At 48.9% G+C, this 72,089-nt stretch overlaps 1 protein-coding gene across 1 annotated transcript; it reads left to right on the forward strand.

Annotated features, from left to right (window-relative positions):
• Positions 1-8,298: 8,298 nt before the first annotated feature.
• Positions 8,299-46,885, forward strand: LOC144093669 (uncharacterized). The gene is made up of 6 exons (XM_077627259.1): positions 8,299-8,580; positions 9,516-9,609; positions 10,148-10,223; positions 16,754-16,978; positions 24,315-24,444; positions 46,170-46,885. Exons 1-6 carry the CDS (start codon positions 8,550-8,552, stop codon positions 46,253-46,255), a joined length of 642 nt encoding a protein of 213 aa, XP_077483385.1. The 5' UTR covers positions 8,299-8,549; the 3' UTR covers positions 46,256-46,885.
• The last annotated feature ends 25,204 nt before the right edge of the window (positions 46,886-72,089 follow it).

Genomic DNA, 72,089 nt, shown 5'->3' on the forward strand with positions numbered 1-72,089 from the left:
GCATGAATTTCATTCATCACAAATTAAGGAACAAATGGCAGAAAGAGTCGCATAATGCACTGAACAACAAACTGCACTTCATTAAGCCCACCTTGGGGGAATGGAAGTCATGCAGACGCCAGGAACGTTTCACTGAAGTAATCTTATGTCGCCTTCGCATAGGACACACACAATTGACACACAACTACTTACTTATAAAAGAAGCCAAACCCGTTTGTGAAAGATGCGGAGACGAGTTCACACTAAACCATATCTTATTTACATGTCCAAACCTAGAAAAGCTAAGAGAGAAGTATTTTAGTGAATTTTAAAATCAATGCATTCCATTTCACCCAGCACTACTCCCGAGTAATAATGCAGTTGTTGACATTTCTCATGTTTTTAACTTTTTAGAGAGGTTGGTTGTCTTAATGAACTTTGAATGCCTCACTTTTACGTGATACACCTCAGCCGCTTTCTCATTTCTGAGAAGAATGCTGAGGTGTGTATTTCATTGGTTGGGGGCCTCGACATCCTTCCTCTGCAAAGGATAGCCTCTGAGGTTACCTGACCATTTTTTAAAGCTTTTACCATTGGCCATTTCGAAAAATTCTGCCTTTTACCTTCACTAGATAGTGTGGAATAACATTTTAGGTCCTTTACACCACCGCTTCATTTGTGTCATGTAAAATCCGGCACAAGACAATTTTCTATATCTTGCGTTTGGCGCATGATAACCTTAGCCGCCTATGTGCCATAAAACCCAACACAACACAACACACATACACCTGGCACAGAAACAAGCGCAAAGGAACAAGCAGACATCTTGGGTGAACACTTCGCCGCAGTGTCCAGTTCATCGCAATATACGGAGTCATTTATAAAATACAAAAATATAACCGAAAAATAAAGATTTCCAATAAGTGGTGGTGGAAAAGAACAATACAACAATTTAATTACTCTCCAAGAAATAAACAATGTACTGTCTGCCGGAAAAAAATCTGCCCCGGACCCGACCAAATACATAATGAAATGCTTGTCCATCTTTCTGAGCCTGACGTAGAAGCACTTTTAAGATTCTTTACCCAGTTTGGATATCAGGGAATATACCTGAAGCCTGGAAAAAGCAATTATTGTACCGTTTCTTAAACCGAATAAACCCCCAACCTCTCCTAGCAGTTATAGACCCATAGCCCTTACCAGTTGCCTCGCCAAATATATTGAAAGTGGCCATTTTTTTAAAGCTTTTACCATTGGCCATTTCGAAAAATTCTGCCTTTTACCTTCACTAGATAGTGTGGAATAACATTTTAGGTCCTTTACACCAGCGCTTCATTTGTGTCATGTAAAATCCGGCACAAGACAATTAACTTTTGTCCTGCAATCCTGCGAACTTTTTGATATCCATCAATGTGGTTTTATAAAGGGATGCTCCTCAACAGATCACCTAGTCCGCCTCGAAAATACTGTCAGAGAAGCTTTTATCCACAAACAACACTGTCTTGGCGTCTTTTTCGATTTAGAAAAAGCATACGATACAACCTGGAGGCTCGGTATCCTTCAGGACTTTGCCGAACTCGGCATCCGTGGCAGAATGCTGAACTCCCTTAAAGCCTTTTTATCTAACCGTTCATTTAATGTCCGCCTGGGCTCAACCCTTTCGAGGAATTTTATTGAAGAAAATGGAGTACCTCAAGGGTGTATTTTAAGCACTACCCTCTTCGTTGTAAAAGTAAACTCTCTTAGTAAAATAATCCCAAGGTCCGTTATGTACTCAGTCTATGTAGACGGCCCTCAAATAGCTTGTACATCCTCCAATGTATCAACATGTGAAAGACAAATAGAACTGACAATAAATAAACTGGCAGCATGGGCGGATAAAAATGGTTTCCGGTTTTCCCCACAGAAATCAGCGGCAATTCTGTTCTCATTAAAACGAGGCATACATACAGATCCCACCCTTCACCTTAACAAAATAGAGTTACCGGTAAAGAATGAACATAAATTTCTAGGTATAACATTTGATAGAAAGCTTACTTTCCTGCCTCACATTAATGCGTTAAAAAAGAAAGCCTCTTAATCCCTGTGCATACTCAAAGTACTTTCCCGAAAACAATGGTGTTCCGATAGGACATGCCTTCTACAAATTTATCGCTCTGTAATACGCTCTACCTTAAATTATGGATGTATAGTTTATGGCTCAGCGAGACCATCGTATCTTAAATGGCTGGATCCGATCCATAATTTAGGCTTGCGTCGTCGCTTACAGACAGAAGGACGATGCTCACGTGTTCCTACATGCTTAAAATCCGTTCACTACCTAAACACATCTGTCACCAAATAGTGACTAAGTGCCCATCCAGAATGTTGTTTAACAAAAGCCGCAAAGTACCAGGCCACTGCTCTTGCGTTTTGAAGAGATGTGCCAAAATCTCGGCGTACTAGACACATTGCCTGGCATTGCTGGAAGACGAGGTCCACTGCCACCATGGTACAAATTCCCGGAAATCCGTGATCTCACTCTTACACATTTCATTTCAGCAAAAAACAAACTCCACAACAGCATATATTACAAGAATTTTTTGCACTCGAGGAAAAACACAGTACTTGCTCAACTTTTTATACAGATCGCTCAAAAACAGATGTTTACGTCGGATGTGCAGTGGTACAAGGAAAACGCAGTGAAATAGTGAGGCTTCCACAGTGTGCATCAATTTTCACTGCGGAATGTTACGCCGTCTATGTAGACATTGAACAAATAGTAAAGGTGAACCTCAAAAACAGTGTCATTTACACCGACTCACTTAGTATACTTACAGCTCTCCGCTCCATAAATGCAGTCACTCCTATACTTGGTGATATCATACACAACATAGTAATAGCCATAGCTAAAGGACAAAACCTAAAACTCTGTTGGGTACCAAGCCATATCGGAATTAAAGGCAATGAGAGAGCAGACTTATGGGCTGCTCAAGCACCTGACAAGCAAATAAAGAAAGTAAACATTCCATTAAAAGATTGCATTAACTTAATACATCGTAACATAAGACAGAAATGGCAGTCCGCGTGGAACAACGAAGTAAAAAACAAACTACACAATGTGAAACCAGTTGTAAGTGAATGGAAGTCCTGCACCCATCAGGAACGTTTTAAGGAAGTGATTTTCTACCGTCTTCGTGTAGGACACACGCACCTCACGCACAATTTCCTACTCACAAAACAAGATCAACTTGTTTGCGAAGAATGCGGAGACAAAGCTACGATTAACCATATTTTATTGTCTTCTGCGAAACTAGAAAAACTAAGGAAAAAGTACTTTACTAAATTTTATACCAAATGCATTCCTTTTCATCTTGCACTGCTTTTAGGAGATGATGCAATTATTGATATATCATGTGTTTTTAGCTTTCTGAAATAAACTAAAATTTTTTACCTACTAGTCTGTATTTTAGTACATATCAACCACTTTCTAATTCCGGAGGAAAAGGGCTGAGGTTGTTTTATTTGGTTGGTTAGGGGCCTCCAGTCCTTGCTCAGCCAAGGACGGGTGATGAGGTTACCCAACCTCCTTTACAACTTTTAATGTTAGCCATTTATAAATCTTGTTTTTGCCCTGAATACTGAAGGAATTACCTTTTCAAGCTTTCTACTTAGCCATAAGATTTTATCTGTAAAAATCTGCATAAACCAATTCCTGATACCTTAATGAGCTTGGCGCATGATAGCCTAGGTTGCGTATGCGCCATTAAACCCAATACAACACAACAACACGCTTTCGCTGAAAATTGCTTGACAGTGACACGAAAATCTCGCTATAGAAAAGAGCGTATGCAGCCGAAGGGGAACTGCGGCCGCCGGCGTGTTTGAACCGATTTGAACGTGGACGCCCAGAAACGGCCCGTGCATGGGGCACTGCCTCGCGCCTTCGCTCCAATTTCCCGGCGGAGCAAGAACCCGGACATTCGTCAGGAGACGTGGCAATATATCCCGAGACGCTATGGATTGGGTGAGGAGTTCGGTGAAATGATGTCGCGAGGGACTTCTCCAAAAGGGTGTACTTAATTGTTCGAAGCTCCGCCCCCCCCCCCCCCCCGACCAATGGGTTTATTTAACTTGAGCGAACTATGGGACTGGCTACTGTGAACGCACCTTTAATGCCCATTAGACTTGCAGGTCGCAAAGGGCATGCGACCAGCTCAGTCGCTTGCGATCAGGCAGCAGCTCAACAAAGCCATTGCTCACACCTGCAGGGGCGACCTGCGGGCCTCCTTGTCGCTTGATTCTTGCGTTAAATGAGAATTAAGTCTTGGGACTGAGGTGAATCGCGCGCTTTCGAAGGTTTCGTCTGTTTTGCCCCAATCTAGCTCCTGCGCGCTCGCGCCTCTAAAGTGCTCTGCATGGCCCCAGTGTGACAGTGTGCTACGACAACCAGAGTGAGTAGGATGATGTCTGGTGGTTTTGATGTGCACCACGGCTATACAATTAAGTGTCATGATAACGTAAGCGCCCTTCTCGGGGCCGGCCGGCATGCCAGCATGGATGTCGGCCTCCAGCGTCATAAAAATGCGATAGTAATGTTTGTTCAAGTCCATATATTACTAAGCCGTCGGTTGAGTATCGTTGGTCAATATCAAGTTGTTGGTAGAAACGGTAACAGGTAATAAATGTCTTCCCATAGAGCCTTTAATTGCTGCTGCTCAATTGCGGCTCTCCTGGCCTCAGCTGGCTCCGCTCCTGAAGGTGTCGCGGAAACCGAGCGTATCTTTATTGTACTATGAGACGATGCTCACAGTAAAACGATGACGAGAGTAGCACCCCAGCGCTAGCCAGCTCCGAAGTGCACTCAGCTGCAGCATCGATGCGAAACCGGCTAGGCTTATAGACGACTAGGGCAACCAGGGAGCAGCGCGCAGTTCATTGCCCGGCGCGGCCGCGGGTGCGCCGTTGCCGAAAGCTCGGCTCGCTCACTGCGGCTCCCTCACTAATTGGCTCAGGAGCTTGCGACTTGCTCTCGCAAGGCTGGAAAATCGAGCAGGGAGCGACTGCCCTCCGACTGAGCGATATTTCACGCCCATGTTTGCAGTACTGGTGAACAAATTTTAACGTCCATATGCTTGGGGTATCGGCTGCTTTGCGGCGTCTTAATTGAGCTGGCCCGCGACGCCATCGTCACCGCTCGTAACGCACAGGCTTAGAACTTCAATTCCAGTACGTGCCAAAACAGCTCGTATTTCTCGGAACGATATGAACTCGAAAACACGGTTGCTTCGATGCGCTAGTGGGCTCTTTCTTGTGAAATTAGACGCGAACATGATGCGGCGAGTGCTAGCCGCTGTTGCATATTAGCTAAAGCGTGACGCAAGTATCTACGTAGTTTCGTAACTCAGTGGATATCAAAGCAATCTGCTTGTACTAGTCACAGATTACGCATGATCTCCGGTGAGCGTTCCAGTGTCGCGCAAATGATTGCATAGTAGGTGTTCTCCGTCTTGCACTCGCGTTCAGCGTATCCACGATATTCGCCAGCTTGAGATACGGTGCATTTATTTGATTTTTCTGTCGCAACTTAGGGGTTTTATCTGTCATCAAACGAAATTGCATTCCGTCAACAGCGTCGTCTGCTAGAACATCCGGGTTACTTCATGGGATCACAGGATCGCAGCTTCGACAAACGACATTCCAGAAAAGTAAGTGAAAGTGCTTTGATATTCACAAATATAGCAGAAATAAATTTCAAAAAATATACCCTATTTGGTGTGAAAGGCAGTGCTGCGACGTCTTGTCATCTGTAAAGGCAACGAACACTCCTGGGCGGTTTTGCCAAGCCTGGATGAATCGCATGACCGGTGAGTCCCGAACTGCGTTTCTTTGCTACTGATCTGTATTCACACGCGCTATTTCTGTGCGGCTATATAGGGATGTGAGTGGAGGCAGTCTGCATGCGGTTGCAGCTATTCCCCTGGATACATTGAGCGTTTTGTCGGCGATTTTCGCCCAACGGCGCACATTTGACGCCCAGCCTCGAAAAAAAAAAAAAAAACGCCCGCCGCCGCCCATCTGCCCCACCCACCCACCTAGATGTTAAGTTCGTTCGATTCGTCTGCACTACGTGAACTGGTTCTCGCGGTGCTGCACTTCGCAATTCATTTCAGCGGTGCAAGATGGCGCCGTCTGCACGACGACATTCGTTTCAAAAAGTGCAGGAGAACTGTGCACCTCCTCAATGGTCGCAGCCGAAATGGTGCAGCTGCAGTCGCCATGGAAGCAGACGACGGCTTGAGCTTTGCGATAAACGGCAGATACACTCAAATTATTCCGCTCGTCGATGATAACAGTGCCTCACACGGGCCCGCCGACTCTCATGGAACGTGAGTGGCCACCCGAGAAGGCGGCGACGGAGGTGGGGACGGCGGCCCTCGCCGGCACCTTGCATCTCTCGACCATCGTGCTCTCTAGGGACCCGTAACCGGCGTCTTTCCTTTCTACTAATAAAGTTATATTATAACTCGTTTTGGAAGTAGGCAGCACTTGAACTGCTGGAACTGGCGCTAGATTGGAAAGGTGTGAAAAGCGGCCAGGGAAACATGGCCCCGCAGCGCGCCGATGCCGTGTGGCGGCGCTGACGGCAGAGGCGTGGTAACCAAGCGAAGGTTATCTGATTGGTGGCTAAAAGCAAGACAGGAGTAAAATTTCACAAGACATGGCTAGGTGGCTTGAGCCACCGCCCGATGTAAAGGGTTCAGCCGTATCCATCCATCCATCCATCCATGGTAAGGCGCGCAGCCAAAATGACCGCATCGCGTAGGCTAAACTTAACCAATGAAGCGAAAATGAGCCCGTTTTGCTTATCGCGTGTTTTCTGCTAGTGTCAAAGAATGGATCTTTATTATAAAATAGTGTTTTGTCAAGTCGCTTCATTATTCCTGTGAAATATGCTGCTTCACAAGCCGAGTTTGCATTGCATAGCTGGGCTGAAGCGCGTTTCGTGCGTGAACATTTCGAGACGCTGCCCAGGATGTGAGGGACGCCATTAATGCCGCAGCGGAAGGTTTCGGAATAATTTAAACGACCTGGGTTTCAACGTGCACTGACTGCGGTGCGCCGCCACCGAAACGCGGCCACTACACGTACGTACGGCGAGAAGAGCAGGTTCTAATGCGTGCCGTATGACCTCAAAACTGCAGTCGCATTGGCTGAAGGCGAAAATGAAAACTCGTTTTTAGGGAAAGGAGATATTGCAGTATCTGTCTCACATATATCGGTGGACACCTGAACCGCGCCGTAAGGGAAGGAATTATAAAGGATGGACTAAGAGAAGAAAGGAAGAAAGAGGTGCCGTAGTGGAGGGCTCTGGAATAATTTCGACCACCTGGGGATCTTTAACGTGCACTGACATCGCACAGCACATGGGCGCCTTATCGTTTCGCCTCCATCGATTCGCGGCCGCCGCGGTCGGGTTCGAACCCACGGGTACTCCGGATCAGTAGCCGAGCGCTCTAACCACTAGTAGCCACCGCGGCAGGTAGATGAAGCGCCCCAATGCACTAACCAGTTTTTGTTGCCGCTTGCGAACCTGTAGCATGTATGCCATCTTGACGCTCATGTAAGCAACGAAACAGCACATCTGGCCATGAAATCTTTCATTTACAAGTGAGGGGGAAATTTTTTCAGAATTTGATCTACAGCACACAAAGCTTCAGTGTTTTCCGTTGCTTCTCACTATCCTCCTGATTTATACCCTTAAGGAAAAAAATAATCCTTGTGAGGCAATAAAAACGTACAACTGATGCTGTCAGCGCAACAGAACGCTCAAAAGGACTAATTTTGGCACATATCACTAATTGACTGTAGAATACCTTTTCCGCAGCTTCGACATGAAAGCGCGTTCGGCTGAACGCATGTGCAAGTTTGTTTTCAAGGATGGGGACAAGACTGTAAAATGATACTGACGGACTTGTCGGCACTTGGGATCGCACGAGACCACTTGGCAAACATTCTCTGGCAGGCAGGGCAACGTACGGAACAGAGGTTTTTTTTTTTTTGTATTCCGTACCACACCCAGGCGCAAAGCACAAATGCTCCGTCTTCTTTTTTGTTGTTGAAGGCATCTCGCCCTCGAATGAGAAAACGCTGCTACAGACACTCCAATACAGATGACGAAAAGAACTGAACTAACTGCTACGGGGTGCGCAAGGCCGACGCGGCTGAGCTTACCGCGCCGCTACTAGCAGCGCCACATTCCTCCTGTCGGCATCGGTGTGCAGAGGGGTCACGCTCAGCCGACGCAAAGCGCCGCGCTCTTCACACCTTCCCAATCTAGCCACCGGCGAGACCGGAAGCGGCAGCCGCAGGAAGCCCGCTCTTCCGGTTTGGCTGCCTCCGCCGCCGCCAACATGGCCGCCATGGCCGATGAGCGCTGCTGTGTTTGTTGCACGGAAATGTTATTATAGTGGAAATAAACGCCTCACTAGACCTGAAATGTCACTTTTTTTGGAGTAAACGACCGAATCTTGGATCGAAATGCCTGCCTTTCCTCCCTGAAGCGAAGGTGCCGAAGAAAACCGCAGCCGATGGTAGCCACGGCTGAACGGGCATCGAAAGGTACGCGACCGCATGCATTCGAGCACGCAAAACCTTGTAGATATCTATGCACGCGTGCTGCAATCAGTACAGTGGTGTCGATATTAACAATTTCGTTATTCTAAGCGCGGAGTCAGCGTCGCTGCTCTCAAAGAGCTCCTCGCTCAATGGTATTTGGCACTTGATCACATTGCTTTCGCGCTGAGAGAGACGCGGCGGCGGGCTGCCGCTTATTCGCTCTATGTATCTCCGGGGGCCGGGCGTCGCGCCATCACGACGTTTTCTGCCGGGCGAACATCGCCGAAAAAAACGTCGCATGTATCCCGGGCTTAATGCAGCACCCAAAAAGCAGGGCCTATATCCTGCATTACAGTTGTTCTCATTGTCTTTATGTGCGTTAAGTACTCGTGTGCCGTGGCGAATAAAAATGCCACCAGATATCACAATATAGTTACGCTGTCGGTTGCTAGCGCTGCGACGCTCAGTGCGAAAGCATGAATTTGCACTGCGTTGAAGACGATGAGCGAGGTGCCGCGCGCCGGAGCGCTCGCGCTAGGCCAGCTGGGAACAGACAGCGCATTATTTTGCTCAGGGTTGGTACTTATCGAATTAGTGCTTGCGGCTTAATATTCGTCATACTAAATTATTCTGAGACAGTGATCTCATGTAAAAGCCTTGTGCATATTCCTCGCCTTGTCATTTGTAAACTTGTCTGTGCTTCCCTAATGGAACAGGATTTGAGGCAGTGTTATGTCAAAGTTAGCAGTCTTGCGTCTCTCCTGAGCTGTAAGCGCCTATGCTTCCTCTTCTCCTGAGGACTGCGAGCTGTCAGGGATGCAACTGCACACTTATTTAGGTTTTCTACCTTTTTGCTATATTCAAGTCGTTCGCCATTGGCGATGGTTTTTTGTTACTTATTTCCACTTTGTTATTCATTCTTGGTTGCGTGCCACCAGCTGTGCTGTCGGTGATTCTCGCAGCTCGGAACTCTTCCCAGGCACGGAATCCTACCCACAGACCTCTCTTCACCGCACTCACCTGTGTTCTTTGGTATATTTTGTTTCTCTTGCCCTTACTTGCATTCCCAGTCAACAAATTTGTGCAGTTTATAATTGTATGCAGATTTGTTGAATGTGCTACTAATTTCTGTATGATGCTAAGCTGTGGCATGAGATATCGGGCTTCTTGCTAGTGAAGGCATGCTTATATTTCCATTCTCTCTTCTCATTTATGCTAGGCAGACTGGTTGCAACGTTAAATTTAAGAATACCTTAGATGCTGTGCAAGGTACCATGATGGGAATTAATGAAAACCTGCGTATCCTATATTCAAATTGTTATGCGGTATTTCAGCCAGCTCATCTTTCAGTGTGGTTATGACAGTCATTGCGACTCTTCTCAAAGAATGTATATGGGTGCATTACATAAAATCTGTTCATTTCTTTTGTCATGGGCTAGCTCACCAGTCTTTTATTTACTTATATTACGTCTAATTTTAGTTTCTCAAGCAGTAGACAATTACCTTTGTTGACGTTCATGACAATGTTATAGCCATTGACAGCTGTTGCTCTGGATGTATTTATTTGCAGTTGCCAGCTGCCAGCATCTATTGGGCCATGCGTGGTTCCTGCCTTCGGCTGTGTCATCCCTCCTGAGTCGTTCATGGTAGTTATTCTTTTTCAGTGATGCATTTCTTAGCTGCCTAATTAGAAAAATATATTCAACATAGGCTTGTAGCTAGGTGTAGAAAGGCATTTAAACTCTACATGCACTTCACAGCAGTACCTCAGCTTATAATTACAGGAACTGTAGACTTGTACAAAATATAGTCGCTCATGTAGCTTTTGATGCAGCTGCTGTTAACATAAAGGTGCTTTGACATTGCACACCAGTTGCCTGTTATGCATATGTGCCCTCGAAAAGGCCCAATATGTTTATTTATCCCTTTAAAAACATTGTGCTCTACAACGATAGTTTACCAGTATTTCTGGTACACAGACCAAAATGTCTGTCAGTAATGTAACATTGCACGATGACGCCAATCATTGTAAGGCATAGCATCCTTGCAGTGCACTGGGCAAGCTGCCCTCAGCACAGATTTATTGTTGGTTTACTGCCATGGCGTATGGTTATACTGCACAGCTTGTACCTCTACCTTCTTAAAACTGCATCCTTGAAATATTTTTAATTAATTGAAGAAAATGGCACAGTAACTGCCTCACATTTTGGTGGACACTTGAACCATGATGTAAGCGAAGGGATATAAGAGGGAGTTCAAGAAGAGGTGCCGTAGCAGATGCCCCCTCTTTAGTTAAACATACCTTGCAATTAGCACATTTGGTGCAAAACAAACATGGTACTTGCACCCTCACGAGGACCCTCATGTCAGTAAAACAAAAAGTGCCAATGTTCCCGTACTTGAGAGCTTTGCTTTTAAAAGAAGCTGACTGCCGCTCAAAGTTGAGCGAAGTGGAGAGCAAAAATATCTCCTTTTCCTCATGTGCTGTCCGCGGTGCCGGTGCCGTTTGCAATGGCGATTGACATTGAGTCGCATGATGCGCAGCCCATGCCTAGAGTTTGTGATTTTGTCTGTCGTGTGCATCTGTCATTAACATCAGTGCAGAGAAACAGTTCTCCAGTTGACCTGTAGGTAACTGTGTCCTGTGCCAGCTGCTACAGCCCTTTTTCCTGAAATTTCCTATTTGGTCACCTGACTGCCACCCATTCATGCATTCACCTACTCTTGGAATCCTCCCAGTCTTTTATTTACTGTGGTATCGTTTATTGCTTCTCTGCATTACACATGCGTTGCACTTCCTCTTATTTCGATTTGGTCAAGATATGACTATTCTTGCATCAGCAGCTGTGCTCTTGTTGTTTAGAGGGGAGAGGTACAATAGTAATTTTTTTTTGCTGGTCGTAAGCAGGTACATTCTAGCAAGTTTCAATCACAGGTACTGAGTGGAACATAATATTTGCCTACCTAGGGGTCACTTCAACCTTTCACCCACATTAAGTGAAAACAAAAGGCGCAGCCTCAAATTTTGGAACGTCGTTGATATTGCCTCAACAGTCGCTGCTTGGTAGTGATGCTGATGGGGTCCTGTGGGCTAGCTAGCAGAACCTGTTGGCATAGCACCGGTCGGTCACGCACATAAAACCTCTGTGGTCACTCTAGAATTACTACAGCAGCACTAACGATGGCCAGGTATTCAGTGGTGTGAAAGGCTTTCTAACGAGCGATGCCGACAAGACTCTGACAGTCGCCCATCCAGGCCTTGGCAGAAAGCTGGTGATCGAAAACTTGTCACCGACGAGACAAATAACTGAGTAGCCTCTCTCGGCTTTTGTCACTATGTCGAGCGGAAAGAGTAACGAATTGCACTGCATGTGTTCATGCGTCAACACTGACGAGGGATAAACAGCACCTCCTTAAAGTGTAGTAAGTGCTAGCCTCCTCCTGTGACGAGAAGGCCTAGTCAGTACTTTGTGTGATGACGATTGCAGAAGCTATGAAGTATGAAGCTAGTCATGAGTGTAGTTTTGACAGCAGTGACATGGAATCAAGGGTTGCTTAGTTTGTAGAACGCACATAGAGCGAATGGTATGTGACAATGCTAGATGAAATGACCCTCTCTGTCTAGCAATGGATTGGTTTAGGAAATGTGAAGACTTGTGGAGAACGGCTTAGTTACATCTGATTTCGGGATGTTATTGCCGTAGTATCAGTGATGAGGAATTGCAGTTCATGATTAAGGACATAAATACTCATTGCGCAAAAGAGGGTTAAAATACTCAACAATCCGAAAAAAGAACATTTTACGGTATGCAGTGAGGTACTAGAAGAGGTAACAGACTACATCTAGGCCAGGTCGTGCGCAAATGCAGAGCATTTGGGAGAAATAGCTGCAAGAACAATGGGGTTTAAGGCCTTTGGCATGCACGCAGGAGTTACGAACAGCGCCTTGCAGTATGCTCAAAAACAAAAATTTTAAACTGCCTTGCTGGTACAAATCTTTCAGGCAAAAAAAATGGTACCCTATAAGGTTTAAAATTGGGAAAAGTGCAGTGAGCCACTTAAAGAAAAATCATAGGGTTCATGCTAAGAAATGGAGGAGAGAGCTGCGTGAGTTGGCAATAACTGCGAATAAAAATCTGAGCTGAAATCATGAATAGGCATAGGCAGGACATGCATTTTTAAAAGCTGGCTGTCGTTTTGGGTAGTGGAGAGGTTGCTGGCAGCAGGGAACTTGGCTCTTGTCTTCATTTTATGTACATATTGCTTTGTGCTTTAGTTCTCAGACCCTGCCATAGGGAGCATATACTTGTAATGAATTATTTGTGAAATTATATGGCATTTGTACACTAGACAAACTCTAAAAACTCAACAATGCTCACACTCTCTGTAGTAAACATTGTAAATCCCGTTAGTCACCACTTTGTTGCATGTCACCCCTTCACTACAATGTCCCTCGTACCCCGAGTCGCTTTGGGATGTTAAACCCAAATAAATTAAACTAAGCATGTCACCCTAATGGGTGCCATGGTATGGTGCTCAGCTGCTGACCCGAAAGATGCAAGTTCAGTTCCAGCTGCAGTGGTCTCATTTTGATGGAGGCAGGATGCTAGAGGTGCAGGAACTCTGTCATGTTAGCACACTTAAGATTTACCAATTCCTCTAATATCTCACATTGCCTGCACGGCTTTGTGCCATTAAACCCCATAAAACCAAGCAAAATTAGTGGCAACATCATTTCTGGAGATTTCTCTAAATTTATAATTATTTTCTAAACATTAACAATTTTCTGCACCTCTTTTCCTTCATCTCTGCCTCTGCTATTCCCTTCCTCGCTCAGTAGCAGGTCAGTGATTTTGATGCCAGCTAAATATTGTTTTTCATTCCATTAGAAAACTGTCTCTCGCTCTGTTGCTTTGTTAGTTGTATCTGCAGTATAGTATTATGCAGAAATATGTTAAGCTTAGATCCAACAGCTATGGCCTGGATAGTAAGTTCTATATGTTCTATATGTTGTAAATGTTCCCTGTACATAGAAATGTGGAGTAGTTTTTGTGAAATAACGTCCAATGATATTAGAGGCATAACTTCATGCAAATGTCAGATGTAGATACTTTGTGGCTGTATTTCTTTTGTGTTAGTGAGTGCGCTCTTCCACTGTTGTTGTGATCAGCTGCTGGGCTATATACACCCCGGCAGAGGCCGCAGTGTGGCTCTCAAGCTGCAACAACGCAGCTTTTTGCCTTGCGTCCTCTCTCCTTTGTTGCTAAAGTAACCTCGAGAGAGTTAATAATAATAATAATAATATATATATATATATATATATATATATATATATATATATATATATATATATATATATATATATATATATATATATATATATATATATATATATACACACACACAGAGTAGAATCTCGTTACAACGAACTTCACGGGACCGCCGAATTTAATTCGTTATTTTGAAATATCGTAGTACTGAAAAACCTTTATTTTCATGTCAGTAATGCATCACAAGAACTAAAATTACATACCTTTGCAGCAGATTTATGTATTGGTAAGTAAATAATAAACGATAATGCTGGGCACAGTTTAACTACAATTTATTGCTTGAAGTCGTCTGTTATCTTCTTCTTTCCTGATATACCCATTGAATTCTCTCGTCTCTGCTTGCCATATCGGCGCACATCTATTCCATAGCAGCCCTCAGGTGCTCCAAAGCGGCCGTAACTTGCTGTTGAAAAATCTAATCATCCTGTTCCTTTTTATTGAGTCTTTCTAATCCTTGTATGTGTGTTTCAAGATCCTCCTCTGAACCTCTCTTCTTTTTTGTTACTGGAGGACGTTCCCTAGGGAGCTCTGCCTGTTCCTTACGCAGCAGCTCCACCGGCTACGTTTCATCATTCATTGGCTGTGAAGTCCTGCCTATCGCCATAACCTGTTCCTGCAGCGCCTTAACTTGCGCTTGTAATACAGTCAACGACCGATTTTGCGGACCCTCTAGGGAACGTAAAAACGTCCGAAAATTCAGGCAGTCCGAAAAAATGAATGCATGCAAAAAAAAACGCACCTTTTTTCTTTTTTTCTCGGATCTAGAGGGTAAAGGGTGAAGTACCGGGTTTCCGAAACCCTGCCAAAGCATCAGTGAAGTGGCTATAAAAAGAGACGTTCAAAAATGCTGCCGACTGCCGGTTTTTTATGTACATGTGTACCGTCAGGGCAGCCGGTGTTATTGCTGCAGTGGCTTGAAGAACTTGTTTATTGTCGTTTGGGTGGCGTTCCGCTTGCATGCGATCATATTTTCCTCAATCTGAGCAAGGGTCGTGTCAGCACTGTACACTGATGACAGCGTCAACAGTGCTCGCGTCAACTCGGCGCTCGTAGGCGGTGCAGGCATTGGCTCCTCCTCATTTTCAACATCGGAGTCATCCGAGTTCCCCACAACCTGACGGACTATTTCCTCGTCAGTCAGTTCTGCGCAGAAGCCGAGCCCGTTGTCAGCGTCAACAAACTGCTCAAAAGTTATTTCTGTGGGTATGGAAACCCCAGCAGAGCGGAGGTCGTTGATCACACTTCAAACTTCCTGTCCAACCTGCGGACGTAACTTTCGAACAACTGCTGAGTCACCCATGCCTTTCTGTTGGCTTCGTACAACACTGGCAGCTTTGCCCCTTTAAAACACCTCGGGTTCTTTGACTTCCCGATTACTAACAAGGGAAGCTTCTCGCTGCCAGACATGTTGCTGCCGACGAGAACGGTCAGCCGTTCTTTACTATGCTTGCCACCGTGGCATGGGTCACCAGCAAAAGCCAGTGTTCTTTCTGGCAACAACTTAAAAAACAAACCAGTTTCGTCGCAGTTGAAAACGTTGTCAGCAGAGAACTGCTGCAACAAAGACTGAAGTTTTCCGTTGTGGTACTGCTCAATAACTGCACTGTCGACGGCGCCGCTCTCACCGCACATCTTCTTGAACTTGAGGTCATTCCGATGTTTAAAGTTCCTCAACCATCCATCACTAAATTTAAAATCCTCAATGTCCATTTGAACCGCGAGAGTTTCCGCTTTTTCTTTCAAGATGCAGCCCGAGACCGGCAACCTCTTTGATATCATCGAATTAAGCCACACGACGAGAGCTTCCTCGAGCTTTGGATGGACACCCTCGCTTGAATTCTTTTTTTGGGCACCAGACGGTTTTTCAGCCGCTTCCAAGATCTTGCCCTTGTTCTTGAGGAAATCCGATGCTGTTTGTTTTGAAATACCGAACTCCTTGCCAACATCAGCCTGCGATCGGCCACTCACGACTTGTTTAATAATGGCGGCCTTCTTCTCCATCGTTAATCGACGGTACTGTTTTCCGCGCTTCGATGCCATCGGCGAGGACGACGAAGACGGAGTGGGGGCCATCGCAGGCGAGCGAAATCCTCAAGTTGCAAACAGTGCAGTTCGCTGACGAGCGTCGAAGCAGCTAGGCCTAGCGTCGCAGAGCGCACTTGACACAACCAAGGAGGGACACAACAGCACAACCACGCACCACACACCACGCTAGCCAAAATGTGGACTGCGCAAACGAACGAAATGGCGCCGCGGCGCCTCCGGAAACTCCGCCGGATGCGGAAGTGCGGCATTGAACATGGCCAGCGTGGCCAGACCAAATCGCTTTGTGACGGCTAGATTTGGCTAGTTGTGGTTCAGAGCGGTGATATGTTTCGGCTGCAAGTCGATTTCCTTCGCAAGGGTGCTGCGCAAGAAGCCAAATGACCTTCCGTCGTTTCAAAAAGTCCGGAAAATTGGACGGTGGAGGGTTCGAGCGTCCAAAACTTCAGATGTCCTTATACATTGATTCTATGGGGCTCGTGGCGGTGCCGCGAAGGCGTCCGAAATATCAGGCATGTCTGAAAATTTGGGCGTCCGAAAATTCAGTCGTTGACTGTATAGGCATTTTGGCGGGGATTTTAAAAAAATTCATAAATCTGAAAATTTCGTTAATCTGATGTTCGTAATAACGAGGTTTTACTGTATATATATATATATATAGCGGCCAGTGCCGCCGAAGGAGAGAAAGCTGAAGACAAAGCTGACGCTCTCAAACTCTTGGCTTCGAGCTACACTGTGTCGACAAAGATTTTGCCTGTCCACATTTCTTGTGCATCTGATTTGCGTCTTTACATTTGGTGGAGGTGCTGCCTGTTCCCACCCTTGAGCTACAGACCTTACGGATCTACGGACCTGAAGATCTACACCCCTTACCAGCCTCTACCACGATGACTGACACCCAGCCCCAGCCTGTCTCCACTGTTCCCGCCGCCGTTGTCTGTTCCGGTCCCGTGCGTCAGCGCGACCCTGCGATCTTCAGCGGCACGGACGACACCGGCGTCGAAGACTGGCTCGCCTCCTATGAATGCGTAAGTGCCTATAATAAGTGGGACGACAGCGTCAGGCTGACAAACGTCATCTTTTATCTGACCGACGTCGCCAACTTGTAGTTTCGCAACCACGAAGGCGATTTTTCTACCTGGGCGGCCCTCAAAACAAGCCTTACCGATGTCTTCGGCTGCCCCGCTGTCCAAAAACTTTGTGCCGAACAACAGTTGCGCAGCCGGGCCCAGCAGAGCGGCGAGAATTTCACAAGCTATATCGAGGATGTTGTTGATTTATGCAAGCGCCTGAATCCATCCATGAGCGACGCGGACAGAGTCAAACACATTCTTAAAGGGAGTGTCCAAAAATTCTCAAACCATCTCCGACGTCATTTCTTTGTGTCAGAGCTATGATGAGCTCCGGAAACAGCGTCTTGTCACCCGCCGTACCACTTGCCCGGACGACACCCTTTCGAGCTTGGCTGTCGGCGGTCCTGCTCACGATCAGTCGACCCTTCTTCAGCAGATCCAGCAGTTTGTGCGGGAGGTGGTTGCCCGCCAGCTATCGCTGGTTACCTGCCCACCCCCTCCAACGCCAACGCTGTCGCCTTCCATTCAGCGTGTCATCCAGGAGCAGGTTGCAGAGGTCCTGCCGCCCGCAAATCCACCTCCTGTAGTCACTGCACCGCTGACCTATGCTGAAGCTGTCGTCCGGCCACGACCTCAGCCGGTTGATCCTGCCTATGCGCCACCTTGCACAGTCTTTCCTGACCCGCCGCTCGCTCCTACAATGCCTCACCCTCACCGGCCTTTGCCTCGCACCGCTCCACGCCCTCTGAATCCGTGGCGCACGCAAGATAACCGCCCGATTTGCTATACTTGTGGCCTCGCTGATCATGTGGCCCGTTGGCGCCGCTCCCGCGGATCCCGTCCTCGCGACTATGGGCAAGCGCCGACGTACGACGTTCCCGTGCCCTACGCACCTGACTCTTCTCATCTGCCCCAGCATCCCTCTACCTATCGCTCTTACTCCTACCACCGAACCCCCCAGTCACCGTCTCCTCGCTGCCGTTCGGTCTCTCCTATGCGCCGCCGGTCGCCACCCCTCCAAGCGGAAAACTAGGCGCCGCAGTTCCGGAGGCAAGAACTGCGCCATCACTTACATCTCAAGCCCTATTGCCGCTCCTGTGAACATTCTTGAAGTGCTGGTGGAAGGTGTTCCTGTTCATACGCTCATTGACACTCGTGCTGCCGTGTCCATCATTAGCCGCAACTTGTGCCACAAACTAAAAAAAGTGACGACGCCGCTTTCTGAAATTTTCCTTTCAACCGCCAGCGCTGACCCCATTCGACCTCTCGCAGTGTGCACCGCTCGCCTCATCATCCAAGGCCTCTCCTACACCATTGAGTTCTTTGTTCTTGCCCACTCCTCTCACGACATCATCCTTGGTTGAGACTTTCTGTCCGCGCATCACGCAATCATCGACTGTGCATGTGCTCAAATTGATTTGTCGCCGCTGTGTGATACTCTTGTGGACGCCTCCCCTGCTACTGCCGCGCATATTCTCGCCACTGACGACCCCTACGTGCCGGCTTTCTCTTCTGTTCTTGTGCCCCTTACTTGTGCTGCACTCTCTGACCCTACTGTCCTTTTTTCGCCCTCACCCCTTTGTGCGCACCGCAAATCTGTCATGCTCCCGCATGCTGTGCTCACAATATCTGGTGGTTGTAGCGCCCTCAACGTTGCGAACCCGTTGCGTATCCCGACCACTTTATTTCGGGGAGAATCGCTTGGCACGGTTGATGTCATCGATCTCGACGACGCTTCACCTGTTCCGGATGACCCTCCCGCGCATGACATCAATGCCCTCACTCCTCCCATCGTCGCAACCGATCAGACCTCACCCGACCGGCTTGCCGATTCCGTCGATGCCGCTCTGCCACCTCCCCAATGCGCCCAGCTTGTTGCCTTGCTTCAGCGCTTCAGCACGTCCTTCGATTCTCATCAAGACACCTTGAGTTGTGCAACAGCGGTTCGCCACCATATGGACACTGGAACACATCGATCTATGCGCCAGCATCCTTACCGCGTCTCCTCCACTGAGCGCCGCATAATTGATGATCAGGTGAGCGACATGCTGCACCGTGGAGTGATCCAGCCCTCTCACAGCCCGTGGGCTTCTCCCGTTGTACTCGTCAAGAAAAAGGACGGTTCCATTAGATTCTGCGTAGACTACCGCCGGCTAAACAAAGTTACTCGGAGAAATGTCTACCCCCTGCCTCGTATAGATGACGCGCTTGACTGCCTGCAGGGGGCAGAGTACTTTTCTTCGTTAGATCTGCGCTCTGGATACTGGCAGGTGCCGATGGCCGAAGCTGATCGCCCGAAAACAGCTTTCATCACGCCTGATGGGCTTTATGAATTTAATGTGATGCCTTTCGGTCTCTGCAACGCGCCTGCAACTTTCGAGCGCATGATGGACAACATCCTACGTGGGCTGAAACGGCAAACATGCCTCTGCTACTTGGACGATGTTGTCGTATTCTCCCGGGATTTTTCGTCTCATCTTCTTCGTCTTGAGAGTGTCCTTCAGTGTCTCAGTGACGCTGGCCTGCAGCTTAATTTGAAGAAGTGTCACTTTGGCGCCCGACAGCTGACTATCTTAGGCCACGTCGTGTCCAAGGATGGTGTCCTCCCGGACCCTGCCAAGCTACGAGCAGTTGCTGATTTCCCGAAGCCCACCTCCCTGAAAGAACTTAGAAGCTTTATTGGACTTGCTCGTACTTTCGTCGGTTCGTCAAGAATTCTGCTGCAATTATCGCCCCACTGACACAACTTCTCGCCGGCGGCAACGACTTACCGGCCTGGTCCACTGCATGCGACGAAGCTTTTGCCATGCTGCGCCATCTTCTCACCTCCCCTCCGATCTTGCGCCATTTCGACCCTTCCGCCCCTACAGAACTCCACACGAACGCCAGCGGCATTGGTCTGGGTGCCGTTCTTGCTCGGCGGAAACCTGGCTTCAATGAGTACGTCGTTTGCTTATGCAAGCCGTGCACTCACAAAAGCGGAGACTAATTTTTCCGTCACGGAAAAAGAAGGTTTGGTAATTATTTGGGCGATCACAAAATTTCGCCCTTACTTACATGGGCGCCCGTTCGCTGTCATCACAGATCACCATGCCCTTTGCTGGCTGTCTTCACTCAAGGATTCTTCCGGCCGCCTCGCTCGTTGGGCTCTCCGATTACAAGACTACGACATTCAGGCCATTTACCGCTCCGGACGCAAACACTCCGATGCTGATGCCCTCTCACGCTCCCCTGTGTCCTCTGAACTCGACCAACCCTTTATTTCCAGCCTCACGCCTTCTTTCAATACCATTGATATGGCTTCTGAGCAGCGCAAGGATCCTTGGATAGCTTCTATTCTCGATATCTTAGCCAACCGCTCTGCCAGCCCCCCCCTTCTAGAGCACTCCGTCGTCAAGCCCGTCACTTTGTCATGCGTGACCATCTGCTGTACCGTCGCAACTACCTACCAGATGGTCGCAAATGGCTGCTCGTGATTCCCCGGCATCTCCGCTCCGCTATTTGTGCCAGTTATCATGACGACCCGCAATGTGCTCATGCCGGTCTGCTGAAAACTTTTACCCGCCTACGTCTTCGGTATTATTGGCGAGGCATGTACCGTTCTGTCCGTCAGTACGTCCGCTCTTGCTTCGAATGTCAGCGGCGCAAGGATCGACCACAGCACTCACCGGCTCCTCTGCAACCTTTACCTTGTCCGGCCCGCCCTTTCGACCGTGTTGAAATCGACCTTTATGGCCCTCTTCCTAGCACTTCTGCTGGGCACCGTTGGATCATTGTGGCCATAGATCATCTCACGCGCTATGCGGAAACTTCCCCGTTACCAGCTACAACGCCCTCCAACGTCGCTAGTTTCATACTTCAAAACATCATTCTTCGCCACGGTGCGCCTCAGGAATTGCTCAGCTACCGAGGTAGCGTCTTCTTGTCCGGCGTCCTGGAGGCCCTTCTTCGGGTGTGTCACATCGTCCACCCTACAACTTCATCTTACCATCCCCAGATGAACAGCATGACCGAGCGCCTTAACCGGACCCTCGGCGACATGATGGCCAAGTACATTTCATCCAATCACTCCAACTGGGACCGCATTCTACCATTCGTTACCTATGCTTACAATTCTGCAATGCAAACAACTACTGGTTTTTCCCCGTATTTTCTTCTCTACGGCCGGGAGCCATCTTCAATTATGGACACAATACTCCCTTACCGCCCAGATTCCTCCGAATTTACAACCGTCTCTCAAGCCGCTGCGCATGCCGAAGAATGCTGTCAACTCGCCCGTTCCTTTACTGCCCACGATCAGTACCGTCAGAAAAGTGCCCGCGCCACTTCTACCTGTCTGCCGCCGGCTTACCTTCCTGACTTCTTAGTTTGGCTTTTGGTGCCGTCCTCCAGCCCGGGCCTGTCGACAAAACTGTTAAGCAAATACCACGGTCCCTATTGCACAGTTCAGCAGACATCTCCAGTTAACTACCTCGTCGAGCCCCTCACACCTTCGCCTGATCATCGACGCCGCGGCCGCGAAATCGTCCACTTCGACCGCCTGAAACCCTACTACGACCCCGCTATCATCTCGTGCCCTTAGGCCGCCAGGATGGCGCCTTTTCACCCCGGGCGTATTGTAAGACATACAATGGAGGTTTGCTGCCCCAGCGGCCAGTGCCGCCGAAGGAGAGAATGCTGAAGACGAAGCTGACGCAGTTCAGTTTGCGAAGAAGACAAAGCTGACACTCTCGAACTCTTGGCTTGGAGCTACGCTGTGTCAACAAAGATTTTGCCTGTCCACATTTCTTGTGCGTCTGATTTGCGTCTTTACAATATATATATATATATTATATATATTCAAGGATAGTCAGTTTTATATTCAACCACACTTACTTATTGCGCTATCTATGCAGACTTCTTTTGTAATGGGCTACCTGGCACAAGAGTGCTCTGACCTGCAGCGGTAAATATCTTTTTCAAGTCAGTTACATGCATAAATAGATTGGGCAAGATCATATGCTTACGAAGCTCATAAACTTGCATTTGTTTTCATAACCTTCCCTATGATGCACTGACTCACTGGAATACACTGCAGATCTTCACTGCAATTAGATGTGCCTAATACAGTGAGACATTGATTTGCTCAAGTTTGTCTTGAGGGAAAGTCCACTGTGCTCAAATGAGTGCACAGCAGTTTGTCTTTATGAACCAAAGTATTTCCAGATGATTTATGGATTTTGTTAGCTGGCAAAAATAAAGCAAGGGTGGCAGTGTTTTGTAATGTCCACAGGGTATACTTGCAAACTCCAGTATGCGTGTCATTCCTTTCTTTTCATGCAACATAAACAGTCTTCCTTTCACACGCATGTTTGAAACAAAATGCTGCACAATTCGCCACTGTAAAATTGAATTCCATTGTGCTGCTTCACAAAATGATATCTGGCTGCAGCTGTAGTTGCGGCATGGAAAATTGGCTTGGCTGTATGTACATCTATTCATCATGATACAAGCCGCTTGCACGCCACACAAACGTCTTGATAGTACAATGTCCAGCACTTTTGCTGTGGAGAGTGCACTGCTAAAATGAGAATAATGAGGGAGAAAGCAGACAATACATTCTGGCAGAGGCATCAAGAAAGCTAAATTTTTTGGAAAGGAATTTTTGGGACGCTCCTCAGAAGGTTGAACTTTTATACTTCACTAACATGGACCAGTTATGGAGTATGCCAATGCATTGTGGGAGCTTCTCGTCTGAGCCTATTGTGATATGCTGGAACACGTTCAAAATTGTGCAGCGCGGCTTGTCACCAACAAATATTGTTTTAATTATCAAAGTATCAGTGTCAAACAGGAGCTGAACTGGGACTCTCTGTAGGAGCGCCATTTACGAATAAAGTTAAATTTTGTATCCAGAAGGCGCGACCACGGCTGGAAAATACGTGAGATATAATGCTGTACTAATGGGTTCAAACTGCTTTTCTTTCCGCGTGCCATCAATGAATGTTGTAAGCTGCCTTAATGTATTCTTGAATGTGAGTCCGAGGCAAAGTTCCCAGCACTGTTGAATTGTGATGTGCATGCATGCTACGCTGCTGTTTTTCTGCTTTTCCTCTTTTTGTCCTTTCCCGAACAATTGACTGATGTGAATGCGTTGTTGATGCTCTTTTTTATCATCTGCCATAGATTCTTTTCGATCCTGTACTAAAGGTTTGCACATGCTGTAGGATTGATTGTGTTTGTATTCCGCCCTGCAGTTATGCTTTCATGGTGCTGCAGAAATGTAAATAAATAAATAAATAAACAGCTGATAATCTGCTAGGGCTGCAGGATCCCAAGAGTGAGAAAGGCAGTGGGAGGCCCTGAGCCAGGTGGGATTGTGAAATTTGACTAGTAGTGGACAGTGATCGTGCAGCTTGTAGAGGATAGGAAAATTGGAGACTTATGGTAGAGGCCGTAGACTCAAGTGCACCTATCTGGACTTGTGATGCAATCTGTAGAGCCCTTCGTTTTTGGGTAAAACCTTGTTTCTCCCTATTGTTGCACTGAACCCCAAAAAGATTCTTAAACATCAGGTTCAACCCCATTTCTGTGCAAATGTGCCTGTAAGAAAGTGTGGTTTGTTGATGCACAAAGCGGAAGAACTGCTGGAGGGTAGTGTATGTCACATATTTCTTCTGACAGATTTTTAAAATAATTCTGGTTATTTTATTTCACTTTTAATGCTTATTGTTCATCGAGTTGCTTATAATTTTAGGATAAATTGAAAACTACATGCACTGACTGGTATTCCATTGCAATATATATACCCATAATTATCAAGCTGTGTTCGAAGGTAGGTGTGCATTTAGTATGCGTGCTTTGAATTTCAGTGGTTGCTTCTGCACTGCAATATGGAGGATGGGTCTCTGCTGTGCGAATTTTTTGCAATGGAGTGAACGTAACTGGAGCAGTGTGTGTTGGTGTGCCAATCAGCCAAAAGTTCTCCCACAGGACCACCGAGCTTCTGAGTACCTATGGCTCAGAACTCGAAGCTCCGATTGCCCTTTCCAAGGTTTTCTGCATTAAACAGTGCAAGGCCAAGGGCTCAGAGCTAACAAGCGTTTGACACCATAGAACTATACGCAGTAGTGCTGGGACCGTGCAGCAAGTCACTGTTAACGAGGTCGCGATAAACGTGGTTTACTGTACAAAGCTAGTGTGAAATAATAATTGTGTGCATGGTAAACACTGCTCTTTTCTTAGTCAGTCATTCAAACAAAGCAGTAGATATCAAATTTGGTATTTCACTGATCCCTCAATTTTTTGCCAGCTAAAGACCAAGGGTTGCATGGAAGTTGTGCAAGCCACCAAGTTGCGTGCGATTGGCGCCAGCGACCAGGAGCAGGCTGGGAAATTTGTGAATGGCCAGCGGGTTTCACTTAGTACAGCAAGCTTTTTCTGTAAGTACAGTTTTTGGCATGGCATTGCTTTGGGATGCATGCATTAAGCTGACTGCTCTGCATCTACCCATGCTTCAAAAACAACGAAGTACAAGAAAAAATATTGATTGCTTAAAAAACTATGCCACTTCTGGTGTGTTTTTTCCCGACAGTATTTGCCATTTAAGGGGGGACACTACCCTATTGATTGAAATTTTGAGCCGCTTGCTCGATTTAACTGAAACTTGCAGGGCTGGTTTATATTACAGCTGGGACCATCTGTTCAAAATTTCATTACCCTGGAATAAGTATGAAGCATATTAGCATATTATGCAACCTCTATGACAAGGATGACTGTGCTTGCTTAGGGAAACGATCGTTTCGAAAATAAGTGTAATCTTCCAAATTTTTTCCGTTATGTGGCTTTAGGAATGACAAGAGCACACAACTGTGGAATTATTTTGCTTAAGTTTGCTATATTTCAAAAGAATGCTGCCTTATGAAAAATTGCATTCGTTTTTCATCTCCGCCACTGCTTTCAAACTAGGTTTTTTGGCATAAAAAAAAGGAAAAAATAGGCAAATTGAGACAAGTTGTTTTCCTCACAAAATTTCGCTGCAGAAAGTCTGCTACAATATTAATATTATCAAGTTTGAAAATCACCCCACCGTATTTCCAAACCTCTAATGTTCGGGCATGATCCATATGGTATGGACATGTCCGAGCTTTGGACAACTTGACAGAACAGATGAGTCCTGGGAGGCACTGCTTCACAACGAGGATGAAACTAAACAACTTGAAGTCATCCGTCTCGCCCTTGCCGCTGCTGCGATCCAAGAGATTCCGGTCGACGGCTGAGGGGAGGACATGGCTGGGACCGAGCGGCGCCTCGGGTACCCATCATCCTTTTGACGGGTGCTAATAAATGTTATTTCTCTCTCTAATGTTCAGGAAAACCCTCCAGCAGCATATGTAGGTCCCTCTTCTTCAACTCTATGCTGCTCAGCAGCAGTGGCTTCAAGTTTGCGCTTTTTTCTGGCCACCTTAGAGCACTGAAGTGCTCTTGCTTGTGCCTGCACCACGCACAATTTGGTGTTCTCCTCGATGACCTTGGTAGTGTGTGTGCCACAGGTAATGTCCAACTTGTCTAAGACTCTTTTCAGTCCCATCGGTCCTTCATTGAAGTTTAGAACAGCTAGTGCTGCAGCTGTCTCGATAGTTCTGAGAGATGCAAACTCTGTCTTTGGACACCGCTTCCACACCAACGAGTTGAACGACTCGTTGGAATTCTGAGTCTGCATGCGCGAGCAGCGCGCAAGTAGGTCTGCTTTGGCCAGGCTGTTATACAGGGGCACAAGCTCCTTAGCGATGTCCCTGCTGAATTCTGGGCGGTGCGTGCGAGCCACTGACGGCTTGCCCGCGGCAAGCAAGGCCTGGTGCCTGTTGTAATGGCACCAGGAGTCCTCGCCATGTGGGCAGGCAAAATGCTGTGGCTTATCTTCAGTAGAGTAAGAATGAAAAAGGGTGGCCATAACTCCTTTCTGCATCTTCTTCACGTCGAGAGCATTTTTTTTCAATGCAGATGCATAGTATGCCGTCAGTTTCTTGGAGATGACCTTTGCGAGGTTTCCTTTGCCTCCCAGGCCCCTCTTCTCCTTCTTGAGCTTTTCAATTCCAGCAAACACACGTTTGGCGACATGATTTACACAGTCTTCTTTGATTATTTCTTTATCATAGAAACCAAGCTAGGACACATGCAAATAAAAAAGCCTTACTGTCTCCATCACTTAGCACTGTTGTATATTGCATGTTGTGTAGCACTTTGGACCTGCTGAATACAATGCCAGCATCCTCCACCTCCATGGCATTTGAAGATCCAGAAAAGCTTTTCTGACAGAGTTCCTTGTGTGCCTCGGCCCATCCTTCATGACTCGCATCACCAGGCTTGGGTCCCAAGCTGCACGCATGGCAGTAGCTACTCTGGACAGAAAAGTCGAGCACGAAGCCAGAGTCCACTTCAATCGTAGCACCAAGCCCAAAGTGGGAAGTGTGGCCTCGTTTGTGCCAGGTTCCATCGTAGCTGACAAAAACGTCGAGCAACAAAGCAACTAATCGTCTTGGGCTGCCTTTTTTTCCTAACGGCCTGCGCGGCATCGTGCATGGCGCCGCGCGCAGCGTCCATCGCGGTGCCGTGTATCTTTTCTCCTAGCATCTGGTAGGTCTTCAGATGCACTGGTGGCGGACTATTCATGCTCGTCAACAAATTCTTCAACTTCATGAAGTTAATTCTGCAGTTCTGGGCAGCCAGTGGCACAGGCAGCTCCGGCTGACGGCTCGATCCCACGACGGGAGAATGCGGGACTCGGACGATGTTTCCGCACCCACTGCACAAAACAACAAACTGAAGGTTCGCGCCTGCACCACTTTCTGTTAAATCAAGCGATTGCTCGCTGCACATGGGACACAACAGCGCGCCGATCATTGTTCTTACCACTGCTACATTGACAAAACGGTAGCCAGTCAACAGTGGGGCCCACCGCGGACGTCGGGCGTCGCACGTACAGCTGAGCCGTCGCGATCGTCGCATTCTTTAAGGAGCACGGCCTTCCTTTCAAATGCAGTCAGGACATTCTCGTCATTAGGGCTTGAGTAAGATGCTTCGGTCCCCTGCGATGGAACGGAGATAAGCGATATCGGTCGTTCCAGTGCTCTCGGTCGGCCTTTGCTAGCTTGGCCTCTCGCTTTCGTGTAGCGGCTTCGTTTACTGAAGCTGCTTCGCGACGAGAACTTCGTAGCTGGCATTCCTCCAACAAAAATATGTTTGAAGAAACCAGAGGAGCAGAGAGACTAGATTCAGTGCGGGATGCGATCAAGCCTGGCCTGACAAAGCGAGGCCTCGCATAGCACGAAACGACATTTAAAGCGTCACGTGCTGCGTTTGCGCCAATCACACAGCTCAAGTTTCGGTTTGCTAGGCAATCAGGGCGTGCTGTTTTCAGATTTTTCCATTTGCTTTTTTTAACTTTGCTGACGTTTTGCTCTACTCTCGACGGAAGCACGCGTGCTCGCTGGAAGAAACGACGCTTCTCACAAGGGCACTCGCTGCTCGCTAGGCCTAATAGACACTGCACGTGCACTTTGCGGGCCATTTTCCTCGACCCGGAACGACGCGGAGGCGCCGCCGACCATTCAATAAACGAGATTTTCTGCGTTTCTAGAGCACACCCGTGAATAAAATTTTGCCGACAGCTTCTTTATTAGTCCAGGAATCGAAAGCGAGGATAATCCAAAAATTGACTTCTTGGCCCAAAATTGCAGTTTTTTGCATCGTGTCCCCACTTAAAGGGCTGAGTATGGTCTAAAAACCTTAAAAATAATTATGTGCTTTTTTGTGGCCTTTTCTGAAATTTCTCCTTCCACGTCTTTGTTGGCCTGACCTTGTAGCTTGTCTGCATTAGATTGGCTGTTACCTACAGTTCACATTTTTGTTGCTTTTTATTGGTTGTCACATTCTTTGCGTGGCATCGTCATGGGGTTTGGGAAGCAATCTGATCTGATTTCTGTGTTGGACTGAAATGCAAGCTGCACGGATGGCACAGATCTCGTCTAGGCCTTGAACTCGCGTTGGAGTGACGATAAATGTCAATGCCGATGGCTTTCGCTCCTGGACGTTTAGTTCCAAATCAGGACTGAACGCCTAGCAGTTCATGGGGGTCAGTGGGCTCCAGGCTAGTGTGCGAAAGACACAAGATGGAAGCATGATTTAAACAAGGGTCTTTCACAATGTCTCTGAGGAATGCTTTTAGAGAATGAACACTTAAGCGCGGCTTAAAGGGCAGTCAAGCCAAAGCCGCAGTGGCTTTCCGTCCATGTCGTACTGAACGTCTTTGAAATAATCCATAGTTCCGTTGACCATGCCGTCAGCGACGTTGGTTTTACTAAATAACACATGTTTCAAAACGTAAAGGAGATTTTTCTTAGGAAGATTTTCGGTCTCTGTCTTGGGCATTTGACCAGTCCCTTCTTTTGCACAGTCCTAGTCTTCAATGGACCGATGGGCAATGATTGTCAGCTGCACAACATTCTGCAGCGTTTTGACCTGTCACACCGGGTAACATGGGGCTGTATTTGTCGGCGGCGTTGTTGCTGTAGAAGCGCCTGAGTACATTTGGTGCTTGTGAAAAAGCAGCTTCCTCGGGAGTTCCTAAAATGGTTTCGAGCATGGCGATGTCACTCTCAATCAGAGCCTTGCCGTCTCCTATTATTGCGAAGCAATACTACTTTAGGTCGCACTTCAGCTCGTTCCGTGGCGAGGCGGTGGTAGGCACCATTGACCTTTAGCGTGACCTCGCTGCGTGACGTCACACCACGTGACCTAGAGTGACGTCACACCAGCTGTGTAAAAACGAGGCCCCATCTCACGCCGTCGCGAGGCGAGGCGGTAGCCACCAACGGCGGCCTAACTCCCGCTCCTCTCACCAGGGGCGCTACGGTCGGTGTGACGTCACACCAGCTGTGTAAAAACGGGGCCCGATCTCACGCCGTCGCGAGGCGAGGCGGTAGCCACCAACGGCGGCCTAACTCCCGCTCCTCTCGCCAGGGGCGCAACGGTCAGAGTGACGTCACACCAGCTGTATAAAACAGCTCCGCTCCTCTCGCCAAGGCAGTCATACAGCCAGATGTTACGATGGTGCCTACGAACAAGGCAGCTCAGCAGAATGCAAAGAGTAAGCATCAGCGAGCTACGGAGATGGAAGAAGAACGAGAAGAACGACTTTCTAAGCGGCGTGCCCAGTATGCAGCTCGGCGACGTGGAACCTCCTCTTTGGAAACAGCAGAAGCAAAGGAAGAAATTATGAGTTTGCCCGACAGTGAGTCTCCTTCTACTAGTTCAGAACGCTGGAACGCGACTAAACGGCAGAGGCGTGTCCAAGAAACCCCGGAACAGCGGCAGCAGCGGCTCGAGAAGGAACGTGCGTTTTGAGAGAAGGAAAACGAAAAGCGAAGAAAACAGCGTTATGAATTTACTGGTGGTTGCTTCGCAATCACCAGGCTTAACCAAGCGAAGCCACGGCCGTTTTTTATTGGAATGGAAGAGAACGCGAGTCACTCTGGCACACGAGCTCCGTAAGGCAGTAGTTTGAGAGGGAGTGCCAGGACGTTTGCTCGGTGTTGAAGACGCTACTGTTCAGTTTAGTACGCTGATACACTTCGGAAGCTTGCACTGGGGGGATCTAACGAAAATCTCCACAAAGGATGTTTCGAAGCCTGGGAAAGGTTCTGTGATATTTGCAGGAAATTGATCGAAGCCGTGTGACAACCATGCTCAGAATGCTGGATGACATTACGCCGAGTTCGTCGAGTATGACACAGGGAATGTTCTTGAATGCAGTCCGGAAAGCATTTAGGTCATTGCTGCTGAGCCTTTGATTACGCTGTTTGTGTGATATGGCGAGATTGAAGGCGGAATCGGCAGTAATACCGCCCACTGCTAGCGCAGCTTTGCCAGCGGTGGCACAAGCTTTGCTGCGATCAGTATCAGAGTCGTTGCAGTAATGCTTGAAGATGTCCATTTCTTTAAAGCGATGTTTATTGCCTCAGGTCATGAAAGGGTATGTAATGATGGATGACAAGGATGCTTAAATAAATGACAAAAGGTTCGCTCGCTCATGTAAGAAAGTCAGGGAGTGAACTATGATGTCCCTGCGTCCAAGTGGTAAATGAATCACGATTGTTCGGTGAGAAACACGCTACTGCCAGGCGCCGAATTCTTGTTGGCTTCAGCACCTGGCAAACCCACAGCGTGTAATGAATTTTGTCATTAGCATTTCTGTTCTTGGTGGTGGTGGTGCAAAACTTTTATTGAAGTGAAGGCCTAATAATGAAAATTACGCAGCAGCATTGTGGGTGACTTTGAGGCTGGACACCTGGGGCGGGGATGTAAACTCCGAAATTGCGGCCACTTTCGTGTCACGGCTGGAGTTAGAGCAACACCGACCCGGATCCTCAGAAGCGCAAGCTCCTCCATTGTCCATTAATAATGTTCATTATTAGGCGAAGCACAAACGTCTTTACAGGGCCAGCAGCACTGTTAAAGATCTGCAAAGGTAATGAGTCAGGCATAGTGAGGCGGTGGGGTGACTTCTCGAATAATCTCGTATTAGCCTCCGTTCGTCATCCTCATTTTGGCGCACAATCCTTTTCGAGGCATTACGTCTCTCTCGTCTGGCCTTAACTGCGGGACAGCGCGGTTGGACAATCTTGGATTACAGTTCGGCAAATTAACCGAGGATGTTTGTAGTTTTGTTATTTTCTCCAACCAAAGTAAGCGCACTAGGGCGATCATCTTTATCATCTTTGGCTAAATCTTGGGCTAGAGTATTGGATGCTTGTGCGCAGTGCCTCTTTGTACATAGTGTGTATACGCCTTGTGTACTTGCACATGACCTAGGTTCACTGGTAGTTTCGCTGCTCGGGAGTTCAACACGCCTATGCAAGATAGCGTTGAATCAAGTCATGTGATTTTTGGTCTCCGTTCAAGGTGGTCTTGAAGTTGTTTTGGTTCGGGATGTCAGCTTCCCTTTGAAACGGTCAGAGAAGGACATGTTCTCTTTCGAAGTTCACTGGGTCCGAGTCGGGGTACGAGTAACGTAGGGTGGTCGTTTGCTTTCGAGGAGTGCATAAGTGATTGTAGTTGGTTTCGGAACTCTGCGTATGTAATGCCTTGCAGACGAAGTGGTCTATCTTCGTAACTTTGCACTGACTTCTTTCTAAAGACGACAGCACTGGAGGCATCCGGACTGTCTTCATCCATTTGTTGCTTTGTCTCGTGAATCCGTGGCCTTTTGTCTGGCCAGGCTGTGTTTACAGTGATAACTGCACGATTGGTTTGTATTGTCGTAAGGCCTTCCAGTCCGTCATATTAGCTTCAGGGTACGACACCAGAATGTCTTGAGTGCGCGATGCAGGTTCTACATGCCACGGTTTGCCTTAATAACGTACTCGACAACATACGTTGCACAGGCATAGACACCAAGGATGATTTAAAACATATGTTCGAATCGAGCACCGACGCAATCCAAGGATTGAAGTACAGTCACCGACCGATTTTTCGGACTCGAAGTGACCCAGAAAATGGTCCAAATAATCGAACAGTCCGAAAAATCTGTGAAGTACAAAAAAAACACTTTATTGAGATGAAACCGGCTTAGAAATATCACTGATTTTACCTCGCGACAAATTTCTCTTGCTGGCGACGATTTGACATGTATTTGCGCCAAAGTTGTGCTTTCACTGTACACGCTAGGCAACAAGGTCACCGCATTTAGTTGGAATACTTCCCACGCTTCTTTGACGGACTTGTCGGGGCCATGTTGTCCACAGCTCGAGTGTACACCACACCGCTTGTCAAACACATGCAAAGATAAGGCACTTTTCGTTCAAAGTGGCGGAACCACCGGACGCAATCACAAAACGGCGAACGGATGTAACTTCATGAAGACTGAGCGCCACTCGGTCGACGCGGTCAGAGGAACCCAAGTGACGATACGAATGGCAAACGTATGAGACCCGCTGCGGTGGCTCAGTGGTTAGGGCGTTCGGCTACTGATCCAGAGTACCCGGGTTGGATCCCGACCGCGGGGGCCGTGTTTACATGGAGGCGAAACGCTAAGGCGCCCTTGTGCTGTGCGCTGTTAAAGATCCCCAGGTGGCCAAAATTATTCCGGAGCCCTCCATTACGGCACCTCTTTCTTCCTTCCTTCTCTCAGTCCCTCCTTTATTCCTCCCGGCCAAGATGCGAGATAGCTCCTGCACATTCCTTCCCCCACCAACCAAATTTCAACGTATGGGACAAGCAATAACTGGCCGTGACAACGTCGGTGACAAAAGCAAGTTGACGGCGATGACAATCCGGCTGCCACCTCAAAGTGTCAGAGATCGCAGGGACCTCTACTGGCAACAATGAGGTACCGAAAGTATGTCAAGCCAATCCAACTGCAGCGTAAATCCACCTCAATCCAAGATGGCACTTTTTGCGCCGGCGAAAAGCCGATAAGGTGGCCGATTTTGGCCCGCAGGCGACTGAAATTAGTCCGAAAATTCGAACTTTCCGACTTTTGATATCCGAAATATCCGTCGCGAATATGTATGTGCTTCTATGGGGTGACTGACAGCGCCTCACCGAGGTCCGAAATATCTTACAAGTCCGAATTACCCGTCGGCTACGGCACTTGACTTGCTTTTGCGAGGCATCCCGCTTGAGCATCAGCGTATGTCGAGTAATGCCAGAACGAAAGATGGAAACGTATTCCTCGCGATTGTGGATCCTATGGTGCTTCCAGAACTGTTGGATGCTGTCGTAAGAGGTAGTCTCGAGAACCTAGTGCATGGTCTGTCTGATGCCGCAGTCGCTCGAGCTCATACGTGGGTGGCGGAAGCGAGATGACCACAGTGGTCTCATCCATGGGCCATAATGGAGCATTAAATCTACATTGGGACCTGTTGTGCTTGTAGCACGTGTGGGTGCGCTTTTGGATCTGTGTCCACTGTCTACCGAGACCCGCATGGTCTACTGAGAGCAACGTTTCTGCCATCCAGATGGTTTCGGGCATATCGGTCGATAGCTTTGTTTGGAGCGTTATTCAACCAGAGAATATGTGCGTGTGCACTACCCCTGTGCTGAAACTCCATTCTCTTAAAGTATTCCAGGACCGTGTGAGGTGCAAACGGAGAGTCCTTGTTAGCGAGGAGATTTAGTATGACGTGTGGCATATAGTCGAAGTTAATGGCACACACCACAGGATCCTAATTCACAAGCTCGGCTCTTTAGTAGCACTTCATATTCTCAATGAAAATTGACATGGCTTGGTCTGAGACGTAACTTCTGTAGTAGCCGGAGAAGAGTATGCCAATGTACCCAAGAGGCAAGATGGTGAGGAAGACTGTGGGCTTTCCCAAGTGTCAAACCATTGCAAAGAGATGTTCTTCCTGCCATGGTATACTGTTCTTCCTGCCATGGGTTTGGTATACTGTTCATAATAACCATATCGTGTTGGCCAGCTCTTTCGATGAAGCTTTCATCTGACAGCTGTGCTTTGGTGACCTCCCGCTTGAGGCAAGAGTTTCTAAAGAGAGTCATGGAAGAACAGATTCTGAATCTCATTACGTTCATTAAAATGTGGAGGGCATGCAAAGGAGTTAAGCCTGTACGGTCTGCTCGATGGGTTTCGATAAATGCCATTGTGTATGGCGCGGGTTGAACTGCATAGTTAACTTTACGTCGTTCACCAAGGTAGATTTGAGGGAAGGACAGTTCCTCTGCGTGCTCGTCGTAAAGGATATAAGTGGTGTTTGCCCTCACCAGGTGTCATTGTAAGAAGGATGTCGTCCCAAACCACAGTCTGCTGCCTTAGTGAGAGAGAAGTAGCGACTTGAACTGGGTCGGAGACCTCCAAGCAGTCACCACCGCCTCTACAGTTTCTTCATGAGCAGGACTCTGACTCAATTTCTCCACTAGGTCTAGATATCTTGGAGGCGGTGTAACCAAGTAAGATTTCTCTTTTCTTGACGAAGCGCGAGAGGTAGACGTGTCTGGCTACCTTCCGCCGTTTGATGTTGACGCAGATGGATCTATCCATCGTGCTCAACGTTCGAATAGTGCCGTAAGCATCTCCCCAGTGTCCACTGCCACATTAACTACCAGTCCTTTGATTTCACACTGCCCTTCAGGTGTATTTGCACGAAAGGAATGTGAAGGAAAATCAATCGCTCACTTACAGTATTTTCGGGAAAGCGCTGTGGCTTGGGCAGGCAGACGTAACCACTTCTTGCCGAGTAGTTGGGCACCTTGTCTGCTTTCAATGACTGGAGACAGATGCGGCGCAGCCGGAAGGTTACTGCATGCAGCATGCTTTGAAGGCATGCTGCTGCACAGCTGCTTTCTCCTCGGTGACTGGTGTTGTCTTTCTTGTGCCAGAGGGGATCGCACACCGACCACACGAAGCCAAAGGGGCTGTCGAGACACTTAACACAAAACTACTTCCTTTTGGGAGCACAGTAGCCGGATTGCGAGCACTAAAATGGACCACTTTCTGTTTTTTGGGTTCTTCTAACCTGTGCTTTTTACGACACTCATCGTCGCACATTTTGGAGAATTTTGCGACTATCACATACCATTTCATACTTCGCTTTTATTACAAGATGGCCTTATTGTAGCATATCACGTCGTCATATTTTATTTAAATGGAATCATATTTTTAACAATCTTGTGAACTTTAATTTTTTGTTGCCGCAGATTAACTTGATGATAAGGGTACCCTGTCACCGACAAGAGGGCGCCGTAACCAAGCACGGTGGGAGAGAACTCCTCGCCCTCTTGCTCGTGGCAAAGCCCAGCTGTTAGCTCCCATTTAAACTTCTTTTGTTATTTTTACCCAACTCACAACACATTTTATGTTATATTAGATGAGACTTATTGAATCAAGCTATTTGCAATGGCTTTTAGTCTCGTTGTGTAGTGAAAGCTACATTACATACAGTAGGATTTCGAGCCTTCAGCGTGGCGGCGTGGTGCCATATGCCATATGGGCATGTGGCAATGGCTTTTAGTCTCGTTTTGTAGTGATAGCTACATTACGGTAGGACTTCGAGTCTTCAGCGTGGCGGCGCGTGGTTGGTCACATGGTGCGGAGCAGCTGCCGGCGGTGCGGCGCCGTGGCTGATCACTTGGTTCGTCACGTGGTTGGTCACGTGACCAAGTTACACTCGGCCAGCTGTAGCTCGCGTCGCTCCAGGTTTAACCACAGCTAAACCACCGCCAATGTTTTTAATACACAGGATGTCATGACTCCATCTCATTTCACCCAGTATCACAAAGAGTTGATCAAACATTGTATTGGTGCTCTTTGGCCTTATTCGCCCTTGCGCCTCTAAACCCCAAACTAATAGACCACAGCCGTCTGTCTGATGAGCATGAAAGCCGCCGCGCCCTTAGAAAGGAGCCATGTTCTGCGCCTGGAAGAGGCTTGAGGAACCACGCCGCCGGCAAACGCGCTGCATTCCTTTGGAGCTAAAGGTGGCCCGGTGACAAGCGACTCGCAGATAGTTGGGTACCGGGGTTGATGCAGACATCGAATATACTGCGTCATAGTCAGGGTGCCACGGCAAGACCCAATCTGGCCTACTGTAACCGACAGGACCTGCCCATATTGGCCGAGGACCTGGGCGAGAGGCTCACTGGTTCCGTACGCGGGCAGGAACAGGCAGACCACAGTGGTGACCCGTGGCCCGACTGGAACAATGGGATACGCCAGCTGTCGATGACCGGGTAGCCGGCGAAAACTACGCGATATGTGGATAATGTCACTTGAAAGGACTCTGCGCCCATATGCTGGACACAGTAGACTTTGGGAAGACTCGCTATCGAGGCCGCCTCGTCAACAACGATCTCAGGACTAGTCCTCGCAGAGACGGTGACATCGAAGACTTGCGGCTTCGGTGGACACCAGGTCGCCGACGGCGCCATAATGAAGAAAAGGTGACGCCCCAAGCCTGAAACACGCAGTTACATGTTTCACATCAGGGGAAAAAGTGACTGATGTCTGTGGTAGCAGACATATACAATAATAAAGTCACGGCGAAAAATATTCGTGTGAAAGGCGTGGGATGACGTTCCGCCCCCTGAATTCGGCCGTTTTTTCTAGGCTGCGCAATAAGGGTGCGGTAAGAGCGCAGTCATTAGTGTTACTCCTTTAAGAGCTCATTTTTTTCAACTGTGTACAGAACGTTTTAATGATGCGTTGTTTTGCTGGTCGCTTTCATAGAACCATTGAAGTAATAAAACTTATATATAACAGGTAAATGAAATTTGTATCCACATTTAGTTTTATATTACTTTTCATGCCCAAAAAATTGCTGCCGTCGAGGCGCACTCGTGTTCTGTGAACGTACTCCGACCTGAGTGCGCACTTTGGCGAGTGCACTTAGTTATTCCGTTTAGCTGTGCCAGATTGCACGTCTAGCAAGTGACAATCTTCGTAAGTGGACTTCATTCTGAGTGCTAGACAGCCCTATACACGAACATGTCAACAGCTTCGCGGCCTTTGCTCTCCTGTTAGCTGCCCCCACGTTGTCTCCGCTGTCCGGTGAATAATCGCAACCCTCTGTCCTGTGCACGGTGAAAGGTCCTGTGTCGCCTTTCTGTTTTGTAGCGATAGCTGCATTACGGTAGCATTTCGAGCCTTCAGCATGGCGGCGCCGAAGCGGTGACGTCGCTGCCACCCAGTGGCTGTGCCGCCGCCCAGTGGCTGTGCCAACGTGCTGTCACGTCACGTGGTGCGGAGCAGCTGCCGGCGGCGCACCGCCGTGGCTTATCATGTGGTTGGTCACGTGACCAAGTTCCACTCGGCCAGCTGTAGCTGTCGCGGCACTCCAGGTTTAACCAGAGCTAAAACACCACCAATTTTTTTTTTATACTGCGCTATCCTTGCATTCCTTCCTTTTCTTTGCCTTGATATGAGAGAAACCACCTTTAGCTTTGGGTGTACCGCATCTCTGTGAGGTGTTTTACACATAAATCCATCTTCCTGCGGAGCCTAGTGGCAGAGCTGCCCAGAGGCATCCACAACCTCCGAAACTTCCATGAGATGATTGGACATCACCCCTTTCAACTTTGGCCTCTCTGCCTGGCATAGGTCCTGACACTAAAAGGTATAGCCAGAAGAGTGAGTTATGAAATGTTGTGAGCAGTTCTTGATATGTCAATTATTAATCCTATTACAGCCTTCTGAACTTCACCATACAAAATGTGTGTACCAAGTAACAGTAAATTAATCAAACAATTAATTTTTAAGGGTAAAATGAAGAAATCTGCTCCCAACACTTCTTCACACAGCATACCGTATTTACTCGAATGTAACGCGAGGGTCGACTTTTTGGGTGTGAAAATGGGAAAAAAAAAACTACGATTGTAACGCGAGGGTAGACTTCGGGCGTGCGACAGAAAAACCGAAACAACCCGAATGTGACGTGAGGAACCAACATCGCACAGTTATGAGGGTCAAAGACAACTTTATTGAAATACAAGCCAAACAGGCATTCCTATACACCCTCATCCTCATGGCAGTTGTCGCCGTCACTGTCATCATCACAGCTTGACTCTTCGTTGTCTCTGGCTGCCTCCCACAGCAGGTCGTCCTCGCTTCCGTGTAGAGCATTTGAAATTGAGCATTTCTTATATGCACGGCAGCCCAAATCATGAGGCAGCCCGTACCAGGCTGCTGAAACCCAGTGGGCAACGGTAGACACGCTTGGGCATTTCAGCCTACCTGCAGGCGTTGTTGTTGATCCGCTTTCAATCCACTCCCAGTAATAATTGTTGCAAGCGATCCTTGAAGGGCTTGTTCATGCAAACGTCCAGAGGCTGAAGAATGGAGGTCATGCCACCCGGTATAACGAGATGCGTTTGTCACGCTGTAGTTTTTTTTGACGCTGGGTGTCAAATGACCTCGGAAGGAGTCCAGAACCAATATTTCTTCCGGATGCAACAATGCGCCTGGCCTTCTTCGGTCCCACACGCTTTGAATCCAATCTATGACAAGATTCAAGTCCATCCAACCTTTTTCGTGACAGCGCACAATAATGTCTTCCGGGTAAGTTTCCTAGTGTTGGCATGGAGCTGCGCATAAGCAACCTAGGTCGCCCGTGTCCCATATCTCTGCCCGTCCACGCACATCCGCGGTATGGGCGCAAAAGTCTGCGAATCGCCTCGAAAAAGCCTCCTGAGGTCATTATGTAATGAGTATTTTGTTAGCCACGAGGACTATCTTGTTAGCAACGTCAATAACTGCCCTCAAAGCCTTGTCCAGATTTATTTTTCTTCCTGTTCGGAGGTCTGAAATTTCCAGCTGTGGCTCACCTATACAACGTGGCGAATAAACACCGCATCGGGGACACACAGTCAGCAAGTGAAGCATCGATTTCGATTCTGAGTTTTGTTGTAGCCGGTCGTATTAAAGAACTCTGGCAATCACCTGCTGGCGGCACCTTTGATGCAGTATATTAACGGGGCAATCGGTGCTGCAACCAGGACATGCAGGCCGTAGGTGGTGCATGAATTTAGATCCAGCTTTGTAAATTGTTGGATTGAAGAACTTTGGCTACTAGTCTGCTGTTCCCGCTGGCTTCGCCACTGCTTCAGTATTTGAACAAACCAGCGCAGTTGTTTGTGGAACATTGGCAGCTGCGGCGAGATCAGCGGACGCGCGGTCAATTGTGGCTTCTGGCCGCTGCTCACGGGGTTTATTGCACACGGTACACAGTTGAAGCTCTGTCCCACGTTACAAGCCGTGGGACATGCATCTTGGCATTCAACGGCTTACTGCGCTTACCAGGCGGCGCGACTTAGCAGCAGCTGTCGGTGGTCAGGGTACGGCCAAAGTCTCTATGCAAGCTTCTTGCTGCCGCTTTCGTCGTTGAGGGGCACAGCTGTGGCTTACAAGATGCCAGTCTGGTCTCTAAGCCGATTGACGTAACGCTTCTGTGCAGGCACAACAGAGAACCACAGCGAGAGGAGGGAATAACAATGCGTGCACTGACAGCGCTGAATGGATGGGTTATATGTGGACACAAACTAGGGCATGGATTATTACACTGTGGCGTTTGAAGCTAATTCCGCCTCTTTTTCGGTTTCGTCGTCGTCATCTCTATCTCTTCCAAAAATACCACTGTACTCTTTCTCTGAAGTGCCATGTACCAATTAGCGTGCCTTTCTTTTTAGGTCTAGTGTTTTTACTCCTGTCTTTGAAGCACACGAAATCATCACCACACGAACACCTCAACACTTCATAGACCAATATTTTCACCACCACAACTGCTCCACTGACCACTGTATTAAGGCACTGTATAAGAACAAATGTCACTTTCTTACTTTTATGCACAGGCCACCATCAATCACATTTCCAGCAACAGCATACAAAATGTTAATGCACGAATAAAGCCCAAAGTAACGTGAGAGAATTAATTACATGTTTTCTGCACCTTTCTGACATTCTGCTCATAAAATCTACACCAGCATTTTCTCCTCCTTATGTCAGACTCCATCTCATCACTCTGCCATTCGTCATCTTACTTTTATTCAAATATTCCAGCGGCTGGTGATAAGTCTGCGCTCGGAACGGTTTCCTCCACAAATATAAATGGAAACATTTCACCGCCCACACCAAAGCAAGACATTCTTTTCCCACAGTGGAGTAATTCTGCTCAGCTTTGAGCTGGAGCTAGCAACACCGGTGGTTGTTGTTTTAACCAGGAAGCTTGGTCATGCTCGGATGGTCATTCTACATTATTACTAGCTCCTTCTTTGTTAATTACACTAACGACACCGCAACGTCCGCGTAATTAGGTATAAACTGTATAAAAACCAGTCAACCCGAGAAACGATTGTACTTTCTTTGATCTCGGTGGTTGAGCTGTTTGGATTTTGTGCAAAATATCTGTGACCCAGTCCAATGGTATAATGCCACAGCTTCGAACCCTATATATCGCATTTGGTTGGCTGAATCCATTAGGTTAGCCATCCGGATTCTGTCAGATACTCTTTCGAAAGTTTCCAAGTGCTCGGGTCACGAATGAGTCGCCACTAAGATGTCGATATAATGTTCTACATTCTCAAGGCCTTGTAGCACCTTCCTCATTAGCTCTGTAAATACAGCTGCTGCAGCTTTCATCTCGGACACGGAGTACGGACAAAAATCCAGGTGGTACCTTGTTTTAAGAGACACCACTGTTCCACGAGAGGAGTGTTGAGGGGAGGATCAGGTAAAGGGAGTCAGTCGGTGCTGCCGCGAGAGCTCGGTTCAGGTGTCCACCAAGATATGCGAGACAGTTACTGCGCCATTTTCCTTTCGTGAAAAACCAGTTTTTTTTTAAGAGCTGTCAGCAGGCGGATGTATCTTTTCTGTGCTGTTTAGAATTTGACACTGTGAAAACACAATATATGCTTATAACCGCCTCTTAAAGTTGCCTTAGCTGGATGTCGGCGTTGGAGCATCCTCGTGCCGGTGGCGAAGTCTAGGAGGTAGCAACAGCCGCTGACTTTAGTCCTCGTTCCAGAGGCGTTGAAACAGGGCCCACGTTTCATGTGCAGTCTTTTTCTTTGACAACTCCTCCATGGGTATCTTCATGCCTCCTATATTGTCTTTGGACATGCTCAAGTTGTACAATATCTTTTTCATTATGTAGGTCCCACACAAACGCCGCATACTAGCCCTTACGCAAGCGCAGCAGCAGAAATTTCTGAAATGTTTCGAGCAGTTTAATTTATTTGTGAGTGTAACCCTTAGATATTTATGACGCAGAACCCTGAAACCTTATGGTATGGGTGCAAAAGTCCGCGAATCGCCTCGAAAAAGTCTCCTGAGGTTAATGAGTATACCGCTCAAACAGTTCCTTTATCTCCGAGATTTTCTCCCCATCCAAGCCTGAATTTTCCTGAATCTTTCTCCTCATGAATCGGTCTGCACGCCATTCCTGCCCCGTGTCTTCGTTCTTCATACTTCTTGAGCATGTTTACGTGAAATAATTTTTAGGAAGCAGTATGAACACTTCGTCGCCAGTCAGGCTTCAGTGACCGCTCTTTGGCGTTTTTGTCATATCTTTTTATATATCTCTGATGCGCGATTTTGGAAGTCTCCTGGAGTTTTCCTCTCAACTGAAGCATGTTTCCAACTGTTTGTTGCTCTAAATCTCTTCGAGAATTGCCAAGGGACCACGCACTCTTCGTCCATACAACATTTCAAAAGGGGAAAAATGAAGGCTGTTCTGGATAGGTGAACGTGAGTGATGCCTTTTCAGTCCTTTTGGCTTTTCGCCATGGGGGTGACAGGGTGTAGTGAATAAGTCCTTGACAGCCAGCAGGCGATCCATCTTCCATAACTTTAGACATAACTTGAAATGTAAATGTAAAGTTCAATCCACGATTACTGAGGATTTGGCACCCCATAACACGAGAACATCTCAAGCAAAGCTGCACCGTATCAATAGTCTTCAAAGGCACTGCTTCCGGGAACCTCGTTGCCATATCCACTAGAGTGAGTATGTAACGATTTCCTTTATTGGACGCCGCTGTTATGGATCCAGTAATGTCCACAGCTACTCTCGAAAGTCTATGGTCAATGATGGGCTTAGTTCACAAAGGTGACGCAGCTCCTGCTTGTGTTGATGAACCGGTTGCTTCATCGGCGCAGGAATTCTTCCTCGTCGAGGGTGACCCAGTCTAAGCACGCCTGTTTGAACAGGTTCAATCTCACCCTCTGCAACAATGGGAACATGGCCCGCTGGGGTCGACCCTGCAAGGAAGCCGCGCCTCTCTGCCGCCACAAAACAAAGGCACCCACACACACACAGAAGCCGCACAAACGACTCGCATGGCCTGGTGCGGGAGTTCAAGGTGACAAAAAACATACTCGACATGAGCCGCCAAAACGTTCTAGCAACCACGCACTCAAACATGGCATGCTGTAGGGTTTCAGTGTAGCCACACTGAGGACACCGCGAAGAAGGGGTGATGCCCTACGCTGCAACACGGACTCCCGTGGGCAAGACCCTCCAGCCTCGCAGCCAGCCGAAGTCACGAACGTCCGGTGGAAGAGTGCTGTACGTCAAATCTCGCCAACGCACCCGCCTGCTCCGCTCGAGCTGTTCTTTTGCAGCCTCCTGGATAGCAAGGAGCTTGCAAACGCGGGAGGCCTGTGCCTTAGTGACGTCGACCTCTGGCAGGGCGGCTGTGAGAGACTCGGCCGCCCGACAGACATACCTAAAGAACCTCGGCTGCTGTTCGGCTGAAGGAGCTGTTACTTGACCAAAAAAGAGGCGCCGCGACGTGCCAAGAAGGTAGGCGAGAAATACCCTCCCCGGGTAGTCGGTGACGGTGACCAGGTCGCGGACGCCTCGGACAGCTAGAGCACTGCATATTGTGCGCAAATCGGGCAAGCTGAACCCGCCCATGCACGTGGGAAGGCGGAGGAGCGCGCGAGGGACGGTCTCCGTCTTTCCCACCCAGAAAAAAGCGCCACAAAGTATGGCCAAACGACGCGTGAATGTGCGCGGCGAACATTCGACGCGAGCTGCGTAGAAGAGTGGCGCGCACACAGATGATCTAATAATAAAAACGCGCTCAGACAGCGACAAGCGAAAATGCACTGCTACTTCGAGACGTCGCTCTGATGTAGATCTTAACTGCGACCACGACTCGCGAGCTACCACTCCTGAGGAGAGGAACACGACGCCAAGAACATTAACCGCCGCGACCCACTCTACGTCGCCCAGCAGGTCTGACACAAAAGCGCCAAAGCGCAGAGCTTTGCTCCTGCCGCTGTTAAGCAGGGCGCCGGACAGCTCGCTGTAACTCGCAAAAAGCCGTAAGAACGCTGCGTAGCTGTCTTCGTCCCGCAAAAACAGGGACACGTCGTCAGCGTACGCGGACACCTTCACCTGACCTTGGCCAGGCAAAGGGAACCCACGCACCAATGGACACTCCGCTACGTGGCGTAGGAGGGGGTCTAAACACAACACTCGATATTGAAGCGTTCGATATTGAAGCGTTCGCTCAACGAGCCGTTAAAAAGCAACCGAACTGTAAGGCCGGAATACAGTCGCTCTAACCGCGCCACGAACTCGGGCGGAGAGCCGAAAGCCCCGAGAACTCCAAAAAGGGAGCGGTGCTCAACTCGGTCGAAGGCTTTAGCCTGATCAAGTGAGTCGAAACAACCCGGTATTCCCGTTTTTGAGGTGAACGTGAAGAAGTCACGCGTTAGTGCGAGAGACGAGAACACCGATCGTCCAGGCACGCTGCAGGTCTGTGTATGGCTTACGAGCACCGCTAAAACCTTACTCAACCTTTTAGCCAGCAGTGACGCCACAATCTTGTAATCTGCGTTAAGCAGAGTGATCGGGCGCCTTGCCTGCGAATCAGATGGGCACCCGCCAGGTTTAAGGATGAACACAACAAGGCTCTCTCTAAATGACTGCGGCCTCTCGCCATCCCTGACGAAGGCGTTCACCATCCGGAGAAGCTCCTCCAGGACGGTGTAAAACCTCACATAAAAGCTGGTGGAAATGCCGTCAGGGCCTGGAGCTGAGGGCAGCGTTCATGTTTTTAACGGTGGCAAACAGTTCGCCTGAGCTGACCAGGGCGCTGATCGCTTGGCACTTGCGGCAACTGGCCACAAAAGCTGCGTAAAGCGTACGCAAAGGAGGCGGCTTCCCGCTGTCCTGCCTCAGAAACAAACAGCAGCGAAAAGTGACGCTCAAAAGCGTCAGATGACAGCCGTGCTGCTGCCCCTGGAACCGTCTGGCAAAACAACCTCCTCCACGCGGACCTGTCGTGTCTCATCAAGGCTACCTGGGCGCACCTGCCGTAATACTGTGGGGTCTGACACAGGTCTACCTTGCACTAGTGCCTGACTTGCTTGCTGCCCGCGAGGACTGTCGTAGTAGCGTGTGATAGCGAGCTTTTAACAGGCCGAGATAAAGCGCATGGCGAAAGCGGCGCACCGCGCTGCACGACGCGAATACGGACAAGGGTGGTGTTTATCTCCTCAGAGATAAGCCCCCTGTGCTGCCCGTTCAATAGCTGTCACGCTGTCAGCAGACATGGTAGATCCATACGCCACGCGTCTACACGTGAGGTCGATGATCGATAATGCGTGGGGTGTTGTCAAGACGACTAGCCGACTTGCCCTTCTCCCTGGTAGTCAAAACTGTCACCATGTAGTTTTACCCACGCGTTAGTCAAACAAAATTGAACACAAATATCTCGCAGTGATCGTGCCCCGACGTAAGGTCGCCCCTGGCCTGGACCTTGCACATCATGTACGGGATCTAAAACGCAATTGAAATCTCCGACAAGAAGACAAGGATAGCAGTCTTCACAGAAAAGAATCCAACAAATAAAAAAGCTACACGAATCAGAACGGAGGGCTGGTTCGTAGACCACTTAACGCCCTGACACGCCTGCCACCCAAATAAAAATTGACCATGTGCGACCGTTTATGCCGTAAATGCAGTGCGCGCCAGTGAGAAAAGAGCTGTTCACAAAAACCACACCGACACCGCACGAAACAGAAGTAGTTGACGAAAAAGGCATGAACACAAAACCTGGACTTAAAATCGGTGACTTTGCGCGGGCAACATAGGTTAGTTTCCTCTAAAAACAGGATGTCGACGCCCTGTGCTTGGGCAACGTGCATCATTTCTCTCTGCTTGTCCGGCAACCTAGATACCTGAACATTCAGGAAGAGAGGTGCACTAACACCATGATGGTGATGCTAAGCGCTGAAGTTTCAGTGCCGCTAGATTTCCTGTGACTATTTCGTCCTCGGCCTGAGCTCGTAGATCGAGCGGCAGGTTCACCGGCTGGTGATGGACTCAGCGTTCCACTCGTCGCCGCCTGAGTAGCAACTAGTGTTGGCGACAAGCCGCCGCCGGCTTGTGTCTCCTCCTCTTCCTTGTGCTAGCGGCGGGGCGGCACGACGGGGCAGCCCTTGGTGTTCCGAGGTGGTGAGGAGGGCTTGGCGCTGCTCGCAGGTCAGTGTCCCCCGTCAGGCGCAGCACTGAACTGCTCTCGATCGGCCCGCCCTTATCCGTCAGGGACGAGGTGGACTCTGAGTCCTTGCTCTCCCTCATCCTCCGAGCCGAAAGGTGTGAGCGGCTCTGGTGAGAAGGCGCCCGTTGCGTCGGAGGCGGTGGCTGGGGACGTGGCGGAGGCAAAGGCGAAGATCTTCGAGAAGCTCTTCCGCAGTGCGTCGACGGTATGGTCCACGCTGGGGGTGGCAGCTGGGGGGTTCGCTTTCTGGTCCTCCCGGGGGGGGGGTCGTCCGGGGGGCTCGCAGCCCTGGTTTTCCAGGACGGTGTTGACCTGCCATTGCTTGGCGGGCTGTCCGCAGGTTGTCGTTTCCAGGTCCCTTGGCTGGCCAGGTCAGGGTGCCTCGGGCTTCCTGGCGGCGGCTGCAGCGTACGAACATGTGCGCAGGCAGTCCGCCGCTGCGTGCGGCCCACCGTACCGCCTGCACGCGGGAACACACTTTGCAGAAACCACGGTAATCGCACATGGCGCGGTGCCCCAGGACGGATATGAAATTGGGCACGGGCTTCTGCATATTCATCCGGACCAGCCGCTGTCCGTTGTCGACATGCTGCCGGCCCCTCAGGGTTTGGTGGGTTACCTCGAGCACTTTCCACAAGGGCTGAATGCCAAGGTGAGCACGGCGTGGCCTACGAAGAGCGGCAGGCTTCCCCGTGACGTTCATGACCGCAGGACCCACGCAGGAGACCGGGACTGAGGTGCCGTTCACCGGGAAGGCACTCGCTACGAGAAGCTTTTGGGTCGCTGCAGCCGAGACTATGATTTTTTTGCCTGCTATTGTGAACATGTCCTTAGTGTAACGACAATAGTTGGCTGTGCCAGTTTCTTAACTGCACGCAAAGCCAGGAGTCTAGCAGCATACTGCAACTTGTTTCACTTTCCAACGCTAGGAACTTTGCCTGATGTGCTTCGCATGAGAATCGGTAGTTTTTACACATCCTTCATGAACAGCCTTACATCTCATTCTGTTTCCGCATCACTGTCACGGCCAAGACATTGAATTCTGATTTGCCACCCTTGTGCTGCTTCCAAACAATTTCTTTGCCTCTTTTGAGCGGTTGGAGTGCCTTGGCTGCTTTTATACAAACCTCACTTGTCCCCGCAGGGGGTCGTCTGCAGCTTGCAGGCGTTGGTGAGTGGCGAGATCACGGGTTCCCGAGCATCTGCAAGGACATCCCCGCAAGGGGATGATGGCGAACAGTGCATCACCACGGACCCAAGCACTTGCGCCTAGCCGTGCGTGGCATCGCCGTGTCCAGGGAAAAGGGGATCCTGGTGGTTGAGCCAATGTCGAGCGTTTGGACCCTTAAACGCCAACTTGACCGAAATTTTCCCAACATCAAAAATATAACTTGTCAATAGTATACCTCTGGGGTATGTTACCAGCAAAATATTACTCTCCAGATTTCTGCGGTTACTGCGCAAGCGGCATGCAAAAATCAGCATTTTTAAAACCGAAACTGGGAAAACGGGCGCCATTAGTGCATGCCGGAAGTGACGCATGTTTGAGACAGGAAGTCCGAAGAGGCGTCTGCTTAAGGGTGCTGATGCACAGCACCTTTTAACATCAACATTAGAGTAAAGCACCCGAGAAAGTTTATGTACGGTATATTTGAAAGCATTTAACCTCGGCGAAAGTACTGCCACTATCACGCAGCTAATGAGTGTTATTTACCCAGCAGTATTTGCTTCCAGCTTGTGCAAAGTTTGGACACCATTAAAAAATAATAATAATAATTGGTTTTTTGGGGAAAGGAAATGGCGCAGTATCTGTCTCATATATCGTTGGACACCTGAACCGCGCCGTAAGGGAAGGGTAAAGGAGGGAGTGAAAGAAGAAAGGAAGAGGGAGGTGCCGTAGTGGAGGGCCCCGGAATAATTTAGACCACCTGGGGATCTTTAACGTGCACTGACATCGCACAGCACACGGGTGCCTTAGCGTTTTTCCTCCATAAAAACGCAGCCGCCGCGGTCGAGTTCGAACCCGGGAACTCCGGATCAGTAGTCGAGCGCCCTAACCACTGAGCCACCGCGGCGGGTCCATCAAAAAAGTCGTTTCTACATTCAGACGCATGCGTGTGGGCGCTGCGGACGTTTCAATAAAAAAAGCCCTTCCCTGCTTTTTAACTCTTTTTCTCCCCATTAGTAATAATCTCCCGCCTTGTGCACGGCAAATGTAATTACACGTAACGAACGCGAGATTATTGAGTGACTGTAATGGGTGCAAACTGGCCATGCAAGTTGGAGAGTCGTCATTGTAAAGTAAAGGAAGAAAGCAGAAGCAAATTTTATAGGCCTCGAAATCACCGTCATCTCTTTATTTACGAAATGAATACGGTGCCGTTGACATTCGGGTTCATCCACGGGTTCATCCATCTGTGTATTGGTGCATGCCACTGCGCACAGTGAGCGTAATATTAGCAAGCAGGGCGCGGCAGCGTAGCGCATACAAATGCGTTTGTCATTGCACTTACCTAGAACCACTTGAAGCCTGTGTACTCAGGCGATGGGAACGTTTTCCGTATCAGGTTTACTGTGCAGCTGGGCAAGACGACGCGGTTCCTGGAACCTAGGCGACCGTACGCCCACCACGCAAACTGCCGGTACGCAGTGTATCTGTGTATCGACTGAGAAATAATGCAGAATATAGTCCAAGTTACTTATTATCTGCCACTGGAAAAAAACAAATATCTTACGCATTCACTTCGACGACATCGTGAAAACTCTGAATGGAGCTTTTTATACTCGACGTCTAGAATGAATGGCATAAGGCAGTATGTAACGAATTCGGAGTTTTCCGTGACACACGTTTGCCCATTCATTATCTTCGGCAAGACTTGGACATCTTCGCGGCAGCACACACATTCTGCGCGCGATGGCATCACCATACATCTTGCGCAGCTGCACCTGCGATAAGCGCGTGCATGTTCATTATCAAACGAAGCAATCCAAGACGTGTAAGCACGAAAATACGTACCAGGCCGTGCTCAGCATTCGATCATAGACCTGATGCAAAAACTGGGATATAGCAGATGGTTCAGAACCTCCACTGCTTTCCAATGCTTCCTTGTATGTTTGGTGTACTGCGCACAACTCAGTTGACTGCTACAGAACCAAATGAAGATTGCCTGAAAAAAAAATGCAGTCACATTAAATGTTTCAGCATTAAATGATTTGTAAATTAGTGAATATGCATATATAATATATATGCATATATATATATATATATATATATATATATATATATATATATATATATATATATATATATATATATATATATATGGGCATGTTCAGATAAGAACGGTAATCGAGGTCCCATGACCATTTTTTGTTTTCAATTAAATTTTTATATGTGATGGGTAAATGTGTCCACACAAAGGAATGAACCTTAGTTTTGCAAGGAATTTCATGGTTTTCTCGGAAAAAAAATAGTATGTCACAAGAGGTGGAGTATGTCGTTTTTGCCACTTCGCAAAGTTGCAAGTTTGGAGCATCACTGCATGCACAATAAGTTGTTTTCGCGCATAAGTATTTTTTCAGCACTTTATTACAACTTGCACTATACGATTAATATAAAAAACGTTTTCTTGCTGTGTGAGTCTTCTGAGTAAAAAATCGCAAACTTCGCTTCCGGAGCTGTGCGGTGCCAAAAAGGCACTTTTCAGGGCAGCCTTAGGGCAAGATGCGTAAAGATCTCCCGACTGAATCTTTTTCTCTGTATTTTCCAGCTACTTTTAATCACTTCAGGCAAGTTTTGTAGCTGTACACTTGACCTATATTTTTCAATATGGCCTCAAAATTGGCAGAAGTTCAAAAACTTCAAAAAAGTGACAACTTTGACTTGAATTTAAAAAAAAACATCATCGAATTTTATTAAAAAATGCCCTAATAATACTCAATACTCGATAATTTTAAAACACCAAAAAAGTGTTGCATTATTTTGTTTTAAAGTATAAAAATAAATGCAAAACTGAGTTCATGTTTTTGTTACCTAGAATTGCTTATTACTGCCTCTTAGAAATAGTAACTGTCAGAAATTTGACTTAGCACTCACTGAACGTGGTTACATTTCAATTACCACAATATGCAAACCATCCTGAATGTTTGTACAGCTTCTACTCGCTTGTTAGCGGCGTTCTTAATGCGTCAAAATGGGAATAAATTCGTTATTTCACCTGATGAACTGACTGCTGGCGGTCAAACGTGTTTTTTTTGTATTCTCTAATTTATCATCGTAAGGTACATTGGTATGTAATCGATTTTTTAAAAATATTAGATAATTTGTGGGTTCCTAGAAAAAATTTTATATATAAAAATTTATATTAATGTATTTCTGAAGCCGACGTTTCCGTACCTGCATCTGTTTACCTCTGTGTTCAAAGGTTCTACAGGGCAATGTCAGGAGACAGAAAGTCGTCTTCTGAGAGGAACAATTTATCTGCGAGATTTTTAATCAGGAAGAGTTTTAATAGGAATGCAATTTACAAATGGGATGCCGCTTTATATGCAGATTGCAATTCAGAAAATCGTAACAAGAAATTAACGGCAGCAGTTGAAGTCGGTATGCGCACAGTATATTGTCCAGCACGAAGCACAAACCAGATCACAGTCTCTTCCATTCCGAAGCAGCGGTGGAGGCCACGTGGGATGCACTGCCTTCATTTGTTTGAACGTACTTCCACATATGGAGCGTCTGAACTCCAGGCACTTTCTTTGCCATTTTCCATTCTTCCTTCTTCGTTTCGCGAAAGTCTGCAAGCTCCCTCTGTGGGAGCTCCAGAATGGTGATGTTCTTTAGCGTTCCTTTAATTGCGTCTACGAAGCCGCTAGCTGTTTGTATGGACTCACTTGCAGGCTTCCGCAAGTTGTGGTGTGATGCTCGATGTTTGACAAGCCCACCAACGCCGTCGCAAGCATTTTTGCCGTGTCCAGTGGCCGAAAACATCCATTTCGTCTCTCGACATTCACTGCGTTGTAGCTCATGAAACTGATATTTATTCTTGAAGTGAGCGGGAGCCCCGTCGCTCACATATGTTATCTTGGTGTAGATTGGCGCATTGTCTTCGAGGTGTGCTTTGATTTTTGACAGAGCCAAGCATGCATGAGCTGAATCATGAGACATATCGTCGGAAATTACGGCGTAGTTCCGAGTCGATTTTCTTGACGTGACAACGCAGGTAAACACGGTCACCTGCTTTTTCTGCCAATGGTAAGCTTGTACTGCGTCTGGAAGCACAACTGTCCAGTTTTCGGCGAAATCAAAATGCAAAACAATTGCACCTCTCTTGCAGCTGTGTTTTTCTTCATGTATTGCTCTTGCTTGCACAGATCTAATATAGTTGTGGGGAATCCATTTCATGGTCATTCTTAGACATTCTCTCATAAATGATGAAGCGGTCAGAGTCTTTTTAACGAGCTCACCGTATTCCCATGAAGCAATCAACACCTCGTCCTCGCTGCTCATTTCAAAATTTTCCGAAGTGAAAATGCCATCTTGTGGACAGTGCTCACAATTCCTAAGGAAACATGACGCAGTAGGTTCCTGGCATACGCAGAGGCTCTGCATATCTTCAGGAGAAAGCGACCTTCTGGACGCGTTCTGCAGTCCCACGAGGCACAACTGAAAGTTTGCACAGCACACACAAACACACACTTGCCACTGTGGCGAGCATTTCACCCACTTAGGACGCAAGGATATGAATTTTGTGAGGCCAACCTGGGAGGCAGGGTGAGCTTGCTTGTAGAGGCGGAATGCTTCTCGCAAGGACCGCGTCATGAAGCGTTTAGGTACCCATTCTTTCTCTCCTTCCTTCTCGATTCTCACAACATCCTTTTTGTTCGGAGTCTGTCTAGAGCAATCGAGTTCATCCATGGTGTAATATTCTAAAACGGTGGTAATGTCTTCCTGTTGTAGTTTACATCTTGTATATCTCTCCTGTGTTGACCATACGCCTTCCTCATCCACCATCTTCTTCGATTTTTGGATAACGTACCTCGTTGCCTCTGGAATAACTTCCTGCACATATTTCACGGTTAGGTTGCGTGGTAGCAGTGTCAGCAGCTGGCAACGCTCTTGAAAGGACGTGCACCTATTGTAGGCAGCATGTAGGTTGTCCTCCCAACTGCTGCATTGCGCACACTTTTCTTCTGACGCACGCGAAGTCTCTGGGACATTATATGCTGCCTGTATCCCTGATCGTATTTTCGTCATCATAGCTCTTGCCACCTCTTCCTGCTTTCGCTTTGCATAGGAAAGTCTGAGGCGTTTTTTTAGAGCGCTCGGTGGCTTTAGGGGCGAGATTTCGGAGGTAAGGCTGACAGTTGAATTTAAATTTTCTACGATTTCTTCCCCAGGGCGGAATTCTTCTAATGTTTCGGTTGACTCTGCCTGCATATTATCTATGTCTTCCTTGAACCGACGGTAACAATTCTGACAGATGAAGTCACTTTCTCGTACTCGGAGAGCTTCTTCGGGAAGTAGGACTTTTTTGAGAGCAGCGACATTGAGTGTCTTTACACTGCGAAAATTACGTCCTTTTTCAATTCTCTGTTTGTGCCTTTTTGAGTAGTCGGCACAAAAAGTTCGCCGTGGAAATCTCTTCATGAATGCAAAAGCTCACCGCTTCCGGAGATTATCGCGAGACAGAAGAGCAGGTGACGGATGCAGGGCCCAGAGCTGCTTTTCCAAAAAGAGGAGATGGACAGATGAATGGATTTTTAACACAGGCTGCCCACCGTCGACACTGATGTTCTTTCGGTCTGGCGTACGAGCTGAGACTGATATACCAAGTATGCTTGTCGAGGGAGCGCTCCAGCGCAGAGAAAACACGTGAGTACAGAAAACGACCCCACCGGGTCTACCAGGCCTGGAAAACGACACACAAAATTCGAGATCCGAACAACATCCGCTCACAAGGGTTATCTCGGTCGAAGGTCGAAGGCTGAGGCATAACTGCTAGGCGTTCGGTGCGTTGCGATGAAAAGATGATAGCAGCGGCTAAAGCCTCGGTGCGGCGGCGGCACACATGATGCTGTGAATTTCAGGGTCGCGCCGGGCGTTATATAGCTATAGGAGCGGCTGCAAAGCGTGGTTCATCCCTGGAGCGGCGGTAGCAGTTAAAGTCACCTTGAAAGTGCGACGGGTGCATTAATTGTTTGCATAAACTACTCCTACACACACGTCACTCCAAAATAACGTGTTGGAATATGCTTACAGTAATTTAGGTCCCACCGTTAGAACAGTACGAAAGCGAATAGGAGCTTTAGACCTTTGATTGTAATAGAAAAAAATGCTTACAAATTACACTTATGAACTCAGCAACTGTAGCGTTTAAAATTTACTTACAAAATACCAATACTAAAACCAGCTTCTGACGATTGCGCATTCTAAGAGGGAATACTGAGCAGTCGTAGGGATTGAAATCATAAAGTCCGTTTTGTATTTATTTCCATACTTTAAAACAATATAATGCAATACTTTTTTAAAGCCTTAGAATTATGAAATGTTGAGTATTATTAGGGCAAATTTTAATAAAATTCGATGATGATGTTTTTTTTTAAATTCAAGTCAAAGTTGTCACTTTTTTGACGTTTTTGAACTTCTGCCAATTTTGAGGCCATATTGAAAAACATAGGTCAAGTGTAGAGCTACAAAACTTGCCTGAAGTGATTAAAAGTAGCTGAAAAATACAGAGAAAAAGATTCAGCCGGGAGATCTTTACGCATCTTGCCCTAAGGCTGCCCTGAAAAGTGCCTTTTTGGCACCGCACAGCTCCGGAAGCGAAATTTGCGATCTTTTACTCAGAAGATTGACAGAGAAAGAAAACGTTTTTTTATTTCTTCGTATTGTACAAGTTGTAATAAAGTACTGAAAAAATAATTATGCGCGAAAACAACTTATTGTGCATGCAGTGATGCTCCAAACTTGCAACTTTGAGAAGTGGCAAAAACGACATTCTCCACCTCTTGTGACATACGATTTTTTTCCGAGAAAACTACAAAGTTCCTTGCAAAACTAAGGTTCATTCCTTTGTGTGGACACATTTACCCATCACATATAAAAATATAATTGAAAACAAAAAATGGTCATGGGACCTCGATTACCGTTCTTATCTGAACATGCCCATATATATATATATATATATATATATATATATATTCACTCTAAGAAGCGTAAATGAATCTTACATGCAAGCTACTTGGCGTATTTACTTTTTATAATAGCTGAACACAAAGTATAGAGCTCTAGCCTTTTATTTATTTATTTATTCGTGTGAGACTTCTGTATTTATCTTTCATTTTTGGCAATTTGTTTAGTTTAGCATGTTAAAATGAAAAAAAAAAACATTTATCTCGGACTTTGATGTAGTACGTTATATAGTACATGGTAATAAAAACGCTAACCCTGGATATTTATCCACAGTTACTGGCACTGACAGGCGGGAGGATGCTCGTAAATCCTGAACACAGATACCAATATTTATTTCTGTTGGCACGAAATTGGTGCCCACACTGTAAATTTTTCACATTGCAAGCGCTACATGTAAAAGAATACCTTCCTAAAAACACATTTACAGCCACCAAAAGTAGTTGAACAGCTTCAAATGTGTATTATATTTTGGTGAACAGTAAGGGTACATGGACACTGTTATCTGCATATCACAACTGCAAATCTTTATGAACTAATGGAACAATATGAAATTATTACATTAAAAAGTTAGTGTTAGTACGAAATAGGGTAGCAATGACTGTTATGATAGCATCAGGAGAATTAAACTGGGAGAGGTGTTAATTTTACAATTGAACATTAATGAGCTAATGGTAACATTAAATTGTTCCAAGTATTCCTATATCACCTTTGAAAATAGCGTGTTTAGCAGGCAGCAATTTTTTTTAATGATAGCTAAACCCACTCGCTCATCCTGTCTTCTCTCTTCGTGTTGTCTTTTATGCGCATAACCTTTCATGGCATTTCAAGTTATACCAGTCATTGCAACAGACATACCAGCATTTAGGCTGATCTGTATTTTGAAAAGGTACAATTATCCTTACACACAATAATGAGTACTCACCATAAGATGGCTCCACCTTCAAAGATGAAAGGCTAGCCTCCCCATTCCGACCCTTTCGCAACCTCTTAGCAAACCGCTTTTGGCCATCAGCTCGGACCGCCTAAGGACGTCCATGGTTCTCATTATAATGTAATGTTGCGATGCGGACTCTGTAAGCAACATTAGTGAGTAGAAAGAGAAATTGAAATCCAGTGTTTGATGGAAACCCATCTGGTCGGGTATGTTCATGGCGGAAATTCTCCAAGCGCTGACCAATCGTTTTAAAAATGACGTTTCGGCTCTGCTTACGGGGGCCTTGTTCACCTTGTGAACTTTGTTCACTTTGGGCCTTGTGAACAAGGCCCCCATAAAAGCGGGGCCGAAACGTCATTTTTAAAACGAATGGTCGTCGTTTGAATTTCCGCCAGAAAGAGAAATTGCATTAGCAAATGACACATAAAAACTGAAGAAACCCTGACTGAGTATTGTGTGGGTGTCTGCCCCAATCTGGCAAATATTACAACATCCAGTAAATAAAGACAACCAATGTACAATATAGCATGAAAAGTATTCCAAAATTTGTGCTAGTGCACAGAAATATGACAGAATGTCACTGCTTGCATTAGTGAATAATGCATAGCACTAACCTAGCTCGCATTCCAGCATAACTGTAGTGATAAGTTTTCGGTGCAAACTGGTTTATCAGGCTATGAAAAGCTTCACAACCAAACGTCTGCTCCTTTGTGGAAAGCTGCGCCATGTCCTTCAACAGCAATGGGGCCTCTACAACTTCACAGAGCTTGCGGTGGGCATCTGATCCTTAAAAACAAGGAAATTCAAATGATGAGCCTTCAAAAAGTATAAATGCTTTCTATTACTTACCTTCATCCAGCCAGAGTCTTTCATCTTCACTGAGGTCGCCATGGACACACCTTTGAAAGATATTCACAGTAGCACGGGCCCATTTTTCGAGGACCTCTACGCCACGGCGCTTTGAAGCTGCAAGAAGCTTTTTTCTTACTCCTGAAATGAAATATAACGAAACAAGAACTTTGGTCTCAAACTCCCATGTTATGATAAGGGTCGCTGAAATGTTCTTGCCTTTTGTCATGTGCCAACAGTTGAAAAGGTGCATTATCTCACGATATTCTTTTCTGAGAAGGGCTCGTATGGCACTGTGCCTGTCTGTTACTATTCTGCTGATACGGCAATTGTTTCCTAGCAGAAATTGTAGACCTCTTTTTAAGCCAACCGCTTCCATCTGCACACTGTTGCTGACCTCATTCACCTGTAACATATATATACATTAGTGAATACTAAAAGCAAACATTTTAACTTTGCTAGGCATAAAATGGAACAAACCTGCACAAACTCAGTGTGTAAGATGACATCCTGCTCAGCGTCATTGAATGTGTACGTCATGTACTTTGCATTGAATCCTGGGGAGTCGAATCGGCCATTCCCCATTAAACTCAGAGGCTTCTTTGATGCTTCAGTGAGATGGGCATTCTGTTCATCTGTACACACCTATATAAAAACGTGGTTGCTTTGCAAAGTCAAAGTGATTTTTTGGGGTTCGAGCCTGTGAACAATATAGCCCCTAGGGAGAATAATGACCACAAATCATTTGTAAGAACGGCCATATTGCAAATGTTGAAGTGCTTGGTTTATGTTTTATGGTGGTTTAACATCCGAAAGCGACTCAGGCTATGAGGGACACCGTAGTGAAGGGCTCTGGACATTTTGACCGCCTGGGGTTCTTTAACGTGCATTGACATGGCACAGCACACGGGCCTCTACAATTGCACCTCCATCGAAATTCGACCACAGAAGCAGGGATCGAACCCCCATTTTTCGGGTCAACAGCCAAGCCAATTGAAACCAATAGAAAGTACATCAAAGCCTAGCTTGCAATACTTTTTGCTGCCAAAATATAGCCATAAGCACAGATCTAGAAGAGCGAGTTCACGGTCTAGTTGGTACTTTTGCATGGTGGTGGAACAGCGCAAGGGACGAAACACAGCGCACGTGTCTTTCTTTGTTTCTTCCTGTGTTTCGTCCCTTGAGCTGTTTCACAACCATGTACAAGCAGAGATTACTATAAAATATATATTGCTGCTGATTATAAATGCCTTATCATGAAAATTAAAAGTTAGCTCAGCAATTATGAGGCACTTCAACAAAAATTTTAGAATAAGAGTTGATTATAGCTACTGCCACCTTTTGAAAATTTCATGTCATGAAAATACGTATCTATTATAATGTACGACGGACTGGGGTACATGAACTGCCTATCCCATGCATGCAACTATTGTAATCAGAACTATACTAGTGCTCATTCCAGTCACAGGATATACTAACCATAATTATGCAATGATCAAGACTACCTTCATAAAACAAAACTACCAGTTAAATCTGAGATATGCCCGTGGATTCTACATTACTGTAATTGAAAACAATGGCCATTACAAAAAAATATTAAGCTCAACAGAGATACCACATTAAATTAGCAACGATCAAAAGATGCTGCCCCTATAATACTTTATTCACATACCAGCTAGAAGGATGTTCCCAGCAGCCTTCCTGTGGAGGGATGGCTGACCTCTTCACTTCAGTAGAGCACTGAGCCAAGCATGTCCTGCAGGGTCCAAGGAGCTCTACGAGACAGCTCTCAAAGACGATATATTTTGGCTCTGATAGAACATCAGTGGCCGTAGCTCCAGTTGGGCTGTGCCGCCACCCAGTCAGTGGCTGTGCCGCCGCCCAGTGGCTGGGCCAACGTGCTGTCACGTCACGTGGTGCGGAGCAGCTGCCGGCGGCGCACCGCCGTGGCTTATGTGGTTGGTCACGTGACCAAGTTCCACTCGGCCAGCTGTAGCTGTCGTGGCACTCCAGGTTTAACCAGAGCTAAAACACCACCAATTTTTTTTTATACTGCGCTATCCTTGCATTCCTTCCTTTTCTTTGCCTTGATATGAGAGAAACCACCTTTAGCTTTGGGTGTACCGCATCTCTGTGAGGTGTTTTACACATAAATCCATCTTCCTGCGGAGCCTAGTGGCAGAGCTGCCCAGAGGCATCCACAACCTCCGAAACTTCCATGAGATGATTGGACATCACCCCTTTCAACTTTGGCCTCTCTGCCTGGCATAGGTCCCCTGACACTAAAAGGTATAGCCAGAAGTGTGAGTTATGAAATGTTGAGAGCAGTTTTTGATATGTCAATTATTAATCCTATTACAGCCTTCTGAACTTCACCATACAAAATGTGTGTACCAAGTAACAGTAAATTAATCAAACAATTAATTTTTAAGGGTAAAATGAAGAAATCTGCTCCCAACACTTCACACAGCATACCGTATTTACTCGAATGTAACGCGACCACGAATGTAACGCGAGGGTCGACTTTTTGGGTGTGAAAATGGGAAAAAAAAAACTACGATTGTAACGCGAGGGTAGACTTCGGGCGTGCGACAGAAAAACCGAAACAACCCGAATGTGACGTGAGGAACCGACATCGCACAGTTATGAGGGTCAAAGACAACTTTATTGAAATACAAGCCAAACAGGCATTCCTATACACCCTCATCCTCATGGCAGTTGTCGCCGTCACTGTCATCATCACAGCTTGACTCTTCGTTGTCTCTGGCTGCCTTCCACAGCAGGTCGTCCTCGCTTCCGTGTAGAGCATTTGAAATTGAGCATTTCTTATATGCACGGCAGCCCAAATCATGAGGCAGCCCGTACCAGGCTGCTGAAACCCAGTGGGCAACGGTAGACACGCTTGGGCATTTCAGCCTACCTGCAGGCGTTGTTGTTGATCCGCTTTCAATCCACTCCCAGTAATAATTGTTGCAAGCGATCCTTGAAGGGCTTGTTCATGCAAACGTCCAGAGGCTGAAGAATGGAGGTCATGCCACCCGGTATAACGAGATGCGTTTGGTCACGCTGTAGTTTTTTTTGACGCTGGGTGTCAAATGACCTCGGAAAGAGTCCAGAACCAATATTTCTTCCGGATGCAACAATGCGCCTGGCCTTCTTCGGTCCCACACGCTTTGAATCCAATCTATGACAAGATTCAAGTCCATCCAACCTTTTTCGTGACAACGCACAATAATGTCTTTCGGGTAAGTTTCCTAGTGTTGGCATGGAGCTGCGCATAAGCAACCTAGGTCGCCCGTGTCCCATATCTCTGCCCGTCCACGCACATCCGCGGTATGGGCGCAAAAGTCTGCGAATCGCCTCGAAAAAGCCTCCTGAGGTCATTATGTAATGAGTATTTTGTTAGCCACGAGGACTATCTTGTTAGCAACGTCAATAACTGTCCTCAAAGCCTTGTCCAGATTTATTTTTCTTCCTGTTCGGAGGTCTGAAATTTCCAGCTGTGGCTCACCTATGCAACGTGGCGAATAAACGCCGCATTGGGGACACACAGTCAGCAAGTGAAGCATCGATTTCGATTCTGAGTTTTGTTGTAGCCGGTCATATTAAAGAACTCTGGCAAACACCTGCTGGCGGCACCTTTGATGCAGTATATTAACGGGGCAATCGGTGCTGCAACCAGGACATGCAGGCCGTAGGTGGTGCATGAATTTAGATCCAGCTTTGTAAATTGTTGGATTGAAGAACTTTGGCTACTAGTCTGCTGTTCCCGCTGGCTTCGCCACTGCTTCAGTATTTGAACAAACCAGCGCAGTTGTTTGTGGAACATTGGCAGATGCGGCGGGATCAGCGGACGCGCGATCAATTGTGGCTTCTGGCCGCTGCTCACGGGGTTTATTGCACACGGTACACAGTTGAAGCTCTGTCTCACGTTACAAGCCGTGGGACATGCATCTTGGCATTCAACGGCTTACTGCGCTTACCAGGCGGCGCGACTTAGCAGCAGCTGTCGGTGGTCAGGGTACGGCCAAAGTCTCTATGCAAGCTTCCTGCTGCCGCTTTCGTCGTTGAGGGGCACAGCTGTGGCTTACAAGATGCCAGTCTGGTCTCTAAGCCGATTGACGTAACGCTTCTGTGCAGGCACAACAGAGAACCACAGCGAGAGGAGGGAATAACAATGTGTGCACTGACAGCGCTGAATGGATGGGTTATATGTGGACACAAACCAGGGCATGGATTATTACACTGTGGCGTTTGAAGCTAATTCCGCCTCGTTTTCGGTTTCGTCGTCATCTCTATCTCTTCCAAAAATACCACTGTACTCTTTCTCTGAAGTGCCATGTACCAATTAGCGTGCCTTTCTTTTTAGGTCTAGTGTTTTTACTCCTGTCTTTGAAGCACACGAAATCATCACCACACGAACACCTCAACACTTCATAGACCAATATTTTCACCACCACAACTGCTCCACTGACCACTGTATTAAGGCACTGTATAAGAACAAATGTCACTTTCTTACTTTTATGCACAGGCCACCATCAATCACATTTCCAGCAACAGCATACAAAATGTTAATGCACGAATAAAGCCCAAAGTAACGTGAGTGAATTAATTACATGTTTTCTGCACCTTTCTGACATTCTGCTCATAAAATCTGCACCAGCATTTTCTCCTCCTTATGTCAGACTCCATCTCATCACAAGTCTGCGCTCGGAACGGTTTCCTCCACAAATATAAATGGAAACATTTCACCGCCCACACCAAAGCAAGACATTCTTTTCCCACAGTGGAGTAATTCTGCTCAGCTTTGAGCTGGAGCTAGCAACACCGGTGGTTGTTGTTTTAACCACGAAGCTTGGTCATGCTCGGATGGTCATTCTACATTATTACTAGCTCCTTACACTAATGACACCGCAACGTCCGCGTAATTAGGTATAAACTGTATAAAAACCAGTCAACCCGAGAAACGATTGTACCTCCTTTGTTCTCGGTGGTTGAGCTGTTTGGATTTTGTGCAAAATATCTGTGACCCAGTCCAATGGTATAATGCCACAGCTTCGAACCCTATATATCGCATTTGGTTGGCTGAATCCATTAGGTTAGCCATCCGGATTCTGTCAGATACTCTTTCGAAAGTTTCCAAGTGCTCGGGTCACGAATGAGTCGCCACTAAGATGTCGATATAATGTTCTACATTCTCAAGGCCTTGTAGCACCTTCCTCATTAGCTCTGTAAATACAGCTGCTGCAGCTTTCATCTCGGACACGGAGTACGGACAAAAATCCAGGTGGTACCTTGTTTTAAGAGACACCACTGTTCCACGAGAGGAGTGTTGAGGGGAGGATCAGGTAAAGGGAGTCAGTCGGTGCTGCCGCGAGAGCTCGGTTCAGGTGTCCACCAAGATATGCGAGACAGTTACTGCGCCATTTTCCTTTCGTGAAAAACCAGTTTTTTTTTAAGAGCTGTCAGCAGGCGGATGTATCTTTTCTGTGCTGTTTAGAATTTGACACTGTGAAAACACAATATATGCTTATAACCGCCTCTTAAAGTTGCCTTAGCTGGATGTCGGCGTTGGAGCATCCTCGTGCCGGTGGCGAAGTCTAGGAGGTAGCAACAGCCGCTGACTTTAGTCCTCGTTCCAGAGGCGTTGAAACAGGGCCCGCGTTTCATGTGCAGTCTTTTTCTTTGACAACTCCTCCATGGGTATCTTCATGCCTCCTATATTGTCTTTGGACATGCTCAAGTTGTACAATATCTTTTTCATTATGTAGGTCCCACACAAACGCCGCATACTAGCCCTTACGCAAGCGCAGCAGCAGAAATTTCTGAAATGTGTTTCGAGCAGTTTAATTTACTTGTGAGTGTAACCCTTAGATATTTATGATTCAGAACCCTGAAACCTTATGGTATGGGTGCAAAAGTCCGCGAATCGCCTCGAAAAAGTCTTCTGAGGTTAATGAGTATACCGCTCAAACAGTTCCTTTATCTCCGAGATTTTCTCCCCATTCAAGCCTGAGTTTTCCTGAATCTTTCTCACCATGAATCGGTCTGCACGCCATTCTTGCCCCGTGTCTTTTTTCTTCATACTTCTTGAGCATGTTTACGTGAAATAATTTTTAGGAAGCAGTATGAACACTTCGTCGCCAGTCAGGCTTCAGTGACCGCGCTTTGGCGTTTTTGTCATATCTTTTTATATATCTCTGATGCGCGATTTTGGAAGTCTCCTGGAGTTTTCCTCTCAACTGAAGCATGTTTCCAACTGTTTGTTGCTCTAAATCTCTTCGAGAATTGCCAAGGGACCACGCACTCTTCGTCCATACAACATTTCAAAAGGGGAAAAATGAAGGCTGTTCTGGATAGGTGAACGTGAGTGATGCCTTTTCAGTCCTTTTGGCTTTTTGCCATGGGGGTGACAAGGTGTGGTGAATAATCCTTGACAGCCAGCAGGCGATCCATCTTCCATAACTTTAGACATAACTTGAAATATAAATGTAAAGTTCAATCCTTGATTACTGAGGATTTGGCACCCCATAACACGAGAACATCTCAAGCAAAGCTGCACCGTATCAATAGTCTTCAAAGGCACTGCTTCCGGGAACCTCGTTGCCATATCCACTAGAGTGAGTATGTAGCAATTTCCTTTATTGGACGCCGCTGTTATGGATCCAGTAATGTCCACAGCTACTCTCGAAAGTCTATGGTCAATGATGGGCTTAGTTCACAAAGGTGACGCAGCTCCTGCTTGTGTTGATGAACCGGTTGCTTCATCGGCGCAGGAATTCTTCCTCGTCGAGGGTGACCCAGTCTAAGCACGCCTGTTTGAACAGGTTCAATCTCACCCTCTGCAACAATGGGAACAGGCCCGCTGGGGTCGACCCTGCAAGGAAGCTGCGCCTCTCTGCCGCCACAAAACAAAGGCACCACACACACACAGAAGCCGCACAAACGACTCGCATGGCCTGGTGCGGGAGTTCAAGGTGACAAAAAACATTACTCGACATGAGCCGCCAAAACGTTCTAGCAACCACGCACTCAAACATGGCATGCTGTAGGGTTTCAGTGTAGCCACACTGAGGACACCGCGAAGAAGGGGTGATGCCCTACGCTGCAACACGGACTCCCGTGGGCAAGACCCTCCAGCCTCGCAGCCAGCCGAAGTCATGAACGTCCGGTGGAAGAGTGCTATACGTCAAATCTCGCCAACGCACCCGCCTGCTCCGCTCCGAGCTGTTCTTTTGCAGCCTCCTGGATAGCAAGGAGCTCGCAAACACGGGAGGCCTGTGCCTTAGTGACGTCGACCTCTGGCAGGGCGGCTGTGAGAGACTCGGCCGCCCGAGAGACATACCTAAAGAACCTCGGCTGCTGTTCGGCTGAAGGAGCTGTTACTTGACCAAAAAAGAGGTGCCGCGACCGTCCCAAGAAGGTAGGCGAGAAATACCCTCCCCGGGTAGTCGACGTTGACCAGGTCGCGGACGCCTCGGACAGCTAGAGCACTGCATATTGTGCGCAAATCTGGCAAGCTAGAACCCGCCCATGCGCGTGGGAAGGCGCAGGGGGGCGCGAGCTGCGGTCTCCGTCTTTCCCGCCCAGAAAAAAGCGCCACAAAGTATGGCCAAACGACGCGCAAATGTGCGCGGCAAACAGGCGACGCGAGCTGCGTAGAAGAGTGGCGCGCACACAGATGATCTAATAATAAAAACGCGCTCAGACAGCGACAAGCGAAAATGCGCTGCCACTTCGAGACGACGCTCTGATGTCGATCTTAACTGCGACCACGACTCGCGAGCTACCACTCCTGAGGAGAGGAACACGACGCCAAGAACATTAACCGCCGCGACCCACTCTACGTCGCCCAGCAGGTCTGACACAAAAGCGCCAACGCGGAGAGCTTTGCTCCTGCCGCTGTTAAGCAGGGCGCCGGACAGCTCGCTGTAACTCGCAAAAAGCCGTAAGAACGCTGGCGTAGCTGTCTTCGTCCCGCAAAAACAGGGACACGTCGTCAGCGTACGCGGACGCCTTCACCTGACCTTGGCCAGGCAAAGGGAACCCACGCACCAATGGACACTCCGCTACGTGGCGTAGGAGGGGGTCTAAACACAACACTCGATATTGAAGCGTTCGATATTGAAGCGTTCGCTCAACGAGCCGTTAAAAAGCAACCGAACTGTAAGGCTGGAATACAGTCGCTCTAACCGCGCCACGAACTCGGGCGGAGAGCCGAAAGCCCCGAGAACTCCAAAAAGGGAGCGGTGCTCAACTCGGTCGAAGGCTTTAGCCTGATCAAGTGAGTCGAAACAACCCGGTATTCCCGTTTTTGAGGTGAACGTGAAGAAGTCACGCGTTAGTGCGAGAGACGAGAACACCGATCGTCCAGGCACGCTGCAGGTCTGTGTATGGCTTACGAGCACCGCTAAAACCTTACTCAACCTTTTAGCCAGCAGTGACGCCACAATCTTGTAATCTGCGTTAAGCAGAGTGATCGGGCGCCGTGCCTGCGAATCAGATGGGCACCCGCCAGGTTTAAGGATGAACACAACAAGGCTCTCTCTAAATGACTGCGGCCTCTCGCCATCCCTGACGAAGGCGTTCACCACCCGGAGAAGCTCCTCCAGGACGGTGTAAAACCTCACATAAAAGCTGGTGGAAATGCCGTCAGGGCCTGGAGCTGAGGCAGCGTTCATGTTTTTAACGGTGGCAAACAGTTCGCCTGAGCTGACCAGGGCGCTGATCGCTTGGCACTTGCGGCAACTGGCCACAAAAGCTGCGTAAAGCGTACGCAAAGGAGGCGGCTTCCCGCTATCCTGCCTCAGAAACAAACAGCAGCGAAAAGTGACGCTCAAAAGCGTCAGATGACAGCCGTGCTGCTGCCCCTGGAACCGTCTGGCAAAACAACCTCCTCCACGCGGACCTGTCGTGTCTCATCAAGGCTACCTGGGCGCACCTGCCGTAATACTGTGGGGTCTGACACAGGTCTACCTTGCACTAGTGCCTGACGCTTGCTGCCCGCGAGGACTGTCGTAGTAGCGTGTGATAGCGAGCTTTTAACAGGCCGAGATAAAGCGCATGGCGAAAGCGGCGCACCGCGCTGCACGACGCGAATACGGACAAGGGTGGTGTTTATCTCCTCAGAGATAAGACCCCTTTGCTGCCCGTTCAATAGCTGTCACGCTGTCAGCAGACATGGTGGATCCATACGCCACGAGTCTACACGTGTGGTCGATGATCGATAATGCGTGGGGTGTTGTCAAGACGACTAGCCGACTTGCCCTTCTCCCTGGTAGTCAAAACTGTCACCATGTAGTTTTACCCACGCGTTAGTCAAACAAAATTGAACACAAATATCTCGCAGTGATCGTGCCCCGACGTAAGGTCGCCCCTGGCCTGGACCGTGCACATCATGTACGAGATCTAAAACGCAATTGAAATCTCCGACAAGAAGACAAGGATAGCAGTCTTCACAGAAAAGAATCCAACAAATAAAAAAAACTACACGAATCAGAACTGAGGGCTGGTTCGTAGACCACTTAACGCCCTGATACGCCTGCCACCCAAATAAAAATTGACCATGTGCGACCGTTTATGCCGTAAATGCAGTGCGCGCCAGAGCGAAAAGAGCTGTTAACAAAAACCACACCAACACCGCACGAAACAGAAGTAGTTAACGAAAAAAAAGCATGAACACAAAACCTGGACTTAAAATCGGAGACCTCTCGTGGGTAACGTAGGTTAGGTTCCTGTAAAAACAGGATGTCGACGCCCTGCGCTCTGGCGAAGTGCATCACCTCTCTCTGCTTGTCCGGCGACCTAAATCCCTGAACATTCAGAGAGAGAAGGTGCACTAACGACATGATGGTGATACAGAGCGTCGACGGTGACAGTACTCTTTTAGGGAGCCCCGCCAAGAGCGGAGCTTGGGGCAGACTTTTTTGCCTAGGGCGAGACAGCGCCATCGGAATTATCATCCGCGTCCCTCGCGTGCTTCCCCGCTAGCTTTACTGTGTCCATTTCGGCCACTGCTCGCAGATCGAGCGGCTGACTGACCGTCACGTGGTGACTCAGCGTTCCACTCGACGCCGCCGAATGGCGACCGGTGTTGGCGACAAGCCACCACCGGCTGGTTGCGTCTCCTCTCCCTTGGGCTGAGGGCGAGGCGCTTGACAGGGCAGGGCTTGGTGTACCGAGGTGGAGACGGCTTGGCGCTGCTCGCAGGTCAGGTCCCCCGTCAGGCGCAACACTGCACCGCTCACGGACGGCCCGTCCTGATCCGTCTGGGACGAGGTGGACTCAGAGTCCTGGCTCGAGTCGTCCTCCGAGCCGAAAGATGCGAGCGGCTCCGGCGAGAAGGCGCCCGTTGCTGCAGAGATGGCGGCCGGGGACGAAGGGGAATGAAAGGAGAAAAGCTCCGAGAAGCTCTCTGGCGGCGCGTCAACGGTGGGGTCCACGCTGGGGTGGCACATGGGGGTGGCAGCCGGGGGGTTCGCACTCTGCTCCTCTCAGGGGGGAGGCGTCCGGGGGGTTCTCAGTCTGATCCTCTCCGGGGGTGGCGAGCGGAGGGTACGCGGCCTGGTCCTCCCCGGGGGTGCGACGGGGGAGCCTGCGGCCTGGCCCTCCCGAGGGGTGTCAGCCGGCCGTTGCTCGGCGGGGCGTCGCAAGGTGTCATCTCCAGGTCCCTTGGGCGGCCCAGGTCGGGGAGCCCCGGGTCCCCTGGCGGCGGCCGCATCTGCGTACGAACGCGGCCGCAGGCAATCCGCCGCCGCGTGCGGCCCGCCTCACCGCTTGCACATCGCCCGACACCCGACCGTGTCGTGGCCGAAGGCCTCGCATCGCGAGCACCGCGGCGTGCGACATGCTGCGCCGACGTGGCCCTCCTGCGCACAGCGAGAACAAACTTTGCGGACGCCTCTATAATCGCACATGGCGCGGTGCCCTAGGAGAGAGATGAAGTTGGGTACGGGCTTCTGCATTTCCATCCGGACCAGCCGCTGACCGTTGTCGACATGCGCCAGAGCGGCAGCCTGAACACCGTGACGTTCACGACCGCAGGACCCACGCAGGAGACCGGGACTGAGGTGCCGTTCACAAGGAAGGCACCCGCTGCGAGAAGCTTGTGAGCCGCCGCAGCAGATACTACGGCGACGCAGAACTTGTAACCGCCCTGGTGCTGGAGCGACTCCAGCCCCTTCGGGCCGACAACAGCTTCGATGCCGTCGACTACGTCGTCGGCCGAGGCCTCGGTCGTTAACGAGAAGTTGAAGCAGTGCGCCTTCGGGGGAGGCGCACGGAAAGTCGGTCCGCCAGCGGGACCGGTAGAAACCATGCTTGAGCCGGGCCTGGGACCTGGATCAGCAGATGGGCAGCGCGTAGAGGGTAAGGGGCCACGGTCAGCACCTCCACCAAGCTCCGGGGTAGGCTGGGCGGCCGGGATTCCCGGGCGACCGGCCAAAAGCCCGGCGCCGGGACGACGATCCTCCAGGGGGATGGGGGCCTCCTTCCGGGAGCGGGGCTACAGACCGCTACGCTCCAGGCGCGTGGGTTTGCCTCTCTGAAAACCAGCACGAAACAGTGACACGAAAGTCTCGCTATAAAAAAGAGCGTATGCAGCCGAAGGGGAAATGCGGCCGCCGGCGTGTTTTAACCGATTTGAACATGGACGCCCAGAAACGGCTCGTGCATGGGCCTCGCTCCTTTTATCTCCAATTTCCCTGCCTCGCTCCTTCGCTCCAATTTCCCGGCGGAGCAAGAACCCGGACATTGGTCAGGAGACGTGGCAGTATATCGCAAGACGCTATAGATTGGGTGAGGAGTTCTGTGAAATGATGTCGCGTGCTACTTCCCCAAAAGGGTGTACTTAATTGTTCGAAGCTCCCCCCCTCTGACCAATGGGTTTATTTTATTTTGAGCGAACTTTAATGCCCATATTAGACTTACAGGTCGCAAAGGGCATGTGAGTAGGAGCGAGTGAGTAGGAGTGAGTAGGAGTATGTCTGAGTAGTAGGGTGAGTAGGAGTGAGTAGGACCTGAGTGAGTAGGAGTGAGTAGGAGTAGGAGGATGTCTGAGTGAGTAGGAGGATGGTCTGGTGGTTTTGATGTTCACCATGATGACGCATTAAGCGTCATGATAACGTAAACAGGGCGCCCTTCTCGGGTCCGGCCGGCATGCCAGCATGGATGCCAGCCTCCAGCGTCATAAAAATGTGATAGCGTTGGTCAATATCAAGTTGTTGGTTGAAACAGTAACAGCTTAAAAGAACGTCTTCTTGGGCGAGTTGGTCACAATTCATCTCAGCTGGAGCATCGATGTGCCCCAGTGAAAAAAAACCATTGGAACCAATTGGAAATTTTCAAATGGAACCATTTGAAATTTCCAATGGTGTTTTTGGACTCCCAATTGGATCCAACAGGTCACACCTATTGTATACAATGGGTTCAGCAGGAGCAACCAGTTGGATCCAACAGGTCACACCTATTGTATACAGCAACCAGTTGGATCCAACAGGTCACACCTATTGTATACAATGGGTTCAGCAGGAGCAACCAGTTGGTTCCAACAGGTCATGCCCATTAGATACAATGGGTCCAGCAGGAGCAACCAGTTGGATCCAACCACACCAACACCGCACGAAACAGAAGTAGTTAACGAAAAAAAAGCATGAACACAAAACCTGGACTTAAAATCGGAGACCTCTCGTGGGTAACGTAGGTTAGTTTCCTGTAAAAACAGGATGTCGACGCCCTGCACTCTGGCGAAGTGCATCACCTCTCTCTGCTTGTCCGGCGACCTAAATCCCTGAACATTCAGGGAGAGAAGGTGCACTAACGCCATGATGGTGATACAGAGCGTCGACGGTGACAGTACTCTTTTAGGGAGCCCCGCCAAGAGCGGAGCTTGGGGCAGACTTTTTTGCCTAGGGCGAGACAGCGCCATCGGAATTATCATCCGCGTCCCTCGCGTGCTTCCCCGCTAGCTTTACTGTGTCCATTTCGGCCACTGCTCGCAGATCGAGCGGCTGACTGACCGTCACGTGGTGACTCAGCGTTCCACTCGACGCCGCCGAATAGCGACCGGTGTTGGCGACAAGCCACCACCGGCTGGTTGCGTCTCCTCTCCCTTGGGCTGAGGGCGAGGCGCTTGACAGGGCAGGGCTTGGTGTACCGAGGTGGAGAGGGCTTGGCGCTGCTCGCAGGTCAGGTCCCCCGTCAGGCGCAACACTGCACCGCTCACGGACGGCCCGTCCTGATCCGTCTGGGACGAGGTGGACTCAGAGTCCTGGCTCGAGTCGTCCTCCGAGCCGAAAGATGCGAGCGGCTCCGGCGAGAAGGCGCCCGTTGCTGCAGAGATGGCGGCCGGGGACGAAGGGGAATGAAAGGAGAAAAGCTCCGAGAAGCTCTCTGGCGGCGCGTCAACGGTGGGGTCCACGCTGGGGTGGCACATGGGGGTGGCAGCCGGGGGGTTCGCACTCTGCTCCTCTCGGGGGGAGGCGTCCGGGGGGTTCTCAGTCTGATCCTCTCCGGGGGGTGGCGAGCGGAGGGTACGCGGCCTGGTCCTCCCCGGGGGTGCGACGGGGGAGCCTGCGGCCTGGCCCTCCCGAGGGGTGTCAGCCGGCCGTTGCTCGGCGGGGCGTCGCAAGGTGTCATCTCCAGGTCCCTTGGGCGGCCCAGGTCGGGGAGCCCCGGGTCCCCTGGCGGCGGCCGCATCTGCGTACGAACGCGGCCGCAGGCAATCCGCCGCCGCGTGCGGCCCGCCTCACCGCCTGCACATCGCCCGACACCCGACCGTGTCGTGGCCGAAGGCCTCGCATCGCGAGCACCGCGGCGTGCGACATGCTGCGCCGACGTGGCCCTCCTGCGCACAGCGAGAACAAACTTTGCGGACGCCTCTATAATCGCACATGGCGCGGTGCCCTAGGAGAGAGATGAAGTTGGGTACGGGCTTCTGCGTTTCCATCCGGACCAGCCGCTGACCGTTGTCGACATGCGCCAGAGCGGCAGCCTGAACACCGTGACGTTCACGACCGCAGGACCCACGCAGGAGACCGGGACTGAGGTGCCGTTCACAAGGAAGGCACCCGCTGCGAGAAGCTTGTGAGCCGCCGCAGCAGATACTACGGCGACGCAGAACTTGTAACCGCCCTGGTGCTGGAGCGACTCCAGCCCCTTCGGGCCGACAACAGCTTCGATGCCGTCGACTACGTCGTCGGCCGAGGCCTCGGTCGTTAACGAGAAGTTGAAGCAGTGCGCCTTCGGGGGAGGCGCACGGAAAGTCGGTCCGCCAGCGGGACCGGTAGAAACCATGCTTGAGCCGGGCCTGGGACCTGGATCAGCAGATGGGCAGCGCGTAGAGGGTAAGGGGCCACGGTCAGCACCTCCACCAAGCTCCGGGGTAGGCTGGGCGGCCGGGATTCCCGGGCGACCGGCCAAAAGCCCGGCGCCGGGACGACGATCCTCCAGGGGGATGGGGGCCTCCTTCCGGGAGCGGGGCTACAGACCGCTACGCTCCAGGCGCGTGGGTTTGCCTCTCTGAAAACCAGCACGAAACAGTGACACGAAAGTCTCGCTATAAAAAAGTGCGTATGCAGCCGAAGGGGAAATGCGGCCGCCGGCGTGTTTGAACCGATTTGAACATGGACGCCCAGAAACGGCTCGTGCATGGGCCTCGCTCCTTTTATCTCCAATTTCCCTGCCTCGCTCCTTCGCTCCAATTTCCCGGCGGAGCAAGAACCCGGACATTGGTCAGGAGACGTGGCAGTATATCGCAAGACGCTATAGATTGGGTGAGGAGTTCTGTGAAATGATGTCGCGTGCTACTTCCCCAAAAGGGTGTACTTAATTGTTCGAAGCTCCCCCCCTCTGACCAATGGGTTTATTTTATTTTGAGCGAACTTTAATGCCCATATTAGACTTACAGGTCGCAAAGGGCATGTGAGTAGGAGCGAGTGAGTAGGAGTATGTCTGAGTAGTAGGGTGAGTAGGAGTGAGTAGGACCTGAGTGAGTAGGAGTGAGTAGGAGTAGGAGGATGTCTGAGTGAGTAGGAGGATGGTCTGGTGGTTTTGATGTTCACCATGATGACGCATTAAGCGTCATGATAACGTAAACAGGGCGCCCTTCTCGGGTCCGGCCGGCATGCCAGCATGGATGCCAGCCTCCAGCGTCATAAAAATGTGATAGCTTTGGTCAATATCAAGTTGTTGGTTGAAACAGTAACAGCTTAAAAGAAAGTCTTCTTGGGCGAGTTGGTCACAATTCATCTCAGCTGGAGCATCGATGTGCCCCAGTGAAAAAAAACCATTGGAACCAATTGGAAATTTTCAAATGGAACCATTTGAAATTTCCAATGGTGTTTTTGGACTCCCAATTGGATCCAACAGGTCACACCTATTGTATACAATGGGTTCAGCAGGAGCAACCAGTTGGATCCAACAGGTCACACCTATTGTATACAGCAACCAGTTGGATCCAACAGGTCACACCTATTGTATACAATGGGTTCAGCAGGAGCAACCAGTTGGTTCCAACAGGTCATGCCCATTAGATACAATGGGTCCAGCAGGAGCAACCAGTTGGATCCAACCACACCAACACCGCACGAAACAGAAGTAGTTAACGAAAAAAAAGCATGAACACAAAACCTGGACTTAAAATCGGAGACCTCTCGTGGGTAACGTAGGTTAGGTTCCTGTAAAAACAGGATGTCGACGCCCTGCGCTCTGGCGAAGTGCATCACCTCTCTCTGCTTGTCCGGCGACCTAAATCCCTGAACATTCAGAGAGAGAAGGTGCACTAACGACATGATGGTGATACAGAGCGTCGACGGTGACAGTACTCTTTTAGGGAGCCCCGCCAAGAGCGGAGCTTGGGGCAGACTTTTTTGCCTAGGGCGAGACAGCGCCATCGGAATTATCATCCGCGTCCCTCGCGTGCTTCCCCGCTAGCTTTACTGTGTCCATTTCGGCCACTGCTCGCAGATCGAGCGGCTGACTGACCGTCACGTGGTGACTCAGCGTTCCACTCGACGCCGCCGAATAGCGACCGGTGTTGGCGACAAGCCACCACCGGCTGGTTGCGTCTCCTCTCCCTTGGGCTGAGGGCGAGGCGCTTGACAGGGCAGGGCTTGGTGTACCGAGGTGGAGACGGCTTGGCGCTGCTCGCAGGTCAGGTCCCCCGTCAGGCGCAACACTGCACCGCTCACGGACGGCCCGTCCTGATCCGTCTGGGACGAGGTGGACTCAGAGTCCTGGCTCGAGTCGTCTTCCGAGCCGAAAGATGCGAGCGGCTCCGGCGAGAAGGCGCCCGTTGCTGCAGAGATGGCGGCCGGGGACGAAGGGGAATGAAAGGAGAAAAGCTCCGAGAAGCTCTCTGGCGGCGCGTCAACGGTGGGGTCCACGCTGGGGTGGCACATGGGGGTGGCAGCCGGGGGGTTCGCACTCTGCTCCTCTCGGGGGGGAGGCGTCCGGGGGGTTCTCAGTCTGATCCTCTCCGGGGGTGGCGAGCGGAGGGTACGCGGCCTGGTCCTCCCCGGGGGTGCGACGGGGGAGCCTGCGGCCTGGCCCTCCCGAGGGGTGTCAGCCGGCCGTTGCTCGGCGGGGCGTCGCAAGGTGTCATCTCCAGGTCCCTTGGGCGGCCCAGGTCGGGGAGCCCCGGGTCCCCTGGCGGCGGCCGCATCTGCGTACGAACGCGGCCGCAGGCAATCCGCCGCCGCGTGCGGCCCGCCTCACCGCTTGCACATCGCCCGACACCCAACCGTGTCGTGGCCGAAGGCCTCGCATCGCGAGCACCGCGGCGTGCGACATGCTGCGCCGACGTGGCCCTCCTGCGCACAGCGAGAACAAACTTTGCGGACGCCTCTATAATCGCACATGGCGCGGTGCCCTAGGAGAGAGATGAAGTTGGGTACGGGCTTCTGCATTTCCATCCGGACCAGCCGCTGACCGTTGTCGACATGCGCCAGAGCGGCAGCCTGAACACCGTGACGTTCACGACCGCAGGACCCACGCAGGAGACCGGGACTGAGGTGCCGTTCACAAGGAAGGCACCCGCTGCGAGAAGCTTGTGAGCCGCCGCAGCAGATACTACGGCGACGCAGAACTTGTAA

The sequence above is a fragment of the Amblyomma americanum genome, chromosome 6, assembly GCF_052857255.1.
Source record: "Amblyomma americanum isolate KBUSLIRL-KWMA chromosome 6, ASM5285725v1, whole genome shotgun sequence".
NCBI lineage: Eukaryota > Metazoa > Arthropoda > Arachnida > Ixodida > Ixodidae > Amblyomma > Amblyomma americanum.

Excerpts from the sequence above, each read along its gene's own strand:
- LOC144093669 (XM_077627259.1), top strand. The coding sequence starts at position 8,550 with ATGGTAGCCACGGCTGAACGGGCATCGAAAG. Across the intron at positions 9,610-10,147 it reads GCACTCACCTGTGTTCTTTG|TTGCCAGCTGCCAGCATCTA; the intron begins GTATATTTTGTT and ends ATTTATTTGCAG. Across the intron at positions 10,224-16,753 it reads TCCCTCCTGAGTCGTTCATG|GTGCTGCCTGTTCCCACCCT; the intron begins GTAGTTATTCTT and ends CATTTGGTGGAG.